Source organism: Manihot esculenta, chromosome 12, assembly GCF_001659605.2.
Source record: "Manihot esculenta cultivar AM560-2 chromosome 12, M.esculenta_v8, whole genome shotgun sequence".
Taxonomy (NCBI): Eukaryota; Viridiplantae; Streptophyta; class Magnoliopsida; order Malpighiales; family Euphorbiaceae; genus Manihot; species Manihot esculenta.
In genome coordinates, this window is record NC_035172.2 from 8,633,947 (window position 1) to 8,706,035 (window position 72,089).

Below are 72,089 nucleotides of genomic sequence, written 5' to 3' on the forward strand. Positions count from 1 at the left end.
AAACAGGCATAAGCATACATTGGGCATAAAACCCACATAAACCCTATCATGCATATCTACCCATACTCAACCATCAAAACCTCTTAAAACTCACTTAAAACTTCATGAAACGTAAAGGAAAGCATAGATCCACACTTACCTCTTGAAGATCGAGGGGTGGTGCGATCCCTAACTCGGAGATATGGAGGATCCAAGCTACAAAGATCTCCAAGCTTCAAAACTCCGATCTAAGCTTTAAAACTCTTCAAAACAACCATAAAACTTATAAAAACTTTGGAAGATGAAGGAAAAGACAAGAAATCAACCAAGGGAGGCATGAACACACCTGAGCTCGAGAATGGGGAGAAAACTCGCCTATTTTCGGGCTGAGGGCCTTTATAGGTGGCCTGGTCAAAGACCTTCGGCAGCCTAACGTGCCCCCTAAACTCATGCATGTTCGGCGGCCGAACTTAAGGTTCGGCGGCCGAACCTTGGCTCATTCAAACAAAGCTTTCGGAGGCCAAAAGCACTCCCGAAACCTTCCATGTTCGGCGGCCGAACTTCACTTTTGGCGGCCGAACCTGGCAAATGCCTCCTTGGTCTTTTCTTTTCAAAACTCAATTCTTTTTCCATTTAAAACCATAAAATCAGTAAAAATATTTTAAAAAACACATTTTACCCCTCTAGAAGCCTCTGACATCTTCAGAATCCCAGATTCTAACGGAGATTCCGCCGGAAGGTAGGGATTCCGATGCCGGAATCTAGCCGGATATTACAATTTTATTATATTATTTTTAAACAAATTACATTTTAAAAATTATTTTTTATTAATTTAATATATTTTCTATAAAATTTTTAATTTACAAAAATAATAACCCTCTACATAAATAGTATAAAATTTAAACTTTTCATAAAATTTAATTTTTTAACTAAATAAATTTAATTCATTGTAAATCAGGCAATAGAAATTCTTGTTATCTTTTTAGTATAGCACTACTGTATAAATAGATTAAGATATCTATAAGACATTGATGGTAAATTAATTTTGATATTTTGACAACTAGATAAAATACAACGAACTTCTAACACTTTTTTGTGTTATAGAATAACGTATATTTATTTTTATAATTTTTTTTTATATTATAAAATATAGAGATAAATATGATATTTTTTTAATAATATGACAGTAATGTGATCGTCTGCTTGATATGGAATATCACTAGTCAATAAAAGGGAATACTGCGATCATAGACGTAATGGAGACCTGCTGATCTGTGCTTGATAACGATAACTCTGTGTCGAAACTTGCCCTTTTAAAGAAAAAGTGAGTCTTCTAGTGAAGACCTGGGTGCTAAAGTGTCAGGATCTTCTATTTTTCGTGCTAGTCCGCATTTCTCATTTGCAAGATACTTGCCACGTAGCTTTGTTCTATAATAACAACGGCTTACTCTGAACAAATATTATGTAACATCAAATATTCAGTAATTTTATCATCAGTATTTCAAATGGACAAATGATTAATAATTTATTTTAGCTACTAATTTTTTAATAATTTGACCAATAAATTTTATCATTTTTTAGTCATATTATTATTTATTTTCTTTTTTTAAACTATAATAATATATAAATTAACTATTATAATCTCATCTTATTTTATTTTATTTTTAAAAAATTTTTCAAAATATTTGTAGGATTTAATAAAGTTTAATATATTTAAAATGGATATAATTAAAAAATTAATAAAAAATTTATATTTTTTAATATGTAAAAAATAAAATAATAAAAATTATGAAACAAATGCAATATAAACTAAAAGGAATAAATTGAAAGGGCCCATTTTTTATTTTGATACTTATAAACACTAAACTTATAAGTTGAACCTTATGTAATATCATTTTAATCAGTAAATAATTTTAATAATAAACATATAAGTTTCTCCTTATTAATTATTTAAAATTTTAAATGGTTTTACATTTTAAATAACTACTTAAAAAGGAGTAATAAGCCACACACTGTCCAATTCACACTTGATTTTAGAGTGGAATTCAGATAAAACATTTTTTTCGAAAGCATTTATTATAATAATAAATTTATTACTTCAAGTCATTGTGTTGGTAATAATATATTAAGACTTCAAAGTTTAACAATCTTATTTTAAAATGTAAAAAAAAACTTCATAAATTAATTGATCTATTATTTAACTTATTCAGCTAATTTGATTTAATGAAAATTTAAAATTAGTTATTTTCAATGGGTAATTATAAGTAATTAGAAATTTAAAAATAAAAATTAATAGAATCGACTTGTTAATATTTTAAAGAAATTATTATTTTATTTCTTTTTATTGAAAATATCCATTTCTTGCGTACAGATGTATTTTTCTATTTTAAGAATGTTTGTTTAAGGAGGAAAAAAAAATGTATCACATGTGATGGCAGCTCACCATCAAATGGGCCCTACGAGCTATCCTCACGTCGCGCGTGGCTCCTGCGTGCTCTAACCATGCTGATTACAGAGCCCAGATTTGAGTGACCATTTTTAATTTGGATAAATGCTTAATTTTAGACTCTATTTATTATAGATTTATAGTTATTTAATTACTCTATTTTTAATTTTTTATTTAAATTAATAAAAAATTTAATTGAAGCATAATTTTTTAAAAAAAGCATGAAATTGGACTTTTAATTCTAAATTTTAAAAATTTTATTTAAAATTTATTATTATAAAATAAAATTAAAATTAAATAATTTAAGAGGATCGGGATGAGATGATATGATCATTCTATAATGAAATATTTTAAATTTGAATATATAACACTTTTAAAATTTGGGAAAAAATGTTTTATCTTTACAATAGATCTGTCGAATGCAAAACTCCTAGTAAGTTAGTAAATAGATGCAGATTTTTAGAATACTTTGCATGGGAGTTGGAGGTTGGGTTAAGCTTGGAGGAGTCTCTAGAGCACTTTGCTTTAACTTTAAAGTCCTAGAGTCAATCCATCTTTGATAATATTACAAAAAGGGAAGAACCGAGTATTAACTAGAATTGATGGAGTGCAAAAAGCTTTAGAGCATAAACAAATTCCTTATCTTCAAGAAATAGATATGTAGTTGAAGAATGAGTATGAACATATGATATGTGAGAGTGAGATTTTGTGGAAGATACTCTTAAGTTGATCAGTGTTCTTATGGAATAAAGAGATGACCATATTCTTTAGGCCCTCTAGAGGTATAAGACAGCGTGATCTCCTACCTCCCTTTGTCTTTAACAAATAACGATTTGCTTTGGATGAAGGCATTGATAGAGCAAATGAGTAATACTTTGAGGGTCTGCTTGCGTTTTGCTATTGCTTTACGTTAGAAGGTTAGTGTGAGTAAGACTCTTATTTTTTTCTCTAAGAATGTTAACAACTAGGAAACTAGGGTTTTAAAAGAATAGACAACCTAGGAATATAGCTGGAAGCACCCCTTATCCATTGGAGGCTCAATGCTAATACCTATACTTATTAAATTCTCGATTGAAGTGCAAGTTTCCGATTACACGGCTCTTATTAATTACCTCCAAGACTCAATATCAAAGGATGAAGCAATGTCCTTTTGTACCTCTATATTAAAGAGGATGGTAGTCAAAATTGAGAAAAATTCTCTCATTTGCTTCGATGGCATTTGTGCTTATAAGCTATTAAACCTCCTTATAGTTTAAAAGTGTAGAATTTAGTGTATTGGGATCTTTCAAGTAATGGGTTGTTTACTATTAAGTTTGCATATGCTGCATTAGCTAATAGCTTGTGGGGTTTGGAAAATAGTGAATGGAAGTTTGCTTGGAGTTGAGCTGGCACTAAGAGTATTTATACCTTTTTCTAATTAGTGTAGTACGAGAAGTTGATAGCAGCGGATGGGTTGCCTCATTAAATGTAAATATCATATCTGTCATTGGTAACGCAGTTTGAATGATATTTAATTATTTTAAATTTTTATAATTAAAATATATAAAATTTAATTTAGAATTAATTATAATAAAATTTAGTTAAAACATTTAAGGAAAAATTTATTAATTATTATAATTTATTTTCATGTTAATTATTCAATTTAATTTTAATTAGAGTATAAGATTAACATTTATAAGATAATTAAATTTTAACAGTTGATGGGCAAATAAGACAACTCTAAAAATTAAAATATTAAATAAAAATTAGGAATTAAAATATATTTATAAAGAAGCAATAAGTCAAGAAACATGACCTAGGAAGCACTTCAACACTTTGACTTGATTTTGATTAATGAAATAATAAACAAAGACATGGTTTTGTGGGCACCAATTTCCAAGAAGTCAAGCTTTTAGGTGGCTGTTAGTGCTCTCAAAATTCTAAAAAAAAATAAAAAAATACAAAGGTAAAACCAGGAAGAGAATGTAGGGATGTTTGATTCTATGAGTCTACATAAATCTACCAATACAAAAGTATGATTAAGAGAGAGAAATGTAAATAATAAGATAGGCTTTAAAAATTTGTAAAAGTAATTATTTTTTTTAGTAGAAATAAGAGTAAAATTAAAAAAAAATAATTAATATTCTTTAATTCTCTCATGGTTACAGATAATTTTGGATAAATTAACTTCTCAATGGTGACAAATAAAAATGGACAAAAGGAGAGAGAATTATTGAAATTAGAGCAATTAAGATAAAAGGCAATTCAGTCAAATTAAATAATGTATTATTATAATTTAGGTAATTTAATTGATTTTTTTAATTACTATACAAAAATTTTAAACAATAAATAAAAATGATGAAAAAAATTATTAAATCAAAATATACATATTTATATAATAATATTAATTAAATGTCATTGATATTGCAGTCGTTTTTAGAGTTATAAGACTTGCAGTCGTCATTGGAGTTATAAAATTTTAAATTTAAATTTCATTTTAGCGTTCATAATAAAAAAAAATAAAAATTTAAATCTTATTATGAAATTCTAATATAATTACTTCTTTTTTCTTTATAGGTCATAGTTTTTTTTTTTATGTGGATATTACAATTTTTATGAGATTAGAATGATTAATTTATGCTATAAATTTCATCTGTAATATTGTTTAAAAAAAGTATTTCCATCATTTCATAATTTTTATATACTTTATTCAAAATTTTTTAAATATTTTTTATTAATTTTATATTTATATCATTTTAAATATATTAAATTTTATTAAATATTAAAAAAATTTTAAAATATTTTTTAAAAAATAAAAAAAATTAAATAAATATATAATATCTAATTTATATATTATTATAAAGTGGAGATGGATGAGTGCCTTGCTATCATGTCCCGTTTACGTGGCTCTCGCCTACAGGAACATATAACTGAGTTTTTACGAGCTAAAGCCCGCTTCTTTCACCTCCTAAATCTCCGTGAGATCTTCTGGAAGCAGCGGGTCAAGCAATTTTGGCTTAAGGAGGGTGATGCTAATACTCGTTTTTTCCACCAGTCTGCCAGTGCTCGAAAAAGGAAAAACACGATTGTCAAACTGCTGAATGATTCAAATGTATGGCGGGACAGGAATTCGGGGTTGGAGGGTGTGATGACTGATTACTTTATGACTCTTTTTACTTCCCACAGTTGTAATTCTGAACATGTTACGCAGTGTGTCCCGACGTTGGTATCACAGGATCATAATGCTTCTCTCTTAGCGCCATACAGTTATGATGAGGTAAGGTATGATGAGGTAAGGTCTGCAGCCTTTTCCATGAAAATTGATAAATCCCCTGGGCTAGATGGTTTCAATCCTGATTTTTTCCAGCAGTATTGGGATATTATAGGAGATGATGTATCTAGTTTTTGCATTGAGTGTCTGCATTCCGGGTCTATTCCTCTGAAGCTGAATGAGACGGCTTTAGTTTTGATTCCAAAGAAGTTTGTGCCTGAGCGAATGAGCGACTTGCGTCCTATAGCCCTCTGCAATGTGGTCTATAAGATCATCACTAAGATGATAGTTAATCGGCTTAAGTCCCTTCTGCCCACCATCATCTCGGAGAGTCAGAGTACTTTTATTGCTGGTCGAAGTATTCAGGATAATATAATCTTAGCTTTTGAGGCCTTGCATGGTTTTAAAGTGCATCAAAGGAAAAAATAGTTTTCTGGGGCCCTCAAAATGGATATCAGCAAGGCCTATGATAGACTTAAGTGGGGTTTCATTCGGGATATGCTTCTTCGGCTGGGTTTTGCGCAACAATGGGTTGCTTTGCTGTTCTCTTGTATCTCCACTGTTCGTTATTGGATCCTGCATGATAGCAAGGAGTTAGGCCCTATTGTTCCTACAAGGGGATTGAGGCAAGGAGACCCCTTATCGCCGTACTTGTTTATTCTTTGTGCTGAGGGGCTTTCCCGTCTCCTGCAAAATTGTATAAGCAGTGGAAGCCTTCATGGGTATAGGGTTTCTCGGGGTGGCCCGCAGATTTCTCATCTTTTTTTCGTAGATGATAGCTTGATCTTCTTCCGAGCAAGTGTTCAGGAGGCTTTGGAACTCAAGCGTATCCTTCGCATGTATGAATATGCATCTGGACAGGTGATAAACCTTCAGAAATCATCTATCTCCTTTAGTAGGTACACTCCTGTGGCTCTTCGGGACTCTGTATGCTCAGTACTTCAGGTTGAGGAGAAACCAGATTTTGGAAATTATTTAGGACTTCCTTCTCATGTTGGGAATAATAAGAGGGAAGTGTTCAGTTTTGTTAAGGATAGATTGTGGAAAAGGCTGAATTCTTGGAAGCATCGGGCACTGTCTCAAGCAGGTAAGGAGGTTCTCTTGAAAACAGTCCTCCAAGCTTTGCCAAACTATGTGATGAGCTTATTTTTACTTCCTCGGACTCTTTGTGATGAACTGCAACGCATGATGACTAGATATTGGTGGAGTAAGGGGGCGGATCAAAATCGGGGTATTCATTGGCTGGGTTGGCACAGAATGGCAAAGCACAAATCTGATGGCGGGCTAGGTTTCAAAATTCTTCATAAGTTTAACTTGGCCATGCTTGGGAAGCAGGGCTGGCACATTATCAACAGGCCTCAGTCTTTAGTGGCTCGTGTCCTTAAGGCCCGCTATTTTTCGACCCAATCTTTCTTTGAAGCTCCTTTGGGAAGTAACCCTAGTTTTTTGTGGCGCAGCATATGGGAAACTCGGGGTCTGATTCGAGCTGGGGCTTACTGGAGGATTGGGAATGGTCAGTCAGTTTTAGTCTGGGGGCAACCCTGGTTGAGGAGAGCTGCCTGAGTCCCTGGTTTCCACAACCCCTCCTTTGAATTGTGCTAGAGTTGTTGTTTCAGATCTCATAATTAACTACAGATGGAACGAGAGTTTAATTGCACAGATGTTCAACGAAAGAGATAGAAGTTGTATTTTGAACATCCCTCTTAGTCTTTCATCGTGTTCTGATACATGGTGCTGGAAATTCGAGTCCAAAGGTCACTATTCGGTTAAGAGTGCATATAGGTTCCTAGTTGATGGCTTTCAACATAGGGAAGGGAGCGAGATATGGAAAAGGTTCTGGAAAGCTAAAGTTCCCCCAAAAGTGCTCAATTTCTGCTGGCGGGCTCTAGTTAATGTTGTCCCTTGCCTCTCGTTACTTCAGTCCAAGAGAGTCCCAGTTGATCCTTCATGCCCGTTGTGTCATGTAGCCCCTGAGAATGTCTTGCATATTTTGATTCAGTGCCCTTTTGCCCGCAGCTGCTGGTTAAGCTCGCCGTTGGGTTGGATTGCGCCTTCTGCATCTTCTTTAAATGAGTGGTTTTCTTTAGCCTTCTCTTCTGCTTCTGTGGAAAATGCCTCCCTTATGCTAATGATCTTATGGGCTTTGTGGCAAAATAGGAACAATGTTGTATGGAAGGGTCAGGGTCAGACTGCGAGTGGTGTGTTCTTCATGGCTCTGAATTTTTTGCAGCAATGGAAAGTAGCCCGGGTCGTGTCCTCAGTAAGCACCATTGTCGACCCGGCTCGCCCGATCTGGTCTCCTCCGCCGTACGGTTGGATCAAGGCGAACATTGACGCCTCTTTAAGCTTGCAACGAGGTTCGGTAGGTTTCGGTTGTGTAATCCGGAAGGATGATGGGAGTTTTGTGGCTGCTAGAGCAGGCTCTTTTTATAGGCAGATGGATGCAAAGTGTGCTGAAGCTATAGCATTCCGGGAAGCATTGAGCTGGATTAAAGAGTGTGGATGTGATTGAGTTCTTTTCGAATTGGATGCTCAGGTACTTGTGATGTCAGTTAATTGTGTTTTGTTAGATGATTTATCGTCTTTTGGCCTTTTGGTTCAAGATTGTAAACTGCTTCTATCTAGTTATGAGAAAGCAAAGTGTGTTTTTGTTCATAGATCTGCGAATGATGTCGCTCATGTTCTAACAACATCGACTCATTCTGAGTCAGGTCAAGGAGTTTGGATTGATATCCCTCCTCCTCATATTGTTTCTTTGTTCTCTTTGAATTAATGAAGTTTTCTTGTTATTTTAAAAAAATAAATAAATAATAATTTTAAAACAAATAAAAAAAGATGGATAAAAATTATAGAATAAAAAGAATAATATTATAATTAAAATGCACCGATTTATCATTTGAAAGTTAAAAAATCATTTTCCATTTAAAATAAATCATTAAAAATTTAATTAAATACTTATATAATTATATATAATTTTCTCAATTTTAAATAGGGAAAATGATAGGAGACATGTACAAAATTGTTGATTATGGAACAAATTGCATATACTAATCATGATCATTTTTGTATATGCAAACTCCTTTTTATTCAGTTATATTATGAAATAAAATAAATAAAAATTATGAAATATAAAATAAAAATTTAAAGTAATGAAACAACGAGATATGTGATTTTTAATATTATGAAATAAATATTTAATTACTAAATTTTATTGCACATTCTGGTGGATGGATCAACATCAAAGAAAAAGGGGAAATGGAAAATTGAATGCATGGTAGGCCCAATGGGCCCAGTTGGTGTCAGGAAAACATCTGTCATGGGGTCTATTGTTGCTATCAATGGCAAGAGAGCAACTGCAAGTTGCCTCTCACTTGTCATCAATTGACCCAAAATCAACACCTTTTTCTGTTTTTTTTTTTCTTTTTTCTTTTTATTATTATTATTATTATTTTTAGGAAAAATTACTTTTTAGTCTCTGAGATTTAACATAATTAACACTTTTGTCCCTCTATTTTAGCGACCCAACACTTAAGTCTCTCACGTTCTTTTCTGTCCAAATTCGTAGTCCTTCTGTCCAAATTCGTAGTCCTTCCGTCCAAAATAGTCGTTTGGGACACGTGAATTGACAAAATTAACCCTCTTCTTCTTTTTTTTCCTACCCTTTCTGCAACTTCTTCTTCTTTTTCTTCTTCTTCTTCCTACTCTTTCTGCAGCTTCTTCTTCTTCTTTCTTCTTCTTCTTACTCTTTCTACAGCTTTTTCTTCTTCTTTTTCTTCTGGAATTTCATATTGAAAGAAGGGTATTTTTGGAAAAAATTATCACATCTCACCTTTAACTCTTTGACTAAACGGTTTAAATGGACGGAAGGACTACGAATTTGGACGGAATAAAAAGTGAGGGACTTAAGTGTTGGGTCGCCAAAATAGAAAGACAGAAGTGTTAATTACGTTAAACTTCAGGGACTAAAAAGTAATTTTCCCTTATTTTTAAAATGGTACTCTTAAAAGAGGGAAGTACTGAAAACTCTGCAAAAAACAAGAGCCTCCATTTAACAGCAAGGGAAAAAAAGAGAAGAAGAATTGTCGTTCTTAGGGATTGGCATTCCACCATAGCCATTGAATGATTAAATTTCAAATTTGTATTATAAAAATGTTTAAATTTTTAATTTAATTTAATAAATAAAATTATCATTATTAGATTAATATTGGTGCATAGATGAATTAATTATTTAGGAGAAGTTGAAATTAATCTCGATTTAATAAATAATTAATTCAATTTACTTTTAAATGAGCTGAATTTAAATTATTAATCACATAACCTAAAAGTAATTTACTCTTATTATTTCAATCCTTAATTTAAAATATAAAATCTCTATTTTGAATAAAATTCTAAATCTGACTAATTTTAACTTAGGAATTTTAAAGTTTAAATTGGAGAATTCTCTATTTTGAATGAATATCTAAATTTAATTAATTATAAATTAAAAATTAATACAATAAAAATTAAATATTTTTAAAGATATATGATTAACTAGATGATAATAATTTTTCATTTTGAATGAATCTAATTAGTTTTAAATTAGAAATTTTAAAGTTTAAATTAAAATTTAAGATAATAAAATTGAAATAGTTTTTAAGATATATGGTTAATTAGATAATAAGAATTAAAGATTTAAATAATAAGAGTTAAGTGATTTTTGGTATGTGATTAATTAAAATTAAAGAATTAGCTATATATTTAATTAAATATTTAAAAAGATAAATAAATAACACGTGAGATTTGTATTAATTTAAATTTTATTAAAATTATTTTAAAAAATTAACTATAATTATAAAAAAATAAAAAATTTAAATATAATATTTAAATACTACAAATGACACTGATAATTTTTTTTACACTTGTATCTAAATTGAGGAACTATGTTCCATCTAAGTGACATGTCTGAGTGGCAAATATATGGCGTACAGTTCTCATAAAACAATAATTAAAAAGTCTATAGTAATAAAAAAATTTAAAACTAACAGCTCTTTTTACGATCTAATTCTAAATTTTTAGTTTTGGCACGACAAGCAGGTGAATCCAAAACTGAAATTGAATTTGGAGGAACTGTTCCATTTCTTACTTGGTATTCTAAGTAGCTATTATTATTATTATTATTATTATTATTATTATTATTATTATTATTATTATTATTATTATTATTATTGAGTTTGTTGAATTAAACTAATACTGAAAAAAATAAAGTAAAATAAATAATAAAGTAAAAAAGATTCAAATATGAGAAAAACTTTAGTCGAAGAATTAGATCCACTTCAAGGGATTGATCATTGACATAAAGATTCCTTTATTTGATTCAATAAATTAATTATAGAGGTAGAAGACGTTTTTCACCATCATATCCCTCCTTAAATATAGATTAACTAAAAAACGTTCTCTAATCAATCACTAATCAACAAGTTGCTAAGAAACATCCTTGGACTTTTGGCATCTAACAACTATCAATTGCATTAAGAAATAGAGAGACATAATTCTAGTTACCCAAACGTATAGTTATATTGCTAGATCATGCAATTTTCTTAATTTTTATACCAAGAGTTACTTATGTTTGAATAATTCAAGCAATTACGGATTTAAAACTATCCAAACTAACAAATTATTACTTTGCAATCAAGAATCAATGGGTTCTATTGATCTAAACAACAATCCAACAATGGAATTAAGTATGAAATTGCATCAATATTGATAAACAAAATATAAACAATATATGTTTAGATTTCCCAATCCATAAACAACTTGAAGTTTCACCTAATTTTCAACTAGAAAAAAAGGTTTCAACCACTCATAGTTGAAACAAAACACACAAAAAATAAAAGAAAGAGAAGGGGAAAGAAGAACCAATTGGTGGCTTTGGAGAGGCGTGCAGCTTGCAATCTGAAGGTGGAGAAGAGTAGCGTGTGGCTTGCTTATGATGCTTTTATAGCGGAAAGTGTTGCCCTAGGTTTTCTTGGGATGGCTTTTAAATTTTGAATTTTGAATTTTAAAGTTTAAATTTTGAATTCTTATAAGGCAAGTATATTTTTTGTGATTTTGTTTCCTAAATAAGCTGAATTGAGTGATGATGTGTCTTCACATTTTTAATAGGGGAAAGATTTCTTGAAGGTTCGAAATTTGAATTTCAAACTATTCTACTGTTTGTATTTTTCTTATTTATCTTTACTTCAGCTGCAACTTAGTTTGGATAAACAATTTGAGCAGACCATACTTGTTCTCTTTTATTCTGTTTTAGGCAGTTTTAAGAGCATTTTCACCAAATTACTTTTTTATACCATTTTTTGCAAAATAAGATCAAAACTAGGCAGAAAATGTATAAATTAATATTAATAACAACATGATAAATGGGTCTAAATTTAGTTTCATCAAATACTCAAATTAAAAATATTTACTATACATTATGGAAGTATCATAATATTTATTAAAAAATAAATTACACGTAAAGAATATAACTTCATTAATAACCAAATTAAAATTTGAAATTGTTTTAATACAAATTGAAATTGAAAAATAATAATAGCGAAATAATTATTTACTTTTGGAGAATTTGGTATACATAAATGCCACTAAAACAAAATATGTGCCACTAAAACAAAACCTATAATGGATTTCTTGAAATTTAAATCTCTTTTAGATCCCTTTATTTTATAAAAAATATTTCTATATTTTATAATATTTACGAGACTTAAAAAATTAATTAATTAAAAATATAAAAACATTTTTTTATAAAAATTAAGTTATTTCTAAGAAAAAAAATTTTAAAAACGTTTTTAAAATACGAAGCCATTTATAATTTTTTGGATTTTAAGAATACCATTTGCACTATTAAATTTCTACGTATAAATTTATTAACATTTTTTTTTATTTTTTTAATATTGTAACTAAACAATAGAAAGTAAAATATTAATAAATTTGTATATAATAAAATTAATTAGATTCTTAAGGTGCAGTATTTAAAAAGGATTATTATTATTAAATAATTTAAAGTATAATAATAAATTAATGATAATAATTTAAAAATCATTATATTTATTTTTACTATTATAATATAAAATAAGATTTTATTTATCTCTTTCTAATAAATAATAATTTGTACTAAAATTATAACAATTTTTAATATAAAATATATTATTATATATAATAAAATTTAAAATTTTTACAATAATTTTAAATGATTGTCAAATTATTACTCAACACAATATTAATATAATAAATTTATATCGTTATCAGGTAAATATTAAAATATAATAGTGTTATTTTCTAAAATTTTTTTAATGCTTTGAGAATTATAGAAATTTTCTATGGCGTTTAATCAAATTTTGAATTTAATTGTGGATTTTCAATTATTATCCGATGTATTAGATTTTTTTTTTTTAAATGGGATTGAGGACTGAAAAAGTAGAATCTGAGATATTTCAAATTTATTCAAATTCACTTACCATTAGATTAAATATGTGAATGCGTATTAAATTAATTTTAACTTCTAACGTATTATAGTTATTGTTATAGATATTTTTTATTAAAAAATTATTAGATTAAGTATTTATATCAACAAATTTTTTCAAAGCAAATCAATTTTTTTTTATAATTATTAGAAAAAATAGATATTTAATCAATGTGATATAAAAATTTATTAATTAATTTCAAGTGAGACTTTTTCATCTAACTATTAATAAATGCTGATCTAATATTTATAAATTAATTAAAAATAATTTTTAATCGAAATAAATTATATTTTAATTCTTAAGATTTTATAAAATATAATTTAGTTCAAATAGTTATAAATTTAGTTATAAATTTTTTTTATAATAAAATAATACTTTAATTATATACATTCTTATATTCTTATAAATTAATTATAAATTAATTAGGGAGTAAATGAACTTAGCCAGAACTGAATTTTAAAAAATTTAAACTTGATTTGTTAAAATTTTGTTGAGTTTGAATCGTATTCGAGTTTTATTCATTTTGAATTCGAGCCGAGTATTAATAAATTCAAATTTGGCTTATTTAATAAACGAGTTTAGACTAGTCGAGTTTTTATCGAATTTAGTCTCGAATAATTCATGAATAGTTCAATTTATCTACATGTATAATGAGTTTTAGTTTAAAACTAATAAGTTTAAAATTAAAATAATTTTAGTTAAATAAATATATTTATAAATTAGCTCGTAAACTTATAAAAATGAGTTTTTAAATCTTAATGATCCAAATATATGCAAGTTTAAGAGTGTACCTAAACTATATAGAGCTGAATTTTAGAAAATTTAGTTTTGGCTCATTGAAGTATATGTAGAGTTTAAATTTATTTATCTTATGATAATAATCTCAGCCTATTTAATGAGACTGTTTACGAGCTTATTTGCGAGCCTGCTCATGAATTCAGAAACGAGTCGAGCTCACGAGTCTTAACGAGCCGAATACTTTAAAGTTCAAACTTGACTCGTTTATCAAACGAGACTAAAAATTAAACTCAAACTTGATTCGTTTAGAAATCGAGTTGAACTCGATCGAGTTTTTATCGAATCGAATTTCGAATAGCTCACGGACGATTTGATTCATTTACACCCCTAAAATTAATCCCTAAATATAATAATTATTTATAAATAAATATTTATAATTTTTTTAAATTAATTTCATATCTTTATTAAATTTAATATATTATATTTAGAAATAGATTAATAAAAAATAAAATTAAATAAAAATTTTTACCACAATGTGTAGGGGTGAGCATTCGATCGGTTTGGTTCAAAATCGAACCGAACTAAATAAATTGAAAATCAAAATTTTAGTGTTTATGAAAATCGAATCGAACTGATTATGGTCAGAAACCGAATCAAACTGAATCGGTCTGATTCGGTTCGATTCGGTTCGATTTGATCGGTTTTAATTTTTAATAATTTTTTTATTTTTTACACTTTATTTTTAGTATTTACAAATTTAATTAAAATATTTTAATCTTAATATGATTTAATTTCTCTATATTATTGAAAAAACATATTATTATCACTAATCGGTTAGATTTTTTCGATTTTTTCTGATCAAAATTGAATCGAACCGAAATAATCAAAATTTCTGAAATTAAAAATCGAACTGAAATATATAAAAAACCGAACTAAAATTTTAAATTAATTCAATTTGATTGATTTTTTCTGTTTGAACCGAATACTAGTGAGCCTAATAATGTGTACATAAATTCAACTGAAAGAATTCTGTCGTTGAAAAAATGTAGAACCCTGTTTAAAAATGCGCTAAACTATACTGTAATTATCCCATATATATTACATTGGAAAAATAAATGAAGTAATTATTTATTGCATTTAATTTCATTACTTTTCATTTATTACTTGTTGCAAAATGCATTTAGTGAATTGAGTTTATCTAAATTAGAGCGAAACAAGCAAACTTCAAATTAACTTAATTGGAAAAACAATTAAGTCTTAATTTTTAATTAGTTGGAATCAATTACTATATAAATTCTAACTTCATAATCAAAGTAAAATAATTTTCTTTGAAAAAAAATCAATTATGAAAGCTAATAGGATTTGGTTAAGTGTTATCATGTGTAATTGTCGTTCATGCTCATAATTGCATTAAATCCATGAGAAAAGAAAAGAAAAAAAAAAGCTCAGTCCAAATTCTTTAATGTTGAAGACGTTCTTAAATGCATATATTTTTTTTATTATTGTAATTAATTGAACATATGGGTTTATTTGGTGGGATGTGAATACAACAACTCTCTACTTGAGATTTAATGAAGTGATGATTTCGTGCATTTGTTTTTTCTCTTTTCTACACATTAAATATCTATAGCTAATTATGAACCCTATTCAATTTATCATTCTAAATACATCAATACAGAAAATGGGCCACCAAGCAATCATCATTACATCTCTGCTTCATGTTAGAATAATTTCAGTTTTTTTGAAGATTTGTAAATTTTTGATTTCGAGTATTAATCAGTCAGAGATGAATGAACAATACTCATGAGATTGAGAGGCTAAAAATCATTAATGTATTCTCGTAAAGGGCCTGATTCTTGTGGCCTTAGAAAAAATTTGAGCAGATAAATAACTAGCTCTAATTTTGAACATTGAAATGCAATAAATTTTTTTTTTTTAATTATTAAAAGGCACTGTAAGTGATAGTATCATTATTTTGGATTTCCAAATATGTTAGAGAAATATAATGATACGGACTAATTTTAATTTTTTACTTTTGGGTGGTGATGCAATAGCTTGGAAATCTTCCAATTCGACTGTTATATCTTGTTCTATCTTTCTAGCTGATATTCTATTCACAAATAAAATTATTTCTACTATTACTATTTGATATTTTAAAATTTAAAAAATAGAGTTTACAATCATCGTATAAGTTTGTTTGGAGAGGAGGATGTATTTCTTCCCCTTTATCTGCTAGTGATGCCTAATGGTCTCTCTGCTACAGTGTCACTTACCTCTGTTATGCAGGTCTATACTTACGGGGCGTCAGACGCCCTCTTTGCTCCAGACGGCCGTTTAATTCTCCTGGCATGCATGCAAACAGGGCTGCGAGTTGACTGGACCTGCTGTCATTTCCCATGTCACGTCACCGAGCTGAGCTTGTGGTTGGTGGACTTGGACTTGTAGTGATCCAGTCCGCTCTGTGGGACTAAGTCAGGACTGAAGATGTTTGAACGGTCTATCAAGGAAGCTTCATAGACTTTGGGCTAGTACTGCCTTCACGGGCTCTGCCTCTTATTGGGACGTGTGAAATTCGGCAGTCATCACTATTCAACGTGATAATCAAACTACTACTAAAGTGAAAAATACTAATATAAATGAAAATAAAAGGTATATCAAAATCAGAGTTAACTCAATTAATCTTTGTTGTCTCAGAAAATAATATCACTTGATTTTTTAAGATTAGAAAAGAACTTGGTAGATCTGTTTCACTAAAGGAAAAGAACTTGATAGATGTGTTTCACTGAAGGATTTGCGTACAAGTAACACGTTGAATCATTGAGGGAAATAGAATTGAAATCCATAAAAAATTAAGTCATCGCAATGGACACCAACCTTTATAATTGACAATATTGTGTCGAGAACTCACTTAGATGAGTGAGATAGTGGAGTCGCTATTATGAAAGATTGATCTAAGCTCAAAGAATTGAGTTTAAGACTTCAGTTTACTCATATTCATTTAGTTGGAGATTTATGTACATTAATTATAGGTCTCAATGAACACTATTAAGTCCATAATATATTGCTAAATGTATCTTTTATAATTTTTCTTTTAAATCATGTGGGAGATTGTTAAGTATTTTTTATTTAAAATAAAAATTAAAATTAAAGAAAAAAATAAAAAAAAATGAACCGACTTTGAAAACTCGATAAATCAAATCGACTTGGATGTCTATAAATAGACATGATGTGTGTACAAGAAAGCACAATTACCATATTCTTCAAATTATTATTGTCTTGTTCAAATTGGTCCTTTAGTCTTTATTTCTTTTTCATCCCTTTTATATTTATCAAATCCATCCATTTTTTTAACTACCTTATTCAAATAAACATTTTCTACTATTTTATTAATTTTTTAAGCAGTACAAAGGGGAGAGTTATTCATGTTTGTACGATCTGTCTCGCTTTACAAAATTAATCTGGAGAATCATTATATCTCTTGAAGTTGTAGCTATAAAGCCTCGTATAAGAGGGATTCTATTTTCTCTAAAGACAACGCCAGAATTTGCATGTCTCAATCGACCTATCACAAATTTTTTAAACTTTCTTTTTCATCTTCAATTAATATTATTTTTATTATATTTAAGTTACCATTGTTATTTAATATATTTAAGATATAGTTCTATCACCATGCACCATAGTTCCGATACTATTTTTAACTATTACAACAGCGGTGATACTAGTATGAGTATTTACAAGAATAATTTTTTAATAGATAAAAATACCTATAAGAGAGAGAATCATTGCACGAGTAGCGGATTGCTCAACCTCTTCAAGTATAATTCTATTAAAAATTAAAGAAGAAACAAAAATTGGCAGCAACCCTTGTGCCTGAATGGTGGTGTAAAATTGAATATTTATAAATTTCTATTCACAGTTAAGAGAAAAACTAAACTTTGGAAATGGACATATATATAAATTTTAGTAACACACACATAACAAAAAAAGAACACGGACAAACCTTCCTTCATCCTCCATATCTTTTTAACAATGCTTGAAACTGCAAGTTTTGCAGCATCTTGCATGGCAAGACCCTTCATTGACAATCCTATATATTGGAAATGGCAAGTGTGCTCTTTATGTATATTCCTCTAATATGCTTTTATGCATATAGAGTTCTGAGACGCCTGAATATAACCATGATATATTTATTAATTAACTTCATATAAAGAGTGATGTCTGTTCCAAGTGAAGTTCATTCCTAGTGCTTTTGCAGGGATGGGGCACCTTGGTAGCCACAAGAAGGGTAGGAGTAAATCCCGTGATCCTAGCCAATTGAGAAGTGAGTTAGGGGACTTAGAGATGAGGCTAACAAAGGTGGAGTTGAAGCTTGTTTACGAGGAGAAGTTTGAGAAATCAGAAGCACACTTGGAGGGACTCAATGAGAGGTTGGAAGAGTTCTTTAGGGAAGCCCAAGGTGTCCTCAATATCGAGATTGACAAGCTTGCTAGTGAAAGAGAAACCGTCCATTATACTCTTTCCGAGGAGATGGCCACCTTAAAGGAGTAGAACTGCACCTTGAGCGAAGAATTGGACGAGTGATTGCGAAGCTAGGGCAAGTGACCAATGAGCTGGTGATGCTTAAAAGGGTTGTCGTGCAAGTATGATTGCTAGCCTTTCCAATTCTATTATTGTTCTTAATAGAATTGAGGTTTCTAAATTCGATCCATTTAAAGATTTCATAGTTAAAAAAAAAAATTGATAATTTTTTTTATGGATTTTGAAGCAATACTTTCAAGCGATAGGTGTTGTGGATGATGTCTATAGAATAGATCATGGTTTTTTTGCATTTGGTGAATGGTAAAATGTGACCATGATGCCTGTGAAGAAGGTGTGTTGACATTGAGAAAGGGACGTTTGTAATTGCCACCTGGGACAACTTGAAGAAAGAGTTGAAAATGCAACTGTATCTCAGCAATGCCGCTCATAAAACAAGATCGAAGCTAAAGAGACTCACTCAAATGAAGAGCATTTGAGACTGTGAATGAGTTCTTCGAAGTTACTGATCTACAAAATTGTCTTGGAAATATATATAATTTGAGTGGTTGCTGATTTTCATGCAATCGAGTGGCGCAAGGATGATTGGAGCCCTTTTAGGTAGTGATAAATTATTTTGGGCTATTGGAGAAGTTTCAAATATTTTAGGGACCAATTGGGATAGTTTCCCATGCTGACTTGTTTGAAGCCCATCAGAATTAATGGGACACTGGCAAATTAATTCTAGGCAATTTTGGTGTTAGCAGAGTGATTTGGTGCTAATTGGGCCGCCCACAAGCGTGTAGGGCAGGCCCCTGGGCGTGATTTTTGTGTAAGCAACTTTGTTAGGCCAATTCTTAGGCTCTGGCAGGCTGTATTGGGTATTGGGCAGGTGTGCACCGAATGGGCCAGGCACTGGGCTGAGCTGGAGAGCTACTGGGCTGGAACTGAGTTGGGCTAGGTACTAAACGGATATGAGGTTCGCGTGGGCTGTAGAAAGCCCAGGCGCGTGCTGCAATAAGCCATGAGGTAGACACATGCATAGGCCAGAATTAGGCCTAGGTGCGCGGAGATCAGGCCGCGAGGAGCAAGAACGTGGGTGGGCCGAAATTAGGCCCAAGCAGGGGAAGCACGCGGTCTGAGGAGGAGCGATGATTGAAATTTGGAAAATTTAACTTATTATAATTATTTGAATGATAAAAAAGGGCATAAAAGAATTAAAAGATGGAGGAGCAGTGAAGGCAACCATCTGTGATTAAGAAGTTTTTCATATATACCATAGGATAAGAGTAACAAGAGTCAATATTTTGGGACCATTAAAATCCAATTCAGCCTTTTCTCATAATGTATGCCATCAATGTAAGAATCTTGGAAAGCCTATTAAATTGGGTTTGTACCCATAAGGAAACTAAAGTTTAAGTGAATTTGGAATTGATCAAATTTCTTTCCACGCATAGCGGGAATAAAATGAGTAGACAAAATGAGTAGAGGCCAATCTCAAAATCATCTTGTAACTTGATTTCACCCGATCCATTTTTTATAAAATGCCAAGCTAAGAATTTGACTTGGCCATAGGGATTGAAAGAATAGCATGAGCTTACCGTCGATCAAGCAAATAGCATACCAATTGATGATTCCAATACACAATATTATATTGTGGTTGATTATATTAACAACCATATTAATTGATTAGTTAAGACAAAGGTCTGGTCAATCTAAATTTATCTACCTATGAAACTTATGGATCATCCCAAATAAAAGTAGTTTGACTATCATCTATATTCAATTGGATCCCCAAGTACATCCTTTCCGACCAACAAACTTTGCCATATCCACTAACTATACCTCTTAGACTTTACATGCCAACAAGAGGATCAAGAAAAGTAAAATCCTTGTATAAGCTTGACCCACAAACAAGACCAATTTAGCTTCCAACACTACTTTGCCAAGCATGTAATATTAAAATTTTCAAAATCCTTAAAGCTTAAACCTTAGGCTAGCATAAAGCCTCTAAAGCCTGTAGTGAACTTATTGTTCCTTACACCCAAAGTTAAGCTCAACAAAAATATTTGAGTCTAATGTCATTCGATATGTATAACTTAATTGATAAAAATATTTGAGATTTAAAAAAAATATTTTGTTGTGATAAATTTTATTACTTTATAGATGATAAGTTGATCATGTTTATAGTCACCTCCATTAATTTTAGATGCTCTGATCACAGTTTTGCAAAGGTAAATTCGAATTCAATTTATATGATTTTGAATTATAATTAATGTGGATAATTTATTAATAAAATATTCTATAATTGTGATAAATAATTAAAATAAATTTTAAATGCTTAAGAACATTGAAAAGAATCTAGAATATATGTATTTTTATAATTTTTAGAGCATTTGGATTATTTTTGGATGATAGTGGAGTTAAGAAAATCAAGGTGCACATGGAGATTTGGACCTAGAATTAAGATGTATAGAAAGGTTAGGTTTTAGACACAGAGGAAACTCTATGAAATTTCAATTAAGATTTTTATTTTTGTTTTTATAGTTTTATTATTCTATTGATAATAAGTATTGAATGGAAATTAGTATGTCTTCATGAGTATGGATGTTAGGCATCTTTTCCCTTTCAGTTGGACCAGTAACAATGGGTTAACAAATTAGTGAGTTAGATCTTGAGTAGTTTTATAATTTTAATATTATTTATATACATTTTACATACTCGTGTATCATGACTCTTATATATATATATTTAATTATATATTATAAATATTTTAAATTATTATATAATTTTTATTATTAATATTTACGAGTGTTTTCTTGGAATAATGATGCATGAATGTATATATAGTATATTGTGAATATGGTTTGAATGGACAAATTGACTTTTATTTTATTTTTAGAGCTCCATTGTGATATTACTAAATGATTGTATTAAATGATTTTAAAAAATAAAAAATTTGATAAGATAAATTTATGTTGATTAATGCAGGGTTAAGCTTGATTCCTCTAGATTATAATATAATCCTAAAGCCACAACTTAGTATTTATATGAAATATTTATATTCATTATCTTGTGATAACTTAATTGATACCATAAAATAAATAAATATTTTAAATTTATTACATTAAATAATAAATTTTGAAATTAGGTTAAAAATTTTAATTTTTTTATAAAATTTTTATTTATGTTAATAATTATTTACGATTAAAATATTAATATTAATGCTATATCAACTGTCACATCAGTAATTTTTTATTTTAATTTTGATTATAGACTAAAATTAACAGTTTTTTGTAACGTATCCCTCATAATCCCCAAGCCACAGTATCAAGTCAGGCTAAAATCCATGGATGTAAGGCGTCTCAAGAAGATGCTTCTAGAGTTGTTGCTGCCGTGGGGTAGTTGGTCAGTGTTCCGAGTTAGTGGTTTCAGCTTCTGGATTGTGTTTCCTTTCTTGAGCTTTCCAGAAATGTGGGTTTTGGGCCTGCTTTGGGATGGGATGCAGTGCTGTGGGCTTCGACTTGGGTTTATCAGTTGTTTTCTTGTATCAAATTGTGTAGTTCAATTTTTTATTCCAATCGATTTAATTCGATTATTAATTTCAAAAAATTTCAATTATTTATTCAATTTAATCAATTAATCAAAATTAATATAAAAATTCGAATCCAAATACTATATATACATTCTTTTAAGGGAAACCCTAGCCTAACACCTCTACCTCAGCCACCCCTTTCCCATTTCATATTGCCGGTTCTCAAAATCTCATCTTCAGTCCCCTCCATCACCATGACTGAAATCTTGTGCCCTCATCATTTTCTCTGCTCTCATCTTCCTCCTCTACTTCTTCTTCTTCTTTTTCATTCTCTCTCTAACTTTCTTCTTTGTGCTTTCAAAAACTATGCAAGATCTTCTTTCCTTCATCTTTTCATGCTCCTGCATTGCATTTTGAATTGAGAGCTCATTGTGTGTCTTCTATTGAACCTTAAAAATGGTATTTTGTATTTTGTTGAGTATGTGTTAGAATAAATTTTCATTTTTGTTAAAATTAATTGATTGTTGCAATTTTGAATCCTTATTAAGAGATTCAAGGTGGATCTGCACAATCTAGAACGAGAAAACTCTTTTTTGACATTGGTTTTGAGTGTGCAAATCGAATTAAATTGATTATTTTAGTTTAATTCTGAATCTTTACATTCAATTTAATTTGATTCTTATTTATATATTTTATCATAAATGTATTGAGTTTACTAATTTTTATAGGATAATTATTAAAAAAAATTTATGTATTTTATAATCCTTTAAATTTTACTTTTAAACTTTCACTAGTTATATTTAATTATTAAAAAACCATTAATCCACTCATAGAAATGTAATTTATCATCACATTATCAAGATATAATAGGAAATAATTGCAAAAAAATATATTTTCATAATTCTTTGTAATTTTACACTATACCTTAAATATAATTAATTTTAATCTTATATATTTAAATTTGAGAGATTTACTATTTAAATTCTAAATATTGTCATTATTAACTAGTCAGTTTATTGGTTTTGAAAAATCTACTAAAAATATAATAAAAAATTAAATTACCTCTTTCTTCTACCTCTTCTTTTTCTTCGGTTCTTCTTCTCTTTTTTTAAGAAAGAGGAGGAGAAGAAGAAGAGACTATTTCGTTGACGGAAAGAAAATATTAAAAAGTTTTAATAGATTTGAGAAAATATAAAAACGTTTTAATAAATTTCTGAAAATACATGAATTGACTTATTAATAATGGTAATACACAGAGACTAAATAAGGTGGTTTATTTGAGGGTAAAATTAGGTTTTAAAAATTCTCTTTTATTCTTCTTCTATTTTTAATGGAAAAGAAAACAGAAGTATTATTTTATTGACGGAAAGAAAAAATAAGAATATTTTAATAGATTTTCAAAAATGTAGGAATTGACTTATTAATAACAGTAATACTAAAAAACTAAATAGTAAATATCCCTTCAAACTTTCACTAATCATATTCAATTGTTAAAAAAACATTAATCCACTATAATGTCATTAATAGAAATGCTACTGTATTCTTTTTGTAATAAGATAATTCAAATGAATTCTTATAAAATTATGCAAGAATTCAATTTCATTATGAAAACTCTTTTAACTTAAAAAGAATTGACTTATTATAAAATTTTTAATACCAAATGGAGGGATGTATTTATGTTATATAAATCCTAATCAACTTCTAAACTAATCCCCAGAATCTCATTCCATAAAATAGCCTTAGATCACTTCTATAACATACTAGTATTGAGAAGTAAAATTAGGATTTATTTTACCAAAGAAAATTATTTAGGGTTGATGGGAGTTGATGCAACATGGTTATCTGGTAAAAAATTTTTATCTTATGTTTATATAAATTTATTTTAATTTTTATATTTTCAAATTTTGATGGCTAAATTTAAATAAGTTTTTCTTTAAAAAAAGTGATGCCACTAAGCTTGCTAAACTAAAATATTTACTATAATTATTGGGTCTAATTTCCTTTAAATTGACTCATTAATTTAAGACATTAATTGTGTTTGGTTGGAAGGAAAGTCCCGACAAAGAAATGGCCACCAACGTTTGTCTGTGTGGCAATATACCTATTTCAACCACAAAGGTCAACCCCACCAGCCCTTCTTCCTGCCCCCTTTATTTTAAAATAATAATAATAATAATAATTTTTTTTTGAAATTAAATAATTATGAAGTTTATTTTTATATAATGTTGATTTTACGTCACAATGTTTTTTTTTCTTCTTTCATTAGTTGCACGTTCTCTCACTACTGCTTCTGGTTTTATGTCCTTGGAGAACCGGTATAAACCGTCGGATCTATTTTGACACCAACGAACCCTCAATTTAATCGGTTTGAATTAAAATTTTCAAATCCAACCGCTTACCTCCAACAAATTAATATTTTTTTTTTCATTTGTTGTTAAAATTTCACGTCTAACAAATTAATATTTATCTTTTATTTGTTATTATAAACTATCAGTTTTAATTATATATTATTTAAAATTTCAAATTATTTTCTGCAAATTTCAAAGGTTAAAATTTAACTAAATTTATTTTAATAATTTATTTATAAAAAATATAAAAATATTATTATTGATTTATAATATTTATTTAATAATACGCCGATATTGAATCTTAAACCTTGTTGATTCAATGAATAGGTCGCGTCTCAAAACTTAGGTGGCAACCGCTAATTTAACTTCCTCAACTCCTCTGGACCCACTTAGAAAACCAAGAATCTTCATTACTTAATCATCATCATCATCAACTCTCTCTTAATCATCATCATCATCTCTCTCTCTGCTATAAATCCCTTCTTCACAAAGGCCTCCAGCTCCTGCCGAAGCATCGGTAACCTGTACCAATATCTTGTCCTCACAGATTTTGATGGATGTTTCAATGAATAAAAATTCATCTATGAATAGAGCAGCAGCGTCTGATCAGGAGAGCAGTGGTTGGACAGCTTATTTTGAAGATTTCTCTACCCATAGAGATCAAGATGATTGTTTCTCTTCTGGTTTTGGTAGCTCTTCAATGGTGTCTGATGCCGCATCTTATCCTGCATGGAAATCGTCAACTCATCATAATTATAACCACTGCTCTTCCATCGGGGACTCGCCAACCCCAATTATCCCTAACAAGTTATCTTTCAAAAAAACAAGAGCCAGAAAATTTTCTCATCATGATGATTCCTTGGAGGACACGGCTAGTTCTCCTGTTAACAGTCCCAAGGTTTGAAAAATTAATGAAACCCATCTGCCCTCTCTTTTGTTCTATCAAGTTCTAAGATTAATGATGATCAACTTTTGTTTTTTCTTCTTTCTTTTATCATCAGGTTAGTGATTTTCTTACCACTGATATGAATCCCAGGAAATCAAATGATCATTTCAATAGTTCCCTGGTAAACTTCTTCTCTTTTGACGATTGTTTTATCCTTTTCATAGCCTGGCTATTAATCTGAAAGAAGTTTGATTAATGGGTTCTTGTGATGATTTTATTCCTTTTTTTTTATTATTTTTCAGAGTAAAGAAGGTGGGTTAGAGCATTATGGGAGAGTAGAGGAGACAGATGATGATGAAAGATGTGAAATGAATAAAGACTGCACAGAATTGAAGAAGAGAGGACTGTGTTTGGTTCCTTTGTCCATGTTGGTGAACTACCTTGGTTAATTAATCTTCTATTAGTTGAGATCTCTCTCTCTCTCTCTCTCTCTCTCTCTCTTTCTCTCTCTTATCCATTGCAGCAGAAGCTTGTTCAGGCTGAAATTGTAAGGGAGAGAATCCTGTTGATATATATGTATGATGTGAAATAGACCAAATCTTCATATCTTCTTCTTTAACCTAAAGCTGGAGCAGATCTTCCATCTGCTTTTTTGTGTATATATTCTCAAAAGAAGAGGAAGAAGACAATGTTTGGCAAATCATGTGAAAATCAGTTTCCATTGCATGGTAACTTCAAACTAAAATAATATATAGCAGAAGAAGGAACGCATTATTAACTCTACAAAGACCAGTTGCTTGAAACTAGCTAAAGTTATGTAATTTTCTTGAGTACTTTTGGAATAAAATCTCTTTTCACAGATTACACTGTACAATTTTTATAATAATAATAATAATAAAAATAATCTATTGGCATTGATTAAATTGCAATATGAGTGGTGAAGGAAATTTAGATCGTTCATCCAAATTTATTTATAAAATTTTAATTCAGTTGAATTTTTTTTTTCTAATGTTGAATTCACTCGTTTACTTATTGGAGATGTTGAAATTAATCCATTTTTAACTTTTTATTCAAAATAGTCTGCAATTTTCAATATAAGTTCAATTTAGTCTAAAACGAAAATTTTTTGAATTAAATTTCTTATTTTTTTATTTACATAAAAAAAAATAAGAAATTCAATTTCTTATTCAATTTATTGATTCGCCAAAAATTAAAGTAAACCTATAAGGTTTTTTTTTTTTTTTTTTTGAGATAAATTTAGCTTAAATTAACAAAATTTTTGGTCTAATTTAGATAGAAAGTTAAAAATAAACTAATTGAATATTTTTAATACAGAGGTTTTTTTTTTTTGAAATGTTTTTAATACAGAGGTTAAATTTGAGAATTAAGCAATTCTTTAAAAATCAATTTTCATATTTGGGAATATAAGAAATCAAAGAATTCGACTCTTTAACTAACAAAATTAAAAAATAATATTATGTCAAAATAGTGTTATTAAGGCTTCATTTATTTATCAAAAATTATGAAAATTCTTTTTAAAAAATATTTTTTTAACAAAATAAAATAAATTTTATTGTTTAATTTTAATTTAAAATAAATTATGTAATTATATATCTATATATATATGAAAGTATTAATTAGATTTCTAAAGTATTTGAAAATCACTTGTTTAGTAAGTCATTTTCTTTAAAATAATTAAAATTTTTTAAATTAATAAAATATTTTTTATTGGTTAGTTTTTTTAAATGCTTTAAATATTAAAAATATAAAAAATATTTTTTATAAAATAAATGGAATGTAGAGTTCTATTTATTTAAAGAAAATAAAAATTATTTTTCGTGAAAAATATTTTCCGTTTTTCATAAAAAATATTTTGTAACAAGATAATTTATTTTTTATTATTTAATTTTAATTTAAAAAATAAAATTTATTAATAAATTTATATATAAATTTTTTAATTAAAATTCTTTCTAAAGTTATTTTCTTTAAAATAACTTATTTTTTTTTTATAAAAAATATTTTTAATTTATTAAATTTTTTAATAGTCAAACATCACAAAATAAGGACTTGACTCTTTGAGCTGCTATTTCTAGTTTTGATATAAGAGCAGAGTAATCAATTCATGCTTTCTAGTCCTTGTAATTTTTTATGATTAATCCATTTCACATGATATAAAAAAATGAATTAATATTCTTTTTTTTAAGAAGAGGAATTACTGTCAATTTATTTCTCTTTCTTTTTTTTTAAATAATTTATTATTGACCAACCTTAATTATAAAAATAAATAAATAAAGCAAAGTATAGATATGAAAGAGAAGATTATGAGAATGAGAAGAGAATCCAAAAGGATGTAATTAGTTGGTTGCACCCTCAAAGTTAGATTGATAGGTTTAAAAATTAATAGATGAGCAAGTTGTTGCAGGCCATTCATTTAACTTATTCAGAAAGTGGTGCAGACAAAAGACCCCTCCATGTGCTTAAGCATTAAAGACACTAACACCACTCTCTCTTCTTAATGGACATTCTCCTTCTTTTAATTCTTTCTCCCCTTTCTTATTTTACATTTCTTAATTTTTATTTCTTTCAAGATATCTTCTTCTCTTCTTTATTTTTATTTTTTTTATTTATTTTATATTTCATGCTTTTTTCTTTTACATTTTTATGTGAGAAACGAATTTAATTCATGTTTAATTTATCACACTTTATTAGAGTTAAACGAGGTAATGAGCTATTCAAAATTCAAACTCAATAAAAATTTGATTACATTTAATTTATTTTTTAAATAAAATTTAATTTTAATTTTAAAAATTATTTAATAAATAAATCAATTTTTAACCCAATTACTATATTAAAATTCGTGAGTTCAGTTTATTTTTAAATTTATGAGTAGGCTAATTTTTTTTATAATACTTTTATTCGGTATCCAATATTAATATAGTTTTATATTTCTTTAAGTCTAAAAAAAATTATAGTTAAAAAAATTATAGCGGCAAAAGCCATTGAGATTATTATTTTATATATTGAAAGAATTTAGATGGAATAATCGAAATAATCGAAAGAAATGAAATCAATTAGTTATTTATTAATACTTCATTTATTGAATAATTAAAATTAAATAAAAATAAGTATAAAATGAGTAGGAGGCGCGTGAATAAACTCATCAACAAGCTCGTTGAATAAGCTTATGAGTAAACTCATTCAGGAGGCGCTTGAATAGGCTCATCAACAAATTCATTGAATAGTTTATGAATAAACTCGTTCAGTAGGCTCGTGAATAGACTTATTTGTTAATATCTAAATAAACTCGTTAGTAGATTTAATAATAGGCTCGTTAAATAGACTTATTAGTTAAATTATTTGTGATTCACCTAAATATTTATATTAATTTTGTGTATTATAAATTTTAATTTTTATTTATTTTAATTATGATTTTTTTAAAGATAATGCTATTTAAAGTTATAATATAATCATTAAAATATAATTATTTATAATTTAAATTTAAATTTAAATTTATAATAAAAATTAAGTTAATACTATGACGATGCAAAGAATAAATTTTTACCACATCAGATAATAAATATGTTCTTAATATAAAATAATAAATACTAGACAGTAAACATTAAGTATCATTGTAAATGCTTTTAATAGAAAATGTTATAAATAATCTCTTAATCACCATATAAGTAATGTTATTTTAAATATTTACTTAATTTTTAATATATATTTATATTAATTTTCACCTTCTCTTATTTTTTTTCTTAAATTTTAAAATATTAAGTAATACTAAATTATGTAACTCTATATATTATTAGTCAACATATTTATTTTCCATTGGTTGAATAACTATAATATTAATTTAGTCAGCATATTTATTTTTCCATTGGTTGAATAACTATAATATTAATTTATATATTTTCTCTATGGTAAAACCATTCTATCGTATAGAATTTTTAAGGAGAAATTATATGATAGAACCATTGTATCATATAGAATTGCCTAAATGGTACCATAAATCAATAAAAACATATTAATTTATTAAATTAAAACAATGTATTTTTATTTTTAAGTGAAATACTGCATTGTGTACGTAGGCGGAAAAGGTTGGTGGTTCTGTTAGAGTTGGTTTTCTTGTTATTTTCATCCTTGAGCTTTTGTAGCTAAGTTTATATAAAGCAAGGCAATCAATGAATTTAACATACTCCTTTCGTCATCAAAACTTTTTTATTCACTCTTTGCACATGGTATTAGAGCAACAGTTAATTTTCAAGATCCTTGATTTTTTTTGAGAGAAGAGGACTCATTTTTTAATATTTATCTAGGCAAAGTCCTTTGAAAAAAACCGCTTAACCAGCTTCTTCTTGACAGAGTCTTGGCTTTCGACGAACATCTCTCCTCCTCATGCCACCGTCTCTTAAAGCTTGACCTCTAATTCAGTAATTCTGAGGGAGGCGGTCCAGTTGTCCTCAATTTGAGACTGTAACTCCTAGACTTGGAGCTGAAGTATAGTCACTTGAACCTCAACACTCTTAGCTCAATTCTTAAAGGCAATTTTGAAAAAATTTGCCTCACCTAGGTTTGCCTGGAGTTTGTCTAATGACTCTAGAGTCTCTTTCATTGTGTCTTTCACTTTGTCAACTCGAGTTTTCAGCTTCGAGCATTCCTCTTCCAAGAGTCTTTTATCCATTTCTTGAGCATCAAACTCTCGCCTTAGGACCTTATTACGCTCTTTGGCCATATAGGTACAGAGGGTACTCTCCAGGCCAGAATGCATAACGTTGTCAAAAAGCTCATCAGTCTCGACCTCGTTTAGGCGATGATGGTCTTTGAGCCTCAGAGCATTCTTGGTTAACAGGATGGCCAGGCTAGGATCTTCAAGGAGAGAGGGCGTTTGGGTTAGCGCCAATGCTAGCCGTTGAATGCTAGGAGGTCACGATGAATCAACCCCTACGTTCGCCGGAATGGGCTCAATAGAAGTGGAGACTGCAGCATAAGGCTCAAAAATTGTGACAGATATAGAGGCACCCATTGCAAAAGACTTAGGTTGCGAGTGAGCCAATTCTTCTATTATAGATTGGGGAGGAGGAGGGGGGGGAGCATGACTACTTGTTCCGCTCGGTGAGCACGCTTGGGAAGGGGACTGGTTACTCTAGTGATAGCTTTGCCTTGTAGGCAGCATACGCCGCTTCAGCAAATTTGCTTCTTGACCTGGCCATATCTGTGTAAATTGAAAAGTAAGGAAGATAGTTTGAAATCTAAAAGAAGGTAGAAAGAAAAATATCCTGATCTCTAGCCAGAGAAGGGCTTTCCCCAAGGCCAAGAAGGTTGGGCCGATGAGGACCCCGAGTTTAGCTCGCCTGGAGATGACTTTGCCAAGACAAAATGCCATCATTCACCGCCTTAGTAATGTCCATTTTTTGAGGGGACCTAGCTATCATCAAGAGAAAGACTAAAGCCTCATCTTCATCCCTCCTCGGTTGGACCCCATCTTTTCTCAACTCCACCCACAGGTTCCAGCTCGTTCGGAGGCATACAAAATTCTTGGATGTCCGATGACGGAGGATAAAAAACTTGTTCTTCCACCGCTTTAATGAAGAAGGTATCCGATCAAATATCATCCGATGTTTCTATCCATTAAAAAACCAGAACTCTTCATTTCTCTAAGTACCCAGCTGGTACAGTTGGGAGAAGAGGGTCACACTCGACTCAATGTTATTATTAGAATAAATAAATTAGAAGGCCACTAGAATTCTCCAACTGTTGGGATGCAGCTGGATCACTGAAAGTTTGTGGAACAGGAGGACCTCAGTGAAAAATGGATCCATGAAAAATCGAAGATCCGCCTTTAGCTGCTCTTCATAAACTATGATAGTATCCTCCGCAGGAATTTGGTCATCTATGCGAACATCCGAGGAGGAGGCAAAGACGCGGAAGGTTTTCGTAGAAATCTGGTACTTGTCATGAAGACAACCTGCATCTTGCTCCATTAGGATGGAATGAATGTTACTGATTAGACTGCCTTCACTTTTATGAGTCTCGCTCAATGGAATAATAGGACTTGGGGCGCGGATGGGGCCGTCGGAAGAGGAGCTCAAAGCGGAACTTTCACCAGGAGTAAAAGAAGAAGATGATGTATTCCTGTTCATCTTAAAAGCAAATGGAAATAAAAATTACTATGAAATCAAGGGAGTATAAACGAGAAAGAAGGAGCGACCAAGTTTTTCAAGAAGCAAATCTTACAGTTGTGAGCAAAGGTGATATTTTGAGAAGAAGAAGCTATTATAAGATAATTTTGATAGCAAGCTTTAAATACAACTCGAGAAATAGGACAAACATCATTAAAGAGTTAGATGGGCGAAACGACGTGAGCAAAAAAAGACCAATATGAAGGGACCACATGTCTTAGATCATGAAAATAACTGTCCTTTTCGAATTTGAAGAATCGAAGATCAGCGGGGCACCTCTGATATTACACGAGAATTATTCAAAGCGAGTTATAAGCTGTCACCATAAAATAGGGCCACGGGGGCTTATGAGTATTACTAACTTGAGCGTCGAAAAAATTCAAATTATTATTTAAAAATAATTTTAAGTATTTTAAATATTTATAATTAAGATATATGAAAATTAATTATTTCTTAGCAATCATCTTTAAGAAAACTAAATATTTGTACATTTTAACGATTTTATTCAAAAAATTTACACAAATTACATCATAATTGAAAAAGTTTATTTTTAATGATATGCTACTACAAATATATTTTTTATTATTAAATACAATACACAGATAAAAGGTAATTAATTTTAAAAAGTAAATATTTATATATTTTAATAATTTTGTCTAAATTTTTTAATTTTATCAACTTAATTCAGAAAATTAAATTCTTCATATAAACGTTATCTAACTTTAAAATCACATTTAGAGGCAATATGGTTTGACTCATCTACCATAACGTGTAGTTTCTGTTTTTTTTTCATTAACTGTGGGACCCATTTGAGAAGTAGGTCGGGAGAAGCTGATAGCCATGAGGATGTGGTTTGACTGAGATGATAACAGGGAAGAGAAAATTTTAATTGATCAAAATAATTTTTAAAATTTTTAAATTGATTAAAATAATTTTAATTTTTTTATTTTATATTATAAAATTTGCCTAGATGTCAAATGGGTCCTACACTTTTCCTAATTGTGATTTTAAATGTAAACAAAATTTATATAAAATTTTTAATTTTAAATTAAATTACTAAAATTAAAATTAAAAACGTTGATATAAAATTAATAAAACACATAAACATTATTTTTTTTAAAAGTCAATTACCTGTTACTTATGTATTATATTTAATTATTAAAAAATGTCATCTATAATACCACATCATCTAAAATATATTTTTCAATTATAATTTCAAATTAAAATAAAATTTTTATTAATATTTTAATTTTAAATTAAATTATCAAAATTAAAATATTTGTATAAAATTATTAAAATACGTAAATATTTTATTATCTAAAGGTATAAGAGGTAAAGTCAGAGCAATTTCTTTGATAAAAATAAAATCAGAGCAATTTAAAATAGTAAATACATATTTATATCTCTTAATCATTTTTTTTGAAAGCATATATCTCTTAATCATTAAACGTTTAAATTTAAACAATTAAACACTTAAATTTACAAAAATACAAATTTATAATTATAAAAACAGTCCACTAATTATACTTAAAATTAGTAATTGTTTTAAATTTTATAAAATGATAAAATTGATATCATATAATTTTGTTAATTTATAAAATTTTAAAGTTAATAAAATTTAGAGTGTAGTCAACTATATATATTATTAATTTTTATTTTTTTATAATAAATTATTAATAATATGATTAATTTATATTTAATTATTATAATTTTTATAAATTTAAATATTTAATAAATTATAAATTTAGTTCAAATATTTAATGGATTAATAGATTAATCACAATTTATATATGGATGTATTTTTATAAAAAAAATAGCAAAACATATAAATTGATAACATATAAAAAAATAAAACCGTAAAATCGTGATACTTGAATATAAAATACGAAAAGATTCAACAAATCGGACTACTCGATTTGACAGGGCTATTCGGTCTGAACCAATCTCTCTCGACACGTTCCCTCTCTCCCTCTTTTTCTTTTTTGGAGACTAATTCCTCAAGAAGTTAAGCATTTGAGCATCCTCAACTCGAGCTTGTTTCTATTCTGTCAACACAAGTGCACAAAATCATGCAGAAGAAATGAACTTTATCATTCATTCTGTTCCACATACTTGGATTAGCATTCACCTCAACATTCAATAAATCCTCCCTTGGGAAATATTTAGTTTTGATGAATCCTAAAATGAAAGAGCCTGATAGAATTCTTTACCCTTACGTGCCAAACATTACTAAATTAAAACAGTGAATGTTTTTAAACCTACATCACTAGTCTCTTTATTAACACATCTTATTCTAAGATATCCAATACATTCTCTTTTTATTCTGACCGGTCGTACTCCAAAACAACAAAAAAACAAAGATGGCTACTAAAAAGAACTTTTAACTAATTTCTACAATATTTATTATTATTATATTTTTCAACAACTGTATGTTAATATAGCAACAAAATTAATATTGTTGTAAATTTTTTTTATTATTATTTCTAATATTTATTGCAGTGAGGATAATATCCAAATACCTGTGATCCTAATTCACATACTCTCCATTGATGGCTTTGGCCAGATCATTGATATATTTACACCCATGGGCAGAACCAGAAGGGCTAGGGACAGCCCCTGCCCCCAAGATTTTTTCAATATTTTTAATTATGTATATTAAAATTTATTTTTTTATTATTTGGTCTTCTAATTTTTATATTGGACTCTTCAAGAATTTATAAAAACTTCTTAAAAGCTAGAATAAATTTTAAATTTTCATTAATTGAACCTCAAACTTTTAATTACTTCCTATAAGTTATTAAATCTAAAATTTGTAAGAGAAATAAAATTACATAAAAAATTAAAAATTAGTAAAATATAAAGTAAACGTATCATACAAAAATAAATAATCTAAGATAATAAACCTAAAATATGTAAGAGAAATAATAAACCTAAAATATGTAAGAGAAATAAAATCACTTTTTTTTTGTAATTATACATATATAAATAAAATAACTTTTTTAATTTAAACAGGAAGAAAATTAATATAAGATTATATTATATGTAGTTATTAAATTAAGTTTCATTTAATTTTGAAAACAAATTATTTAATTTTTATATATATTTTTAATTATTAACATTTTTTAAAATTTTATATTATTATTCATATATTTAAGATTTAGGATAAATTATATTTTAATTCCTGAATTTTAATGTAATTAATGAATCGATTTTTATAATTTTAAAATCGAACACTTAAATTTCAATATAATCATTCCATCCAAATTAGAGATTGTTTTTCCCTCCATAATTTCATTAATGAACAGGTCAAAAGAAAAATAACATTTGAAATTTCTAAAACACGCTCTTGAACACTTAAATCCTTTTCAATATAGATGAGAATTTTATATTGTGTAAATTATATTTTGATTCCTAAGTTTTAGCGTATTGACGAATCAATTCTTGTATTTTAAAAATTAAATTCTTAAATTTTTCTATATTTAATCCGTTTAAAATTACATTATTTTCATCCATTATAAATATTAGTTCAAATCTAGTAAACGGTCAAATTTTTAAAATACTTTTTATAAAAATTTACACGTAGTTTTTGAAAGTTTTGAAATTATAGTATTGAAGTATTTTAATGAATGGAAATTGAAGAATAAAAAGTGTTAAAAATTAGTTAAATGAAATATTATAGACAAAAATTAATGGAGATTTAAGTATTTTTTCAAATAAAAGAAGAATGATCAAAATGTTTAAATTATAATAGATGGTGACAGATTGATCATATAAAAATTTAAGTGTACATTTCTAATCAAAATCAATTCGGTTTGATTTTTATAAATATTAAAATTTTGATTTAGTTCAGTTCGATTTTAAATCCAATCGATCGAATATTCATCTCTATTTTAGTCTACCGATGAAGCTATTAATACTTTTTTATTAAGAAAATTAAATAATTTATCATCATATGTTTTCAATTATAAATGGAATTGAGAGGCGAAAACAAAAGGAAGACTAAGTTGAGGACAAGGATTATTATTAATTTGAGTGTATATGAAATTAAGTTGCTTAGAAACATTGCACAAGGAAGAATCTTAATCTTTGCCGGCCGGCATCTAACAACCTTAGAATAATAATTAAAAATTGTGAACAAAATCTTGTGTATCTTCAAATATACATAAACATTATAATCTATACATATATAATATTCAAGTAAACAACCCCAACATACACTCTACATTCATATATTATTTTTAGGGTAAAGTGTAATTTAGTCCCTCTGGTTTAGTGAAATATAACATTTCGTCCCTCTGTTTTAAAAAACCTTCAATTTAGTCCCTGTGATTTTTAAAAACTATAACATTAGTCCCTCCCGTTAGATTTTCAGTTAAATCACCGTTAATTTTAATTAAAAAGACTAAAATACCCATTCTCTCTCCTTCCTCTTCCTCTTCTTCTTCTTCTTCTTCTCCTTCCCCATCTCCTTCTTCTTCTTTTTCTTCTTCTTCTTCTTCTTCTTCTTCTTCTCTTTTCCGATCTCTCTCCTTCCTCTTCTTCTTCTGCAACCCAGTACTCTACCAAGAATCTATTCAAATAAACAAAGACCAAAAAGATGAAGCAAGAACAGAACCCCGAGGTGAAGATGGTGGAGTGGTTGAAAATCTTTAATCTTTCTTGTTTTTGTTGGTTTCTCTCTTGTTCTTGCTTATTTGCAAAGGAAGCTGTGCTGGGTTGAGTTTTAAGATAAGAATCATTTTAGAGAGAGAGAAAGAGAGGTTTGGGGATTTAAAGCGTTAGATTTGTCACAAAATTCACTTACTAGTAGCTTACCTCCAAGCCTGTTTCAGCTTCAGAACCTGACGAAGCTTCTCTTAATTGCTAACGACATTTTCGGTTCGATTCCTCCTGAGGTGGGAAACTGTGTCTCTCTTATTCGTCTTCGGCTTGTTAATAACAGAATCAGTGGAGAAATTTCAAAAGAAATCGGGCTCCTGAAAAACCTCAGTTTCCTCGACTTGTCTGAAAACCATATTGGTGGAACGCTGCCAGCAGAAATTGGCAATTGCAATGAGCTGCAGATGCTGAACTTAAGCAACAATACCCTTCGAGGCACTCTGCCTAGCTCTTTATCTTCTTTGACAAGGCTTGAGGTATTGGATCTTTCTGTAAATCAATTTGTGGGTGAAATTCCAAGTGGTTTTGGCAAACTTAGTTCACTCAACAGACTCATCCTCAACAAGAACTCTCTGTTTAGAGCAATCCCTTCCTCTCTTGGCCATTGTTTGAGCCTTCAACTTCTTGATCTTAGTAGCAATGCACTATCTGGCATGATCCCAGTGGAACTTTTTGATATTGAAGGTCTTGATATTGCTTTGAATTTGAGTTGTAATGCACTCACTGGGACGATTCCACCCCAGATTTCTGCTCTGAACAAATTATCCATTCTTGATCTCTCACACAATGATTCTTGTTTTATCTACGCTGGCAGGGACAGAGCACTTTGTTTCCTAGAATTTTTGGTCATGAGGCTGGAGGGTATGTAAACCTCTGCCATGAGTATTTCATGTGTCTGATCCGAGCACATGTTCACATTTTTATCTTTTTTTTTCTGGGGGGGGAGGGTTTTAAGGATTGTGGAGAGTGTTGGTGAGGGTGTGACAGAACTCGAACCAGGCGATCACGTCCTGCCTATATTCACAGGCGAATGCAAGGAATGTGCACAGTGCAAATCGAAACAGAGCAATATGTGTGAGCTCCTCAAGGTTAATATAGACAGAGGTGTGATGATTGAAGATGGAAAATCAAGATTTTCGATCGAAAAAGAAGAAGAAGAAGGAGATCGGAAAAGAGAAGAAGAAGAAGAAGAAGAAAGGAGATCGGGAAGGAGAAGAGAAGAAGAAGAAGAGGAAGAGGAAGGAGAGAGGATGGGTATTTTAGTCTTTTTAACTAAAATTAACGGTGATTTAACTGAAAATCTAACGGGAGGGACTAATTGCATAGTTTTTAAAAATTACAGTGACTAAATTAAAGGTTTTTTAAAACAGAGAGACGAAAGGTTACATTTCACTAAACCAGAGGGACTAAATTACACTTTACCCTTATTTTTAAAAAAAAATTATTATATGCACTTAATTTTATGTACATTGATTAATGTGATATTATTAATTAAATTTAAATTTAAATTTAAATATGAACTTAATTAATATATTGTTAATCTGGTGTATACATCTGAACTTGTATAAGGATTTCCAGCGTTCATTCAACCACCATTGAAGCACATGCAAACAAGGGCACGTTCCCACCCTCTCTCAAACTATTAAACTATCATAAAAAAAAAATAAAAAAAAAGAACAGATATTGAAGCCAAAGAGAAAAGTAAGAACCTTTTGAAGAGAGTGGGTCGTTGCCTACCAGAAAAGAATGAGAAGATTCTAAACAGAAAGTTACGTGTTTTCCGGACAATGATTAATCCTCGGGAAGGCAAAGCAACTTCATCAAATTGTGACAATTTTTACTTAAGTTTAATTTATTTAGGGTTCGTTTAATTTGAAAATATTACTTTCTATGCAGTAAATTTTTAAAAAGTAATTTAATTGGATCAGTATAAGTAATCGACTTCCTCTTCTTCTGCATTAAAGAAAAAAGATAAGAAAATATTGACAATCAAACAAACAAAATTTTAATATTTTCTGAAATTTTAAATTTTTTAGTTAAGTTATCCCAATTAAATAAAATCTTATATTATATTTATTATACGATGATTTAATCTAATAAAATATAAATTTCTATTAAAAATTATATCATTAAATTTATGATTTGCAATCTAGTGTGATATTCTCTTTTAATTAGAGTTAAAAATTTATTCTTAATAGGCGGAGATATATGCTATTTCTTAATTAAAGTGGAAGATTTATCTTTAATAAATGAGGAATTATAAAAAAATAGATTTATTATTTACATGAGATTCTTAAATTGAATGAGATTCTAATTAAATTAAGATTGAAATACGTAGAGTATTTGAGTTTTGCTTAATAAATAGTATGCAGTGAGGTTAAACTATAAGTGGTTGAACAGAGTGATTTTTGAAAGAAAAGGGAAAAGCAATTAGTAATCTAATTATTTTTCTTTATTAATGAATTTAATATGGAGTAGGTTTATGCTGAATCACATTAAATTTTACATTTTTTTATTATTTGTTGGTGATTATCACAATAAATTGATATTAGAGTTGAGGTCTATGATATTAAAGATGACGAACATAAAATTTGAGGTGGAGCCGATTGATAAATAAAATAATTTAAGTATGTAGCAAAGTACCGTGATAATATTTTTGTACAATAAGGATTGATTAAAGTTTTGAATGAGAAACAATCAGCGACCATTAATAATGATGATTGGAAGGAATTTCCACAAAGAGTGATGAGTATAATTAGATTGACATTAGCTCTTGATGTGAAGTACAATGTCTTGAAAAAAACTTTGCCAATTTATTAGGGAAGAAGTTAGGAGTTTTTACAGGTCAAAATCACTCATAAATCATAAATAGTTTATACTTGAAGAAGGAATTGTATCAACTCAAAATGGAGGAAGTTATGAATGTTTGAAATTATCTTAATATTTTTAATAAACTAATTACTTAGCTAGCTAGTATAGGAGTGAAGATTGATGATGATGAGAAGATTTTTTTACATTTAATCTCTCTTTTGTAATCCTATAAAAGTTTGATGACAACTCTAATAGTTGGAAGGAGACATTAAAGGTAAAAGTGGTTGTTGCAGTGATTCTAGATGATCAAAAGTTTAAGAAAATAAGTTATTGCAATTAAGGTGGAGCTTTTGTTACTGATAGAAGCAATTCATGTAGAAATAATTTAAGAAATAAATCAAATTCGGGACCATAAATAAAACTTATATATAAAGAATATTTCCATTGTCACGAGCTTTTGTTACTGATAGAAGCAATTCATGTAGAAATAATTTAAGGAATAGATCAAATTCGAGACCATGAATAAATCTTACATATAATGAATATTTCCATTGTCATGAGATGAATCACATTCAGTACACCTGTAAGAAGATTAAAAAAAATCTTGCAGAATTTAAATAATTCAAGAAAAATAGTGAACAAGAAACAATTGTTACAGTTGCAATGGTAGATGATGAATATGACTTAATGAATTTGGATGATGATAAATAAAAAAATAATCTATTACAAGATAAATAGATAATGGATAAATAGTTTGATATAATTAAGTAAAAAAAAAATCAAGTGAAACTAGCTGATGAGAGTAAGATGGAAGCTGAAAATATTGATAAAGTGAAGATCAAATTGTACGATAATTTACTTGATGAAGGCCGTAAAATTTGAGGCAAAGAATCTCAATATATTGGAAAGGAAACATTTTGATGGGAGGATCGTGAGTTGAAGTAAGAGATAAAATCAACAATAAGAGTGCAAGGTGATACCCAAAAAAATTTGACTTTTGCAGAAGTTGTAAAGATTAATTCTATTTGACTTGAAGATGAAGAATTTTAAAGATATGAAGATTGAAGGGTTCAACCTCAAGCACAAAGATTTAAAGGATTTAAACTTAAGCACGAAGATATAAAAGGTTCAAGTTCAAATATGAAGATTTGATGATTGAAGATACTTAAGGTATGCTAAGATTGATGAGTTTTAAATTAAGGTAGAGATTGTTAGATTTGTGATCCATAATCCTAATTGAATACTCTTTCCTAATTAGAGTTGAAGATTTATTCTCATAAGGTGGAGGACTATAAAAGGTAGATCTCTTATTTATAAGTTATTTTTAAATTCGATGAGATTTCTAATTAGATTAAAATTGAAGGATATAGTGTATTTGTATTTTGCCTAATAAGTAATATGTAGTAAGGCCAAAATCGTGAGTGGTTGAGCAATGTGGATGATTTTTTCATAAGAGAGAAAAAATGGTTAGTGATTATAATTAATTTTTTTAGTAGGGGATTTATGGTGGATAAACTCACGCTGAATCACGTTAAATTTTATATTCTTTCATTATTTATAGGTGATTATCACAACATATATTATATTACAATATATTACGACGTATTTAATATCGCATTATTTTATTAGTCTTGGATTTCCATCTTGCAATTGGGTAAACTAATTTGTCATGAAGGTAGGAAGATGTAAATCAAGACTCTTCTCTGTCTAATTTGTTTGTGTTAATAGAAATATGAGAAAATGTTATGTTTTTCTAGTAATTTTTGTCAACGATTTGTGCCTCTTCTTAGCTTAAATTATTAAATCTCATTGTCCCCTTGTTAGAATGAAATGTCTGCATCATGCATCCAATATGCTATGGTAACATAAGCACGCTTTCTTAACTATTTTCTCGTTGGACTGTTTTCGTCGACCTGAATTTGCTTCATGCTTTTCCCCAAAACAGCCAGCTTAGGGAAAAAAGCATCAATAGATCCTCTATTAGTACATTATGGAACCTTAATTTTTTAATAGCAATATTAGCACTACTACTACTTTATTCCTATGTTTCCTTTCTTTTTACTGAAAACATTGCATCTTCTTCTTCTTTCTCATTTTCACTCAAACCTAATACTTCAATATTATCAAAATCAGACATTCTATCTATATTTATAATTGACTTTTGCTCCTTCTTTCTAACTATGAATTGTTGAATTTCAACTCTCATCTCTTTTAAAACTTGGGACAACAAATCACATTCATGTAACCCCAATAAGATGTTGCTTCATCAATTAATATCTCCTTCTATAAGTCTTATGTAATAAATGCATTGAAAATCGTTTGTATTATTTTTCATATATTTGTTTTGCATGTGTCCATATAGAGTCTGTTCTCCCACTGCCCAAAGTAACACTAGAATAACTCGAGAAGAGATGGAAAACATGCTCAATATCATTTGATTGAATAGTTGATCCAGCTCCTTGTTGTTTGAAGAAACCCTCGCGGTGGTGGAGGAACTAGATCGAAAAAATGAGGGATTCTAGTTGTAAAATATCTAATAAACCGTCGCTGGAATTGAGATCTCATTCAAAAAAAAAGATATCAAATATCTGGAGTCCTTTTTTGAAAGGAGAAGATTCTTCTTTTTACCAAACATATGCATATCCAATCACGATCTTATAATAAGAACAAGAGATTTTTCTCGACCAATTCCTTTATTCCCTCATTTTTTGAGAAGCAGAAAGATTTTTTCAAAACTTTTGTGATTTTTTTTACATCCAAAAGGTCTTTTTTTAATCTAATTAAATAAAAAATTTTAAAAATTAAATAATTACAATAATTGCAGAATTTAGTCATCAAAATAAAAAATCTAATAATTTCATAATTGTAGAAATGCAATATTTTAAGTGAACCTAATAATTTCTCACAATTAAAATAGTAATTCAATCATCATAATTAAACTAAGTAACTACACCAAATACAAAATTATTAATAATTAAATAAAATTATGAATATTAAATTAACCATCAAATCTATAACAAATGTAGAAATTTTTTTTTTTTTGAAATAAGGGTTGGGGGACTCGAACCTTAAACCTCTCAGATCTATCAGGATGCACTTTCCACCAGGCTAAACCTCGGAGTGCAACAAATGTAGAAATTTAAAACCAGTAATTAAATAATAAAATCATTAATAATAAATAAATACAATGGCAGAAATTAAAAGAAAAAAGTAAGCAGTAACTTACTTACCTATTGTGTTTTTACTTGAAGTTGAAGGAGAGGGAGAGATTGCTCATTGCTGTTAGGAAAAAAATGATAGTAGTTGACAACAATGTAGAGAGGGAGAGAGGGAGAGAAGAGAAGAGAAGAGAAGAGAAGAGAAGAAAGAGAGGAGAAAAAAAAAATACAGGTTGGTTGTTGTGGTCAATTAAAACGGAGAAGGAGAAGAGAATGAGAGAGGAGAGAGGAGAGGAAAAAAAAAAATTATAGTAAAATACATGCATGCAGCCGACTGAAAAAAAGAAGAGAAAGAGTGGGAGATAAGAGAAGAGAAGTAGAGAGGAGAGAGACATACCTACTGTATTGTTAGAGAAGCTTTAGATTAGGAAAAGAGTGGCGTTGGCTCTTGACTGCTTTTGATAATGTTAAAATAAAAGGTCACTAGGGTTTTATTTTAAAAAATCATTTAAAACTTAGTATTTCTTTTTTTAAAAAATCACCCATTACTTGCAAGGCAGGAGCGTCGCATGAGCTGGGCGAGGCAAGGCAGCATCGCGTCGCCTCACCTTGCTCAATGTCTTCTGGATGTCTTAATTACACTGTATTGAAGCCAAAGCAATTAAAACTCAAAAGGAAGAAATTTTGGCTACAAGCCAAATGTATCAAATCAACATTTGGTTTTTGAGTTAAATCTTTCGCTAATTAATTTTATTTCATATTTTTATACTGATTCATTAGGATTATATTTTTCTTTTAAAAAACGGATTTAGCTTTTGAAGATAATTTTACTAGAACTCAAGTTTTATTTTATATAATAGAATCATGTTTTGTTTTAATAACATCTTTTAAAACATAAGCCCAGAAAAATAAATAAAATCTGAAAAATTTACGGGCCAATTATCAATAAGACATGGGTCAAAATCATTTTACATCGAAATCTTTTCTGTCTTTTACTAAGAAAGTTTCTTATTCAAAATTATTTTAATTTTCTTAAACAAGTTCATGAGAAATCTTTTCAGATTTTAAATGAATAATGTTCTTAAAAATTTTATTTTTTTTTATTTCAATTATAGTATTATACTCAAGTATATCACTCTTTATAGCAATAAATCTGTAAGTAAAACTATATTTAAAATAAATAATAAACATGCAATCAAAGGGTTTTTTTTTTGAAGTCATGCAATCAAAGGGTTTTAAAACTATTTTTTTTTCCTTCGAATCAGGTAATATAATTTTAGTAAGACACTCTTACACTTAAAAATATTTTAATAATTGAATAATCTTTCTATATCTAATATGTGATTTTTTTTTCTATTTTTCTATAAAGTATTTTATTTTATAGATGGTGATGATCTGAGATCCAATAGAATAGGGTTTTTCAAGGGTCTTGTGTTACAGAATAAGGCTTAAACTTTCTGAGGAGGGGACTCCTCTTTTATACATTGTCTTGCTTGTTGGTGACGTGTAAAGGTCTCTCCAGGATTGGGCCACGCGTCTCTGTCATACAGATTCGGGTGTACTAGGGTATCAGCTGCCTGTTACATGCGTAACGGCCTCTGATTCTCTTCATACGTACGTTTGAGCGGATCTGCCAGGCTGTCTGGTGAGTACTGTGCTGGACCCCGGGCTGGGCTGAGAGTTGGGCTGGACGCTGGGCCTGAGAGGGGTCTGCTGGTCAGGGATCAGGCTGGGCTGATTGAGGAAACTTGGTCGAGCCCGGCCCGGAAGCTGGGATGAGCCAGGCTTGTTGGGGGGTATCAAGTACGTGGGCCTCTGTGTCATGGGCCTTAGGCTGGGGTCAAGCCCCTGTTCTGGAGTGGAGAAATCCAGCGGTCATCAATTGCCCCTTCACCTTCTCGGGAGTTATTGCTCCAACTGCCGAGGGGGTGAATATCAAGAACCATCATGGCCGCGCCTGTTCGTGTCCAGGTGTCTTTATAATACTCTTTCATTGTTTTATCTTTGCGCAGTTTCTGAATCCTATCTGCTCTTTCCTCTTTCGGGCTTTTCTTTATTCTCCGCGTTCTCGGTTATTTTTGCTTTCCTGTCCTTGTTATCTGGACATGTCTTTTCTTTCCTTTCTCATGAATATCTTTGAAGGATTCTGACAGCATTAATTGAGAATTCGGCTCTACCTTGTCCTGCAAAACATAAACTTTTGGATATATATGTTAACCTCACCTCTTTACCATTCCCAGGCACTTTGTTGGAACAGAGAGATTTTCTTGTTTTATCTGTGAAGGATCCATTTGGTGCCTTCTTCAAGCGGGCGAAGGCGAGCTTGATATTACGTTGCCGTGTTGCTCCAGGAATTTGTTTTAATCTTACTTTTACCATTTCGACGGAAAATTGTGCTGACTTATCTCTGTCTTGGGACTCTTTCGTAGTACCTGAGATGAAGATGAGTCAATTCAGAATTTCAGAGGAGTGGATGTTACCTCTAAGGAGTTTGAATGTCGCTTTGGGGATCCGTCTGGTAGGGCGGTTGATGGGTGGGACCATTCAGCAAGCTGCTAAAACTGATTTACCCAGGTCGTCTGGCCGGCCTCCTCCTCTGCTTGTTGTCCGGGCTCTAGAGAAGTTCTGGACTGTTGAGGGGTTCGATCGTACTTTGCCTTTTTCCACAGAGAAACAGGGAATTTCCTCGATGCCCCTGTTGTCCTCTTTTGATATAAACGGGAGTGGCGCCGGCGCTCAGCTTGCTGTTCTTTTTGGTGTGAAGTACCAGTATTATTATTCCCTTTGGTGTGAAGTACCAGTATTACGTGAGACTGGGATCTGCTGCACTCAGTCAGGTCTCCAGCAATTTCTTCGAATGTGTACTTCGCGATCTCGTCGGGGCCATAGCCTCGAAGACTTATGTTCTTCATGTGTGATGCACGGCCGGCATACCATATCTGAGCTAGTTCGAATGTATCGTGCATCACACTTGGATAACCGGACGTTCGCCCAGGGGAACAGTGAGAAATGCTTATGGGAATCAACTTGTTCAGTTCCCCTGTAATAGCGAGACAGATCTTGGCCTTTTACGAAAAACTCTCATTCCGAGCTACAAGAAGTCCTCCGAGCTGAAGACTAGAATAGTAGGGTAGGTAATAATCGTAGATGAGGAAGTATCTGGATATGTAAATTCTTTAAGAATAATCTTTCGTCCCGTAGTGTAGGCCTTTGTAACGTGCTGTAATGTGCTTTTCTTTTAATGAAGTTCTCGTTTTCGTTCATACTTGAGTTGTTCTTTCTCTACCATGGATGGAGTACTGAAACTGCTTTTCTTCGTAGCTTTAACTGAAATTTGTTTTTTCCGAGCTGAACTAACTGTACTCGTGAACTGGACTTCGGACCCATTTAGCCAACTGGGCTTTCGTATTTCCAAACTGGGTTGTCTGACCGATCTATGAGCTCGGTCTCTACTTAGATGAATTGAGCTTTGAGTCTCCTTCATCCGGGCTCTCAGGTGCGTTGTCCGAGCTAGACTAGCCGACCTGAGAGCTTTGTCTTTCGCTTAATGAAATGAGCTCTGGGTTAGCTGGCCGGGCTTTCGGGTCGTGTTGTCCGAGCTGGACTATTCCGACCTATGAGCTCGGCTTCTGATAAGTCGACCTCTAAGCTCTCAGCTCAGTATAGATCCGAGGTACCCTTGTTTTAACAAGTCAAATCTTATATATTCTATGTGATGAGTAGGTCTAACCTTTATCATGCTTTCATCTGCTTGCATCTTTGAGTTTTTCTTTCCATTTCCTTGATACTTGCCATGGGTGTGGTGAAGTGATGAATCTTGTGGGTTACGTTGTCTTGGCTGGAGATCAGGTCTGAACAAGTTGGGCTTGCCTGGGCCTTTAAGTGATGGGCTATCATTGTGGACCTGACCCTTGATAGATGTAAACAAGCCCGGCGATCATCCTTTTGCCCCTTTACCTTCTCTCCGGTTAGTACTTAACCGTTGAGAGGGTAAACTTCGAGAGCAATTAATGATCGCGCCGCTCCAAGACAAAACTGTTCAGATCAACGTTCCGTCTCATCATTGCCTTTCATTTCGAATTCCTTCTGTCTTTCGAAGAAATTAGCTCTCTTCTGCTCTCTGGCTTCCTGCGACTCCTTTTGCGTTTTTCACCTTATTGTGTTCTCAGGTACGCCCCCTTGTTCTTCAATGGCAAGTTCAAAGCTTCCTGATGTTGTTAACCTTGAGTCACGTATTACGTCTTCCAATATAACTGATCACATCTCCCGGAGGCTTCTAGATACTCCGTTGTATTTTATTTGAGCACCTCGTCCAAATGAGAGGATAGTTCTTCCCTACCCTCCCCCTCCTGGTTTAGTGGATCCCCAAGGGGTTCGTAGCATAGTGTTTTTCCTGAAGCAGAGAGAATTTGGTCTACCGCTTCCTTTTACCCCTTTCTTTGTTGAGGTGTTTGAATACTTTGGGGTAACTCCTCAAATGTTATCCCCGAATTCCATTTTGTTCATGTCCTGTTTCGAGTCTATCTGTCTGGGTTGGGGTTTCGCCCCTACGGCCTGTCTGTTTGGCACTTTTTTCCGCCTGGTTAGGGCGAAGCAAAACTTCTATTACTTTTCCCCCCGTAATGGGCTGTCTCTTCTTACGGGCTACAAGGATTCTATAAAGGGATGGGTAGAGAATTTCCTTGTGGCTGAGTTGAAATTAGGGTCCTGCCGATCATGGGATGTGGACCTAAGGTGGGGGGAGATCTTTCCGGGTTGCAACGATCTGCCCGAATTGAGTCTCATTGAGCAGGTCGGGCTGTTTCGACTGACTTCCGTTGAGAGGAAGTATGATGTCGAGAAGTGTATGTTTGCGTCCAACCTTGGGGATATCCGGGACACGGGTATAGTGCTTTGTCCGGCTATTCTGTTTCTTCTTTGCTCATGATATCAGGAAGTATGCTGATTCTTTATAACCTCTTGTTTCTTGCAGCTTCTGAGGTTAGGATGGAGGGCATCAAATTCCCCAAGAATTTTGACCTGTCTCGGGAGAACATGCATGCCATTTTTGACGCCTTTGGGGATGGGCGTTCTGTAACTGAGATTGCTGCAGAGCTGGCTCAGGCCGCTTCCTCCAAGAAGATCAGCCGACCTCCCGTCAAAGCCTCTTCTCGAACTTCTAAGCCGAGCTCTCGCAGCACCAAATCAGCTCGGTCCTCTAGCCATGGTGGGTCGAGCTCGACCTCGACGCCTGCTGAAGGGTTTAAATCCGTTCCAGCCTCCTTAGAGGTCGTGAGGGAAGCTTCCCTAGCTGTTGTGGAGCAGACTCCAGCTACTGAACAAGTGGGGCAGGGTGCCGTTCATTCTGCTGAGGAGGTGTTAGGGGGGGAATTTAAGTCCCCTGTTGAAGATAAGGAGATTTCTAGGACAGGGATGGAGATCGTCGTCCTGGAGGATCAAAGCCCAGAGGTTTCCGGTGAAGGTGCCCCTGCCCCTGTGAGGACTGAGCCTGAGGGATCTGAGGGTGTCCCCTCGAAGACTTGGGGCAAGCGTCCAACCCCTTCTGGAACGCCTGTCCCATCTCCTGCTCGGAAAAAATCCCGGACTGCTGTGGGTCCTTCCCCACCTCTTCCTCCCATTGGGAAAGGGAAGGGTGTGTCTACTGTTCCTTCGTCGTCCCCTATTGACAACATTCTGGACCTGTCAAGCATTTCCTTGGAGTCTCCGGCTTCCGCTGTTGCCGCACTTCTCCGGGAACGGATGTTCGGCGGGATAATAGAGGCTTCGGATCCTCGTCTTCTGGCCCTGACTGGTCACTTGGCCAGTTCTACCAAGGAGCAGGTATCCTTCCAATCTCGCTCTCGTGAGGAGCTCGGATCCACGATTGGAGAAATGCTGCTGATGGTAAGTTATTTTTTCACCTTTCTTTGAGTTTGCTAAAATTGCTTTTCTTGACAATTGTTCTTCCGTACTAGGTGTTAGGCCTGGTTATGGAGGTGGATGCCCGTGATCTCTCTCTCCGGGAGTCCATGGACCGCCGGATCGAGGAAGCGCGTCGTGATGAGAACCTGACTGCCACCAGCGACGCGAGGGGCCACCTGGCAGCCACCCGGGAGCAGATCCAGTCTCTCCGAGTGGAGTTGCATTCTGCCCTGGAGGCCTCTAAAAGAGCTGAGGACAAAGCAGTTGAGGCGGCAGAGCATAGCAAATCCTTGGAGTCAGAGCTATCTCGTACTCGCAGAGTTCTCCAGGAGTCTGATGAGAGGGCAGCTGAAGTGGAAACTCGTTGTGTAGAGGTTGTAAAACAGCTGTCCTCTATGACGACGGCCCTTCAGGAGAGGGATGAGGCTGTAAGCCAAAGGGCTGAGGTCCAGCGCCAACATGAGGCCTTAAAGGCTGATTTTGAGGGGCTTCAAGCTCATCTGAGTGGGGTGAAGGCTCAGAAGGAAAGTGCCCTAGCCCGGGTGGAGGTCCTTGAGCAGGAATTGGGCAAAAGTTCTGATCGTATCAAAGATCTGGCTTCATCGGCTGAAGAGTTCAACCTTCGCCAACAACAGCTGAAGAATGAAGTCGGGGCTTTGGAACGTAAATGTTTAGCCCTGCTTGAGGTGGTAAAGTATGCGGAAGGGAAGGCTCAGCTGAATCGTGAACAGTATATAGCGGAGTATCAGGAGTCTGATGAGCTGAAGGTTAAAATTGATCAGGCCTGTGAAGCTCATCTTCAGGACTACAAAGACTCTTCTGAGTTTAAGGAATTTGTGGCTGAGGCTTGTGAAGAACACCTTGATGAGTATAAAGCTTCTGGTGAGATGAAAAAGGCTATCCTTGATAAGGCCTACCGTATGTATGTAACTGGCTACAATCGCGGTTTAAGAGAAGCTAGGCAGGCTCCTGATATTCCTTTGGCCGAGCTTCGTAGGCGCGAAGTGGACTCAGATGGCGAGTCAGTGCTATACGGGGAAGATGATTTCCCTTTGCCCCGAGGAGATTCTCGGAGGAACATAGACCGGCCAGCTGAGTCTTCGTCAGAGGAGTCTGAGGTAGGGTCGGAGGAAGATGATCTTGATTCTGAGAAGGACGGCCTCCATCTTAGGTCAGAAGTTGCCCCTACTATTAATGTTGAGAGCTCTGGCCCCAGGGACACCGAGCTTCCTTCGGGGGTGGCTGTAAATAGAGATAATGCGGGCGAGGGCGTTCTTGCTGATGTAAGTCCTTTAAGGACTATCTATCCTTTTTCTTCGCCGGAGAAATAAATTGTAATAGTTATTAATGAAATATTATTTTCCTTCTTGTTTTTCATATTTCTTGACATTTATCTCTACTCTTCATACTTGTGATGTAAACTACATCTTTTCATTCAGAAGCTCTGAATTAAGCTTAAGTTGCGAGCTCAGCGCTTAGCTGATAATCTGAGAGATCAAGTCTCGTACCTTTTTAATGACAACTATCATGTCAGTTTTTGGCTTTTAGTCCTGCTTTCTTTGTTGTAATTTCGCATATTTGTTTCAGATAAACTGATTTAGGCTGTAATATGGGCTTTGATTATAGCCTTTTTATCCTCCTAAGGATGTCGTCATTTATGAGTCCTGCTATGGAGGGAGCTCGGCCTTTGTTTTTGGCTTTCGTATCTTGATCTTTTGAAGAAATGAATCTATCCGAGCTAGGAGCTCGGTCTTGGGCTTATCGGTCCGAGCTGGGAGCTCGACCCCCCTTTTTTTTTTTTTTTTTTTTTTTTTGGTTGGGGGGCCCTGAAGTCCTTTACCAACTATTCTTACCTGCCGGAGGTCTTACGAGATCCTGGCTGTGCCGGGGTGACCTTGGGGCCTCACCGGATATCCTTTATTTTGTTTTTCCGGGAGTTCTACGGGATCCCGGTCTTCTACCTCCAGGAGGTCTCTATGTCTCAAGGAGGTTTTCTTTTGCCAGGAGATCTTGGGGATCCTGGTCTTGTAATTCCGGGATGACCTTGCGGATCCCGGTCTTCTACCTCCAGGAGGTCTCTGTGTCTCAAGGAGGTCTTCTTAGTGCCAGGAGATCTTGGGGATCCTGGTCTTGCATCCGGGAGATCTTGGGGATCCCGGTCTTCTACCTCCAGGAGGTCTCTATGTCTCAAGGAGGTCTTCTTAGTGCCAGGAGATCTTGGGAATCCTGGTCTTGCATCCGGGAGATCTTGGGGATCCCAGTCTTCTACCTCCAGGAGGTCTCTATGTCTCAAGGAGGTCTTCTTAGTGCCAGGAGATCTTGGGGATCCTGGTCTTGCATCCGGGAGATCTTGGGGATCCCGGTCTTCTACCTCCAGGAGGTCTCTATGTCTCAAGGAGGTCTTCTTAATGCCAGGAGATCTTGGGGATCCTGGTCTTGCATCCGGGAGATCTTGGGGATCCCGGTCTTCTACCTCCAGGAGGTCTCTATGTCTCAAGGAGGTCTTCTTGTTTTGTTCTTTCTTTTTCAAAGAGAAGTAACATTCTTAATGGAGATAACATCATTGCGTAAAGAATGGCGTTATTTTATTTATTTGTGCCTTTCAGAGTACAATATTTTTCTTTACATATATTTCAAGGGAAGTACCTTTTTAAGTGCTGGATGTTCCAGGCGTGAGGCTCGGGGTTTCCTTGCATATCTTCAATTCGGTATACCCCGGGCTTAACCACTTTTGTCACCTTGAATGGACCTTCCCAGGTCGGAGCTAGCTTGCCTGCGGCTGCTCTTTTTCCTGTGGCTTCCAAGTTTCTTAAAGTCAGGTCTCCCACCTTTAAGCTTCTTTCTCTGACCTTTTGATTATAATATCTTGCCGCTCGTTGTTGATAAGCAGCAGTTCGGACTTGTGCTTCTTCCCTAACTTCTTCAAGAGCATCCAGGTTGCTTCTTAATTTGTCCCCATTAGTGTCTTCGCTGAGAAATTGAACTCGATGAGTGGGGATCTGTAATTCAACTGGAACTACGGCCTCTGTACCGTAAGCGAGTGCGAACGGTGTTTCCTTAGTGGGTGCTCTGGGAGTAGTTCGGAGTGCCCATAGGATACTATTGAGTTCTTCTGCCCAATTTTCCTTTGCACCATCCAGCCGCTTTTTTAATCCTTGGAGGATTGCTCTGTTAGTGACTTCCGTTTGACCATTGGTCTGAGGATGGGCCACGGAGGAGAACTTATGCCATATACCCACGTTCGTCGTGAAGGTTTTGAAAGTGTTGCAGTCAAATTGTCTGCCGTTGTCTGAGATAAGTACTCTGGGTATGCCAAATCTGCAGATGATATGCCCCCATACGAAATCTATCATCTTTCTGGCTGTGATTGTTGCTATTGCTTCTGCCTCTGGCCATTTCGAGAAGTATTCCACAGCTACCACTACAAATTTTCTTTGCCCCGTAGTCTTGGGGAAAGGGCCCAGGATGTCAATTCCCCATTGCGAGAAAGGCCATGGACTGGATATGCTTGCCTGAGGAGTGGCAGGGGTCCTGATGGCATTAGCAAATCTCTGACATTCGTCGCACCTTCGGACAAACTCTTCTGCTTCTTTCTTAGCAGTGGGCCAGTAGTATCCTTGCCTGAATATTTTGTTAGCTAATGTCTCGGCTCCCTCGTGGGCCCCACATAGGCCTCTATGTATTTCCTCCATTACCCTTGCAGCTTCTTCCGGGCTTACACACCGGAGCCATGGGCTGGACTTCCCCTTTCTGTATAAAGTTCCCCTTATTACTTGGTAATTGGCAGCTCGAGCTGCTATCTTTCTGGCTTCGTCTTTATCTTCAGGGAGTTCGCCCTTCTCCAAATATTTCAGATAGGGGCTCATCCAAGTTGGGCTCTGGTCCACCTGTAGTACCGTGTTTGTCTTCTTGAAAGCAGGTGTGCGGATATGCTGTATGTATACTTCGTCAGGGAGCTGCTCTAATTCTTCTTTGGTCAATCGACTAAGCAGATCTGCCTCCTCATTTTCATCCCGAGGTATTCTTTGAAATCTGACAATAACTCCCCGTTCTGCGAGCTCGGCTTCTATGGCTTTTACTTTATCAAGATAGTTCTGCATGATGGGGTCTCTGGCTTGATATACCCCCGTTACCTGGTTGATCACCAGTTGAGAGTCACTATTTACTTCGAGGTCGGTTACCCCTACTTCCGAGGCTACCAGCATCCCATTCACCAAGGCCTCGTACTCGGCCATATTGTTAGAAGCCTTGAATTCTAACCGTAAAGCATAACATACTTTGAAGCCCTCCGGCCCCTTAAGCATTATCCCTGCGCCGCTGCCCTCAGATCCTGATGCTCCGTCTACATATAGCTTCCAACTAAATTCTTGGGAGAGCTCTCGCTCTCCTTCCTTTCTGGGCATCTCCGAGGATGATTCTTCCTTCTCCTCGTTGAATGAGCATTCTGCTATGAAGTCAGCCAGCGCTTGAGATTTTATTGCTGTTCGAGGTCGGTATTCCAGACAGTAGGGGCTGATTTCCACGGACCATGCTAACATCCGTCCTGAAGTTTCCGGCCTACGTAGGACCTTCTTTAAGGGTTGGTTCGTCATCACAACTCCTTGGTGGCCTTCCAGATAAACTTTGAATTTCCTGACTGCTAACAACAAGGCATAGGCCAATTTTTCAATGTTCGAGTACCTGACCTCAGTGTCTCTAAGTACCTTGCTGATGTAGAAAACAGGTTTCTGCTCCCCTTCTTCCACTCTTACTAGTACTGCGCTGACTGCTTGCTCTGAGGCTGCCAAATATATCAAGAGTTCTTCCCCTTTTACGGGGCTGCTGAGCACGTGAGGCGAGCTGAGGTATTCCTTAAGCTCTGCGAAGGCTTTTTGGCAGTCTTCTGTCCATTCAAAATTCGGGACCTTCCTCAATTTTTTGAAGAATGGCAAACACTTTTCTGCCGACCTTGACATAAATCGGTTAAGCGCCACCACTCTCCCGGTTAATCTTTGGACGTCCCTTACGCAGGTCGGCTCTGACATATTCAATATGGCTTCTACTTTCTCCAGATTAGGCTCAATGCCTCTTCCACTCACCATGTATCCCAAGAACTTTCCTCCCCTGATAAAAAAGGCACATTTTGCTGGATTTAACTTCATTCTGTATTGATCTAATACCCCAAATATCTCCCTTAGATCTGCTATGTGTTGTTGAAAAGTTGAACTTTTAACCACCATGTCATCCACATACACTTCTACATTCCTGCCAATTTGGTTCTTAAAGATTTTGTTCATTAATCGTTGGTAAGTTGCCCCGGCGTTTCTTAATCCGAAAGGCATAGCTTTGTAGCAGTAAGTCCCGTCTTCAGTTATAAATGAAGTTTTCTCCTCATCCGACTTCTCCATTGGGATTTGGTGATAACCAGACATAGCATCCAAAGAAGACATATAATCAAAGCCGGCCGTTGAATCGACCATTTTATTAATATCGGGGAGGGGGTAACAATCTTTGGGGCAGGCTTTATTTAGGTCGGTGAAATCTATACACATCCTGTATTTGCCATTGGCTTTTTTGACTAACACAGGATTTGCCAACCATTGTGGGTACATCACTTCCCTAATAAAGCCTGCTTCTTCTAACTTCTGCACTTCCTCCCGGGTGGCCTGCTGTTTTTCTCTTCCTACTACTCTCTTCTTTTGCTTCACTGGTCTGGCCTCGGGGAGGACATTCAATCGGTGTGTCATCACTTTGGGGTCAATTCCTGGCATGTCTGAGGGCTTCCATGCGAAGGTCGATGCGTGACCTCGGATCAGAGTCATGACTTCACCTTTTTGTTCTTTGGTGAGGTTGGCATTAAGACTGAAAATCTTGCTTGCATCTGCTTCTGATAAGGGGAAGGTCTCCAATTCTCCAACTGGCTCTGTCCGGGCTTCTTTTGTTTCATCTCTGACCTCCAGAACTTCCGAGTCGAGTGCTTCTCCAGTTGAGCTCGGTTCTGTTACTGTGGCCAAGTATACCGCCCTTGCTTCTTCCTGGCTGCCCCGAACCATTCCCACTCCTTCTTCCGTTGGAAACTTAAGTGCCAAATACCTGATGCTGGTGACAGCTTCAAAGCTAAACAACGCCGGCCTCCCTAAAATCGCATTGTAACTCAGTGGGAGTTTAACCACCAAAAACACCTCATGATGGGTGCGAGCTCTGGGTGCTTCTCCCAAGGTAAGGGCCAGCTTCACCTTCCCTTCTACAAATACCGGTGCTCCTCCGATCCCTTTGATGGGTGACTGGTCCCGAACCAGCTGTTCCTCCGGGATTCCCATCTGCTGGAAAACCCGATATGGCAATAGATTGACCTTACTCCCATCATCCACCAGAACCTTCTTCACCCGAAAATTATGAATGACTGCTTCAATAACAAGCGCGTCATCATGGGGCATCTGAATGCCCTGTGCATCTTCTGAAGAGAAAACGATGGCCATGGGTGAGTGTTCAACGATCTGCATGACCTCGCCATTGCTGATCTCTCCTTCCCGGTTTCTCTTCTTTCCTCGACGACTCATCCGTCCTCCAGTTCCTCCGACAATCATATTAATAGTCCCACTAGACCCATCATTCACTGGTCCAGCTCCGGTTCTCCTGGGCATCTGGGCTGTCGGACTGGGCGGAGGCCTCTGCCCCTCCGGTTTCTTCACAAAATTTTTGAGATGCCCCCTTTTTATCAATCTTTCAATCTCCGTGATTAACTGAAAACAGTTATTTGTATCGTGGCCATGTGTCCGGTGGTACTGACAATACTTGTCAGGATTCCTCTGATTTGCTTCCGACCTCATGGGTTTAGGCCACTGGAGGAACTCCTTATCCTGGACTGCCATGAGCACTTCGGCTCTGGAAGCGTTGAGGGGAGTAGGCTTCTCAGGAACCCAAGGGGGGAGCACTCGTGGTTCATGAGCCCTGGGAGGAGGGGGGGGCCTTTGATCCCTTCTTTCCCAGGCCTGCTTATATGGCTCAGGCCTCTTTCCACGCTTCTTCTCGTGTTTCTCCAGCCTTCCTTCCTCCGGGGCTTTCTCTTTTCCTGCCACCCCTTTGGCAAATCTACTCGTTACTAAGGCGTCATCCTGCCTTATGTACTTTTCCGCCCTCTTCATCAACTCGGCCAGTGAGGTCGGAGGTTTCCTGCTCAAAGAACCAAAGAACTCGGCAGAGGTTGTTCCCTTTTGCATGGCCTCTACCGCCCTTCCTTCGTCGAGCTCGGGAATCTGCAGGGCCTCCGTATTGAAACGGGCGACATACTCTCTGAGAGATTCACCAGCTTTTTGCCTAACTGTTTCCAGATAGCTTGTCTTCCTATCTGCTGGCACCCCGGCTACGAACCGGCTAATGAAGCGGAGGGCAAGGTCTCCAAAACTTTTAATGCTTCCGGCCTCCAGGCTGTTGAACCATGCCCTCGCTGGTCCCGAGAGCGTTGTTGGGAACACCTTGCACATCAGAGCATCTGACAGAGTTTGCAACTCCATGAAGGTCTTATAGTTCATGACATGTTCTCTCGGGTTTCCAGCCCCATTATAGGCCGCCATGGGCGGCATCATAAACTTTTTGGGAACGGTCTCCTGCTGCATTACCTTTGAGAAGGGAGAAGAAGTAGGCAAGGAGGTTTGACTCTGATCTTTCTTACCTAGCTCGGCTAGGAGCTGCTCCTTCAACCTTTTCAGTTTTTGGTTCATTTTCTCGTCTTCTGGGTTGGATCTTTTGCCCAAACTACATTCTTCCTCCTCTGTTTCAGTTCCCGTTTCCCTGGTTGTTTCAGCAGAATAGTCGTCCACCTCTTCATTTTCTATCATCTCTCTTGCCCTTCTCCCATGGATTCGGGCCTCCGGTTCTTCCTCTTCTCCGGCATCGTGGTTGTTAGTTTGGAGGCGGATAGAGGTGGGTCGGGGTTCATCGGTTCTGGGTTCCTCCACTACTGGGAGTGCGTTTATTGGGGTACTAAGTCCCCTTTGTTGCATTATCTGCCCCAACCAGTGAGCAGTGGTTTGTAGCTGGAGAGCCATGGTTTGAATGTCTTGGTTAGACAGGGTCATGGTGGGAGTATTCCCTGCCAAGCCTGGCGAGGGATTAAGAGAGATGGGTGTTTGGTTATTTAACGTCGTAGGGCTAGAAAAAGAGAACTGCTGCCCCTCTTGGGCGGAGCTTAAGTCATTTGGAATATTAAGGTTACTCTCTTGGTGGTTTGCCATTGTGGATCTCAGTGGGTTTTGAAAGTGAAAACTCCGGTGATGAAAAGATCTCCTTCGTTTCCCACAGATGGCGCCAATTGATGATCTGAGATCCAATAGAATAGGGTTTTTCAAGGGTCTTGTGTTACAGAATAAGGCTTAAACTTTCTGAGGAGGGGACTCCTCTTTTATACATTGTCTTGCTTGTTGGTGACGTGTAAAGGTCTCTCCAGGATTGGGCCACGCGTCTCTGTCATACAGATTCGGGTGTACTAGGGTATCAGCTGCCTGTTACATGCGTAACGGCCTCTGATTCTCTTCATACGTACGTTTGAGCGGATCTGCCAGGCTGTCTGGTGAGTACTGTGCTGGACCCCGGGCTGGGCTGAGAGTTGGGCTGGACGCTGGGCCTGAGAGGGGTCTGCTGGTCAGGGATCAGGCTGGGCTGATTGAGGAAACTTGGTCGAGCCCGGCCCGGAAGCTGGGATGAGCCAGGCTTGTTGGGGGGTATCAAGTACGTGGGCCTCTGTGTCATGGGCCTTAGGCTGGGGTCAAGCCCCTGTTCTGGAGTGGAGAAATCCAGCGGTCATCAGATGGCATGCATATAATATAGTTTTAGTCCAAAGATTATTGGATGCACTTGAACTAATAATTAAGTATACAATTCATCATTTCTTTTATTGTCATATTTTTTTCTTTCAATTACATCATTTGATTCTGGTAAATAAAGAGAAATTATTTTATCAATTATTCATTCTTCTTCACAAAAGTAATTAAGCAATATATATACACCCTTTTATCTGATATAACCCTTTTAATTTTTTTTATTAAATAGATTTTCTACTTTAAATTTATATAAAAGAATTATATTAAAAATTTTATCTTTGTTTATAAATAAGTAGATTTTAGTATATTTAGAAAAATCATCTATAAAAGTCACATAATATTTTTTATTATTTCTAGTTAAAGTTTGTTTTAGGTCTCTAAATCATCAATATGAATTAAAATTAATAACTCTGATTATTTAACAATTGATATATAAGTTTTTTTTTTAGTTTGCTCAAATTCATAACATACTTTACACTTTCTGTATACTTGTGTACTTATTATTAAAAATAAGACTAATAAATTATATTTTCTTAATATAAATAATATTAACATGTCCTAGTCTATCATATCGTAATTTAAAAGAATTAATCAAATAAACAATAGAATTAACATTCTCATTCATAATGTCAGAAGCGTTAAAGTATAAATAAACCATTATTATAATAGCCTTTTCCTACAAACACATTGTGTTTGGTCAATACAACTATGTCAGATTTAAATGACACTTTAACTCCAATATTTCTCAAAAAACCTATAGAAACCATATTGGTTCGAATATTAGGAATATACAACACCTCATTTAAAGTCAGAGTCTTGCCAGATATGAGATTGAAAGGAACTTCTTTTCCAAGAACTTGAGTTGTTCTTGAATCAACAAGATAGACCATTTCTTTTCTTTCCTCTAATGAAGTGTAGGACACAAAAGCACTTTTGTTTTGCATAAATGTGCCTAGTATTATTGTCATTTCTTCCCATTCTCTTCTTGTATTGAGGTGCATTATGGTTTGATTTTCCACAAACATAACAATTGCCCAATTAAAGGATGTAGCAATAGCAAAATATAATTTGACTGTAACCAGTTTAGCTACTAGGGAAAAATTTTCATGAAAGTGTAGGCCAAGTAGTTGACTAAAACTCTTAGCCACTAATCTGGCTTTATATCCGTCAACACTTCCATCAGGCTTGTACTTTATTCTAAATACCCATTTTGAGGCTATAGGATTTTTTTCTTTTGATAATTGTGTCAAGTACCATGTATGATTATTTTTCAATGCATCCAACTCTTCCTTCATTGCTCTACACCAATCACTGTCTTCCTTAGCCTGCAGGTAAGATTTAGGTTTTTTAGACATAGAAACATTAGCCACAAAATCAGTATATGTAGTGCTATAAATGGGTGGAGAGGTTGTTACTGTCTGTGAAAGAGAATTTGTGAGTTGACCACAGTTTAGATACTAGATGTAGATGAAACAAAATCTGCCAGCCATTTTGGCTTGGAAGTGACTCTGTTGCTTCCTCAGTGGTATTGTAACAGGTGACTGAATTGGTAACTGTGCTAGAGATAATTGGAAAGTAGTTTCAGGAAGATTTGTTTTTTGAGATAGGTATAGGTATTTGATTTTGGTCATCAATAGGAATAGGAAAAGGTACCTCAGTATCTTTTGTAGGGGCAGCCTTATATGGAAACGAATCCTCATGAAATATCACATCTTTAGAGATAAAAATTCTCCTATGAATAGGATCAAATACTTTGTATACTTTAGAATTAGGGACATAGCTAATGAAAATGCACTTGGTAGCTCTAGGTGCAAACTTGTCCTTATATGGTTTATTAAAACATATGCACACGAAAACCTTGAGATGGCCATAAGTTGGTTTTTTTTAAAGAGGACTTCATAAGAGGTTTTTCAGATTAATATACTTATTGGAATGAGGTTTATGAGATGGGTGGCAGTTAATATTGACTCTCCCCAAAATTATCTTGGCAATTGTGATTGAAACACAATGGCTCTTGCGACCTGAAGTAAATGTTGTATTTTCTTTCCACTACTTCATTTTGTTATAGAGTGTACGGACAAGTTTTTTGATATAGGATTCCTCTGGATTTTAAAAACTGGGTGCACTACTCATTTACAAATTCCAATCCATTATCGGTCCCTCTTTTTTATGGACTTTTTTGGAACTGAGCTCATAGTAATAAACTCTTGTAAAGCATTTGCTACTCTAGTTTTATCATGAAGTAGAAAAGTCCAAGTGGCTCTTACGAAGTCATCAACAATGATGAGAATATACTTAGCACCAAAAATAGATTTTATAGAATAAGGGCTCCATATATCTACATGTAATAACTCAAGCATACCATTTGTAGGGATTTTGCTCTTAGGAAACATTGATCTTTGTTGCTTAGCTAAAGGACAAACTTCACAAATGTTTTGAATGCTTCCCTTTACATCTATTTCTAGGATATATAAGATTTTAGTCTGAGAAGGATGGTCCAATCTAGCATACCAAATGGTAAAAGATAGGTTTCTACTACTAATAAAATACTGCAAGCTTTATTTAAGGATAATATATTAGGTAGAGGATAGAATTTGTTGATTTCTGCATCCAACTTGTAAAGTCTTCCTTGTAGGCTTCCAGTAGCCAAAACCATACTGGTTTGATGGTCCTGAAAGAAACAATGGGAGTTAAAAAAATGTACTGATATGTGGGAATCTTAGGCTAATTTGCTTACTAAGAGCAAATTAAATTTAAAACTTAGGGTAAAAAGAACATGTAAAGTATGGGGTTTGATTTTAAGTACATTGTACAAACATGAGTTACTATTTTGACATTCCCATTTGGAAATTTTATCAAAGAATTTTTCGTTTAGTTTTGTAAGATTAATAAGCAGAGAGAAATCATAACACATATGTGTTGTGGCTCCTGTGTCAATGACCCAAGTACCTTTGTTAAAACCTTTAGAACTAAAAGAATAGTGGTTTTATATAGAACCTACATATTCATTGAAGGAAGTGCATCCTGCATCATTTACTTTAGGAGACTGCTGCTGGGATTTCATGTAGCTTAGGATCTCTTGTTGTAACTGCAACATATTGAATAGCCCTTCATTCCAATCACTTTCCTTTGCTTTTGTTGGTTCTAAAGTAGTGTCATGAGTGTAATACCCGGCTAGACTCCGGTATCGGAATCCCTACCGTCCGGTGGGACCTCGGATGTCGGAAACCTCTAGAAGGGTAAAAACTATAATTTTATGAAATGATTTCATGTATTTCATGGTTTTAAGTATGATTTTAAATGAGTTTTTACATGAATGTAGCTTGAAGGAAAACCCAGGTTCGGCCGCCGAACTTGACATTCGGCCGCCGAACATGCATGTGATTAGGAGGCACGTTAGGCCCCCGAAAGCATGAGTGAGGGAAGTGCAGGTTCGGCCGCCGAACCTTATGTTCGGCCGCCGAACATTGCATGGATACGGAGGCACATTCGGCCCCCGAACGTGGCCTGGCCAGCCACATATAAAAGGGTCCCTTTGGTCCGCACGGGTGAGCTTTTTCTCTCCCATTGTCGGCCAAGGTGAGTCTCCGCCGCTCCTCCCTCAATCTTGAATGTTTTCCCTAGATCTTTCATGGTTTTCACGAGTTTTAACTTCTGTTTTGAAGATTTGTGAGCTAAGAGCAAGTTTTGGGTGCTTGGAGGTTCAAAGAGCTCCATCTCTCCATCTCCAAGCTAGGGTCGTTCTTCCTCTCGATCTTCAAGAGGTAAGTTTCGATCTATGCTTCTTTTATGTTTTATGAAAGTTTTATGCAAGTTGATGGGGTAGAATGCATGTTTAGGCTTGTTGTTAGGTTTATGGGTTTATGTTGTGATTTGAACAATGTATGTTGGAAATGTGTTGTTTGAAGTGTTGTAGTTGGGGTATAGTATAGTTTGAGACCCCTAGGTGTGATTTATGATGTGTATGCATGTGTAGAAACTAGTTTATGCATGTTTTGAGGCGTTTTGGAGGCTGTGGACACAAGGGAACCAAGTTTCTGCCCTTCGGCAGAAACTCAGGTTCGGCCGCCGAAGTGACTTTCGGCCGCCGAACCCCCTTGTGGAGGCAGTTTCGGCTGCCGAAGCCTGCCCCCGAAACTCAAGTTTCGTCTCTGTCTGGGAGGTTCGGCCGCCGAAGGTGCCGCCGAACCTGCATGACCTTCGGCTGCAGAGGGACTTTCGGCCGCCGAACCTGCCGCCGAAAGTGCCCTGTTCAGCCATTTCTTGCATGTTTTCATGTGATGTTTTCAGGATGTTTTAGGGGGTTTTTGGGGAGTATTATAGAGTCATGTTCGTGTATGTTTGGTCCCTCATTTGAGTCCACCTGTGTAGGTTCGGACCTGAGGAACCGAGACCCCCAGCAGTGAGCCAGCTGCTTCAGAGTCTCTTCAGAGCTAGCCAGAGGTGAGTGGAATAAACTTTAAGTTTTAAAGCAAATTAATGAAATGTTTTAGCATGATTCACGCATCATGAATGCCATGAGATATATTAGGTTGATTGCATTAGAATTCACGAATATGTTGCATTGCATACCTTGTTGTTGATGTGGATGAATGTTGAATGATCCATTAGCCCTTTTATGTTATGATAGCCTATGTGAGTCCAGGTGTGCCTGCTACGGCTCTACGCCCCTGGCACTATGATTGATTATGGTAGTCCGGGTGTGCCTGCTACGGCTCTACGCCCCCGGCATGTATAAGTAAGAAAGATAGGGGCTAAATGGTGACAAGTTCATCCTTGTTGTGAAATGTTTGTGTTATGGCGCATACATGAAAGCATGATTTAAATTGATGTTTTATGATTCTGCTCACTGGGCTCTAGTAGCTCACCCCACTCCCTTTATCCCCAGAGTTGCAGGTACAGGATAGATCGGGAAGTCGGCTAGAGTGAAGTTAAGTCATGTATGTTGTAATAGATAGTAGTGGACATGAATATGATGTAATGAGTATTTATGACTATGTTAATGTAATGAAAGAGTAATGTATAGTTATGTAATGATGATGATGATTGAGGATTAGCATGTGCTTGACCCTATGTTCATGGTTATCCCCTTGACACATGATCTATAGAAATGTTTTTATGATGTATTTGATAGTCCAAGCTTATCGAATGATGAAATACCCCATTGGAGCATTTGATGAGGACTCCAGTGGTGGTTATGTTATTAGATGTGCACATGTTCAGGTTAAGCTTGGAAAAAGAAAGAAAAAGTTTACAGTTTTATGTATGTTGTTGATCATGTATGGGATATTACAGGTTACAGGAGGTATGTTTGGCTTGCTACGGGTCCCGGCGGCCTTAAGCCGATCTGGATCCTAGCGCCGGTAACGGGTCGGATTTCCGGGTCGTTACAATGAGTTTGGGAGACAGTAGCTGCTATGGCTTTGCCCTTGTTTCTATTCTTGAGTTCCATAAACCATTCAGGATATCTATGCACTCTAAAGCATGTATCCTTAGTATGACCAGTTGATTTGCAATGAATGCAAATCCTATCATCTTTCTTCCCAGATACTCCCTTCTTGAAGGCAATCTTGTTATAACCTATGTTACTCTTAGCAGCAAAAATATTGTTAATATCATCACCAGGAAGATTATGCACTTCTCTTTGTTTCTTAATCCTTAAAATCATTGAATATGCTTTGTTAACACTGGGCAAGGGATCTAGCAGCAAGATTTGATTCTTTGCATTATCTTAGCTATCATTTAAATCCATTATAAATTGTATGAGCCTATCATCATTCTCCATTTCACACAAATCCTTTGCAGCACCACACTCACACATAGGCAGAGGCCCCAAGCATGGAAGTTCATCCCATAATTTTTCGTTTTAGTGAAATATAGCATAATAGACATATTGGATTGAGAAAAAACACTTATCTCCCTTTTACGTAGATAAAGCAATGACCCATTACTTTCATCAAACCTTTCTTTAATTTCTTCCCATAGTTTCTTAGCAGATTTAGTATAGAGGAAGGTTTTAGCTAGGTCTTTTGACAAGGAGTTAAGTATCCAGGAGGTATCCATGCTGTCCACTTTGTGACTTTTATCCATTAAAATTGAATCATACTTGGGAACTTCACATCTGCCATTGATGAAGCTTAATTTGTCTTTTGCTTTTAGGGCTATAATCATGGACCTGCTCACGGTGACAAGAGCCATCCTAGGGTTATCCGAGATCTGGAGATTATACACATCAACTCCAAGTTTTCTAGTAGGGGTTTTGGGTGTTGTAACTTTAGAGTGTGAGCTGGATTCAGCCATGGGTTAGTGTGTGGGTAGAGAAGGTAATCAATAATGAGGGATCAAGGTTCAGCAGCATAGGAAATACTCCGATACCATGCTAAAATTATGTAAAAGAGTGTGATGACTGCTGGATTTCTTCACCCCGGCCTAAAGGCCAGGCCCATGAAAACAGCCCATGATTCGAAGGCTTCAATATTCCCCTCGAGAGCCAGGTCCAGCCCGCTCAGTCACAGGGCCGGACTCCGCCTAGACTCCTCAATCAAACCGGCCCAAACCTCTCGGCCCAGTAATCAGGCCCTCACCAGGCTCAACTTCAGCCCTACCATTCAACCCAGCCCGGAAAGGGGAAAATGACCAAGATGCCCCGCTGGTAGGTCCTTCCGCATGCGTATCAGAGGAGAATCATACATATCAGAGGAGAATTAATGGCCGTTACGCATGGAGCAGGCGCCTGACACATCCGTACATACGGAGCTAAGCGACAGAAGACAGCTAGCATTGTGGCAGAGAGACAGATATATATATATCACAGTAGAGGCCACGCAGGGGGAGGCTCTTCTTCTTCATTCTCCTTCCTGGACACCATTTTTATTCTTTCTGTAACCCTTGCTTAAATATACTACTCTGAGCCATAAAATCTGACTTGGGCGTCGGAGGGCCTCTGCCGGGGCACACCCGGTAGGCCCCTGACCATTCTTTCTTATTTTACAGGTCCTTTCACCAGGAAGAACATGGAGAGACCCATCAGGGAGCCCAACTAGAAAGGACCCAGAAGAAAACCAGATCTACCATGGACCAGGAAGAGGAAAATATTTATCAAATGGCGCCGTCTGTGGGAAACGAAAGAGATTTTACTATCTCTGAAGTTTCTAGATCCACCCATTGAGATCCACATGAGGTATGAAAGTTTAAGCGAATAACCCAGCTGAAAAGAGAGATTCAGCTGGTTTAAGAATATCTTGACAGTCTCTTAATCTTCATTTTCCTACCCTTGTTGTTTATTTTAACATTTATTGAATTTTATTACTACTAACTTTTTCTTTGAGATATGACGAGGTGAAACTTCAGATCGAAATGCTTATCTCTGAGTGTAGATTTTAATCTTTCTTTTTAAAAATAAAAATAAAAAAAAGAATGAGAAGTATATATATATATATTTGTTGAAGTTGTGAGGTCGGCGTTTTCTTCCCAGGTTAGCAAGTTAAGGAGAAGATTAATAAATGAAAAATAGACAAGGTCGGACTAACATTTCAGGTCGGATAGGACATAAGGTCGGAGGATACACGATTCATAGCCATCCAACTCTGTTGCAGAGCAACGCCCCTCAAGTATCAGAGCAACCCGGAGATAATAGGAAATAATCAAATATCCAGGCAAGGTGGATAAGCTCCGACGCGGTATGCCGTCCAGCTCAAAGACAAGGTGACGATCCAATGTCGCGTCCAGCCATGGGTGTCACCGGCGAAGCCCGAAGCCGTGCGTTGCAACAACAGAGAAAGCTCGGTCACCTCGAGGACGGGGAAGACAACCCAGCTGAAAAGAAAGACCCAGTTGGTTCAAGAATATTTTGATAATTTTTTAGATAATTTATTTTAATATTTATTAAATTTTATTATTACTGATTTTTTCTTTGAGATTTAACGAAGTGAAACCTCATATGATGAATATATTTGTTGAAAACTGTGAGATCAACCGTACACAAATTGTAGAGATTGGATGGGCAGATCTGATGTGAAGTCCCAGGTAACAAGCTAGAAAGGAGGAGCCCGCCAAAAAAAAAAAAAAAAAAAAAAAAAAAAAAAAAAAGTGGAGGTCGGATGTTTGGAACAGTAAGAGTGGAAGGAGCTCAAAAGACGTGCCGTGGTCGGGTCGAGCTCCAACCAGTGAGGTCGGCGCGACGCAGGAATAGATCAGATAGATAGACCTGATGATGCCAAAAGACACATTGACTTGAAGAGTAAGTCGCTGGTCTGGTCGAGCTCCAACGAGGGAGGTCGACGCGACACGACAGGCAGACATGATGGTGCCGAAGACGCGCCAACCTGAGGAAGAAGTTGCTGCTTTGGTCGAGCTCCAACAAGTGAGGTCGGCGAGACTTTACAACAATCCGACCATGTAGGTCGGCACGGAAACGAACGAGGTCGGTGCTGCCTATTTAGTCGCCATCGATCCTGGGGTGACCGGCATCAATAGCGCTCCATGGCGCGGGTCCTTCGAATTCGATGTCTGGAGCATTACTCCCTCATCACCACCCATCTCCTCTCTGAGCAGTCACCCATCTCCTCTCTGGTTGGTCGGAATAGCAAGACAGAAAGGAACTCGGCAAATCCGCCGACCACAACGTCAAATTACTCGCCGAGGTCGGATCCGTGCTCGAGCTTAGATCTGTGATCAAGGTCGGAGCCGTGTTTGAGGTCGGGTTCATATCTCCGGTCGGACAAAATGATGTCGCCGAGCAGCTGGGGCGTGACTCATAACTATCCGACCTGGTTGGACAACAGTACCCCTCAAGTATTGGTGCAACAGGGAGAAGACAGGAGATGATCAGAAACCCAAGCCGAGGGAGAAGACGAGATGATTAGAGACCCAAGCCGATCGAGGAGAGATTCGATTTGTACATACTAGCCAATTTGAAGACGAGTGAAATCGGGTGCGGCTGCCATCTGGGCTCATTGGAATCGAGCGAGTTGTGCGGCACGATAACCAACTTGGAAACTGTAGATCCCAACCGACAAATAGACGAGCTGGTTACGGCTGAGAGGGCTAACCTCCGTAGAAGAAGACCAAGCAAATCTGCATTTGCTCAGTCAGAAGGAAAGAGGTCCTTTGGGCCGGGTTTGACAAGTTAGAGGATGAGGGTGATGTGATTCGGCGAGTTCTTCTCCTGGGTTGTGTTTAATGAGGTTGGGATGTGGACAAATGACGGAATAGAGGAGGTTCGAATAGTTCGCATGGCTGGTTCTTTTAGAGCTGAAGCTAGAAGAGACGGGAAGAAAATGAAGCGAGAAAGAAGGGACTTGTTACTGAAGTGGCCACTCACTGAACTAGAGGCTTTAAATTGTTCAACGCAAGAGACAGTAGGATAGCTGAGACAGTGACAGAGAAAACGATAAAACTTTTTGTTTTCTTTTTCCTCTTTTTTACTCTTTATATGCTATTTGATTGGGGAAATGGGGGACAGAGGAAAAAGGAAAACTAATTTTATCTTGTTGGAACTGGAATTAGAGGGGAGAATATACGCAAGATAGTGATCGGCTGAGAGCCTCAAAGGCGTTGTTTGCCCTACCATTTGTTGAAGATTCAAGAAATGAGCTAAGTTCCTTGCGAATCACAGATGAACTACCAGTCCAGAGATCAGATTTTAGAACCTTTTTTCCTGTGCTGCAAAGCATTAAAAAGTTCTGATGAAGGATGGTGCTTACAGGATTATACATTATAGTAGCAGGACTGCAGGAGTGATTTCATGCAGATACTTGTGCATACACAGATGATTGCTAAGCCCCAACCAAGCATGTCCCAAACAAATGTTTTGATTTCGAGGAACCAGATTACTTGATCAAAAGGTTTGAATTTTGGGACATGCTTGATGGTTCTGGTTTTGCATTCAGAACATTTGTTCTTTCGTTGGAAAACAACCATCTCAATGCCTCAAGTTCATCTGAAGTTTTCTGGAGCTTGACAAATCTACACAAATCTTAAAGAACTCCTCTCCCGGATTCTGCCCTTAAGAATTTTCAGCATAATTTGCCATGTTCTTTGGTAGTTTTGTTTGTTGATTAACCAGAGTTGTATCTAGCAGCTTGTACAGCAGAGAGGTGCTTAGCATGGACTCTTGAAGGTCAGAAATCAACATCCATATTAAGTCAGCTTCCCGACGGCTGGGTCCACGTCAGCGTTGTCCGACAAGATACGTCAGCTCCTGCGCCAGTGTTGAATTTTGACGGTGGTAGCGGTAAATTTTCGCGTTACATGCGATGAGTGGAGGTACTATCTCTCCTATAGCTGCTCTCATATTCATCGGGAAAAGCTTTTGAGCCATAGAAATTGAGTAAAGTTACTTCATGGATGACTGACACGTAGAAATTGATTGTAGTTATATTTATTTTTGTTAAATAAATTAATTAATACTACCAATAATTTTGTATTTTCCTTTGCTCGGATTATTGAGTTATGTTTGTTTGCTTTCACGTGAGAGCAAAAAACAGAGGTTTGGATGGTTTGCAGCACAGATTGGCGGAAGAAAAATCTAATTAATACCTTTGGAGGGTCAGTGAACTTTCAAACTTCAGATGCTAGCCATGCCAGTAAAAATAGTGGATTAGGTGTAATGATGAAATCACCTGTTTTGCTGGCCACCTAACTTGGGTGTACAAATGCACGAACAATAGAACACTTACGTACCTGGTCCCCCTGTTACTCTCTCTGTTATCAGCAGAATAAGGAATGGATCTAATTGCTGGAGGGATACAGTAACTGGTGCTGCAGTGGCTGCAGCAGGAAGGTCAGCTCCCCGTTCAGGTGCTATTGCTTCCGCTTTTCATAACTTCTGAGATAACAATGATTTATAGGCGAATCGTGCCACTCTCAAATATCTTGATAATTGCTTATTACCATGAAATTTTGTTATTAATGCTAACGCAGACATTTCTGAAGAAAAGATCACGCATTTTATAAATTGAAAAATCCTGAGAAATTTACACATGCAAAAATATTGTTCATTGCATCTCTAAAATTGCACGAGTTAAATACTTGCATGCATATGAAATATGAAATTGAGTGACACATGCGACATATTATTGGTGAATATTATTGAATTAACAACAAGCATTCTCGTTATATACGCTTTGTGCAAACTCTTATTTTGCAGAAAAATTCAAAAAAAAAAAAAATTCAAAAAAAAAAAAAAAAAAATGAACAAGACCTCAGTTAGGCACAAAACCAGCTGAGATGACGAAGCGACAGTAAGGCCAATGAGCCTGAACCTTGCGCAAGACCTCCTAAGGGAGCAAAGAAAGCCGGCGGGGCCCCGAGGTCACCCCGGAACAAAAATAACTAGGATCCCGTAAGATCTCCTAGAGCACAAACAGCCGACGGGGCCCCGAAACTTAAAAGGTCAGAGAAAGAAGCTTAAAAGTGGGAGATCTGACTTTAAGAAACCTGGAAGCTACAGGAAAAAGAGCAGTCGCAGGTAAGCTAGCACCAACCTGAGAAGGTCCATTCAAGGTGACAAAAGTGGTTAAGTCCGGGGTATACCGAATTGAAGATATGCAAGGAAACCCCGAGCCCCACGCTTGGAACATCCAGCACTTAAAAAGGTACTTCCCTTGAAATATTTGAAAAGAAAAATATTATACTCTGAAAAGCACAAATAAACGCCATTCTTTACACAATGATGTTATTTCCATTATGGATGTTACTTCTCTTTGAAAAAGAAAGAACAGAATTAGAAGACCTCCTTGAGACATAGAGACCTCCTGGAGGTAGAAGACCGGGATCCCCAAGATCTCCCGGATGCAAGACCAGGATCCCCAAGATCTCCTGGCACTAGAAGACCTCCTTGAGACATAGAGACCTCCTGGAGGTAGAAGACCGGGATCCCCAAGATCTCCCGGATGCAAAACCAGGATCTCCAAGATCTCCTGGCACTAGAAGACCTCCTTGAGACATAGAGACCTCCTGGAGGTAGAAAACCGGGATCCCCAAGATCTCCCGAATGCAAGACCAGGATCCCCAAGATCTCCTGGCACTAAGAAGACCTCCTTGAGACATAGAGACCTCCTGGAGGTAGAAGACCGGGATCCCCAAGGTCGTCCCGGAATTACAAGACCAGGATCCCCAAGATCTCCTGGCACTAGAAGACCTCCTTGAGACATAGAGACCTCCTGGAGGTAGAAGACCGGGATCCCCAAGATCTCCCGGATGCAAGACCAGGATCCCCAAGATCTCCTGGCACTAGAAGACCTCCATGAGACATAGAGACCTCCTGGGGGTAGAAGACCGGGATCCCCAAGATCTCCCGGATGCAAGACCAGGATCCCCAAGATCTCCTGGCACTAGAAGACCTCCTTGAGACATAGAGACCTCCTGGAGGTAGAAAACCGGGATCCCCAAGATCTCCCGAATGCAAGACCAGGATCCCCAAGATCTCCTGGCACTAAGAAGACCTCCTTGAGACATAGAGACCTCCTGGAGGTAGAAGACCGGGATCCCCAAGGTCGTCCCGGAATTACAAAACCAGGATTCCCAAAGATCTCGTGACAAAAGAAGACCTCACTGAGGTCCTAGCAAAGGAAGACCTCAATAAGGTCTTGACAAGAGAAGACCTCAATGAGGTCTTGACAAGGAAGACCTCAATAAGGTCTTGACAAGGAAGACCTCAATAAGGTCTTGCCAAAAGAAGACCTCACTGAGGTCCTAGCAAAAGAAGACCTCAATAAGGTCTTGACAAAAGAAGACCTCACTGAGGTCCTAACAAAGGAAGACCTCAATGAGGTCTTGACAAAAGAAGACCTCACTGAGGTCCTAGCAAAAGAAGACCTCAATAAGGTCTTGACAAAAGAAGACCTCACTGAGGTCCTAGCAAAAGAAGACCTCAATAAGGTCTTGACAAAAGAAGACCTCACTGAGGTCCTAACAAAGGAAGACCTCAATGAGGTCTTGACAAAAGAAGACCTCACTAAGGTCCTAGCAAAGGAAGACCTCAATAAGGTCTTGACAAAAGAAGACCTCACTGAGGTCCTAGCAAAGGAAGACCTCAATAAGGTCTTGACAAGGAAGACCTCAATAAGGTCTTGACAAGGAAGACCTCAATAAGGTCTTGACAAAAGAAGACCTCACTGAGGCCCTAGCAAAAGAAGACCTCACTGAGGTAGAAGACCTCAGAAGACCTCACTGAGGCAGAAAACCTCACTGAGGCAGAAGACCTCACTGAGGTAGAAGGCCGGCGAAGATCTCAAAGATCTCCCGAAGCAAAAATGGTTGGAATCCCCAAGATCGTCCGGTACCACAAGCAAAAACAACTCATAAGAACATAGTTCCGATCTCACCTAAAAGATTGGGGCACGGGACCATAAATGAAAAGATAAACTCCGACCTCCCAAAGGACCTCGAGTCATCAGGTAGAGAGACTTTGATCTCACACAACAGCCAAAAATACCAAAGCATCATGACGATCTCCAGAAAACGAACGCGGTACTGGTAAACCCAATAGGCAGACCGAATTAAGGCAAGGCGATTCCTAAGCAAACTGCATACCAAAATACAAAGCCAAACAGAGAATCAGGGGCAATCATAAGAGGCACCGAACTCGGGAATTGACCGCTCACACTAAACCAACTCAGCTGACCTAGAGAGAGGTCCAGGCAACAAAGAGCCCGCAAAAGGCTCGAAAGCAGACAGCCCATAAATACTCGGGGGCAAAAAACATACACGAGAGTCCAACGCTCAAATAAAGAATCAAGAAGGCAAGACGGTCAAATCCAAAAACAGATAGTCCGACCCCTGCAATCCAAGGTCGACCTTCCCGGAAGCCTGGAGGGGCCTCACATTTGGACCGGCAAGGCTATAAGCCTATAAAAGAAAAGTTAAAACCAAACAAATGAACAGTCAGACTGAAACACAGCCCGAATAATGGTCGACAAGAAAGCAAGAAATCAAGTCCGACTTCACAAAAGAGCTCGGGGCATCAAAGTGAAGAAAGTGAAATTCCGAACTTCGGAGCTCGCGATATAGACATCGTCACAGGCTATAGGCACAAAAGCCTAAGCGAAAAGCAAAGAACCGAGCTCCCAGCTCGGATGAACTCGTAACAGGAAAACAACAAAAGAACGAGTACTCTATCCCAGTGGAGCTTACAGCTCAAACCACACCGATTACCGGAAGGATATCTCAAGAGGAACAAGGTATTATATTCCTGAGCTCGCGACAATGACGAGATCGCGAGCCAAAAACAAGAATGCCCTCATGAGAATAAGAAAAATTCGCAAGTTAGAAGCTTAACCAGACTCCGAGCTCTTAGCCCGGATCGGTTCAACCAGCAAAGACCCAGTAGAGCCGGCTTGATCCAACAAATAAGTAAAGTTGACAAAACCAGAAGATAGTGTGAGTAGAAAATAATGATGAGGTACATGCCGAGGTGAAATATCATTTGTCATCGAACACACATTTCCATAACGCCATACATTCAAACATCAAAGTAAAGAGACAAAAAAATAAAAAGGGAAAGAAATGGAACTTTCAACAAGAGCAGTTCTCAGACCACACATGAATAGAAATTAAAGATTTATCCCCTCACCAGTCATGGAATAACTGCTGCGGAGATAAAGGGGCAATTGATGACTGCTGGATTTCTTCACCCCGGCCTAAAGGCCAGGCCCATGAAAACAGCCCATGATTCGAAGGCTTCAATATTCCCCTCGAGAGCCAGGTCCAGCCCGCTCAGTCACAGGGCCGGACTCCGCCTAGACTCCTCAATCAAACCGGCCCAAACCTCTCGGCCCAGTAATCAGGCCCTCACCAGGCTCAACTTCAGCCCTACCATTCAACCCAGCCCGGAAAGGGGAAAATGACCAAGATGCCCCGCTGGTAGGTCCTTCCGCATGCGTATCAGAGGAGAATCATACATATCAGAGGAGAATTAATGGCCGTTACGCATGGAGCAGGCGCCTGACACATCCGTACATACGGAGCTAAGCGACAGAAGACAGCTAGCATTGTGGCAGAGAGACAGATATATATATATCACAGTAGAGGCCACGCAGGGGGAGGCTCTTCTTCTTCATTCTCCTTCCTGGACACCATTTTTATTCTTTCTGTAACTCTTGCTTAAATATACTACTCTGAGCCATAAAATCTGACTTGGGCGTCGGAGGGCCTCTGCCGGGGCACACCCGGTAGGCCCCTGACCATTCTTTCTTATTTTACAGGTCCTTTCACCAGGAAGAACATGGAGAGACCCATCAGGGAGCCCAACTAGAAAGGACCCAGAAGAAAACCAGATCTACCATGGACCAGGAAGAGGAAAATATTTATCAGAGTGTAAAAAGAGAAAATTCTAAATTTTATTGATCGTGTACCGAATGGTCTATATACAACTAAAAGAATGAT

General features: G+C 35.2%; 3 protein-coding genes across 3 annotated transcripts; all 3 read left to right on the plus strand.

The window, feature by feature from the left end:
• The first annotated feature begins 7,335 nt into the window (after positions 1-7,335).
• Positions 7,336-8,187, plus strand: LOC110627527. Its single transcript, XM_021773878.2, has one exon. It carries the CDS (start codon positions 7,336-7,338, stop codon positions 8,185-8,187), a length of 852 nt encoding a protein of 283 aa, XP_021629570.2.
• Positions 8,188-24,745: 16,558 nt separating this feature from the next.
• Positions 24,746-26,052, plus strand: LOC110628809 (vascular-related unknown protein 1). The gene is made up of 3 exons (XM_021775618.2): positions 24,746-25,205; positions 25,309-25,374; positions 25,496-26,052. Exons 1-3 carry the CDS (start codon positions 24,861-24,863, stop codon positions 25,640-25,642), a joined length of 558 nt encoding a protein of 185 aa, XP_021631310.1. The 5' UTR covers positions 24,746-24,860; the 3' UTR covers positions 25,643-26,052.
• Positions 26,053-35,972: 9,920 nt separating this feature from the next.
• On the plus strand, positions 35,973-37,202 carry LOC110627528 (LRR receptor-like serine/threonine-protein kinase RGI2). The gene is made up of 3 exons (XM_021773879.2): positions 35,973-36,013; positions 36,186-36,895; positions 36,990-37,202. Exons 1-3 carry the CDS (start codon positions 35,973-35,975, stop codon positions 37,016-37,018), a joined length of 780 nt encoding a protein of 259 aa, XP_021629571.1. The 3' UTR covers positions 37,019-37,202.
• The last annotated feature ends 34,887 nt before the right edge of the window (positions 37,203-72,089 follow it).

Coding starts and splice junctions, on each gene's coding strand:
- LOC110627527 (XM_021773878.2), top strand. CDS start 7,336: ATGTTCAACGAAAGAGATAGAAGTTGTATTTTGAACATCCCTCTTAGT.
- LOC110627528 (XM_021773879.2), top strand. CDS start 35,973: ATGAAGCAAGAACAGAACCCCGAGGTGAAGATGGTGGAGTG. Junction 36,014..36,185: donor GAGGTGAAGATGGTGGAGTG/GTTGAAAATCTT, acceptor ACTTACTAGTAG/CTTACCTCCAAGCCTGTTTC. Junction 36,896..36,989: donor TTTGGTCATGAGGCTGGAGG/GTATGTAAACCT, acceptor GAGGGTTTTAAG/GATTGTGGAGAGTGTTGGTG.
- LOC110628809 (XM_021775618.2), top strand. CDS start 24,861: ATGGATGTTTCAATGAATAAAAATTCATCTATGAATAGAGCAGCAGCG. Junction 25,206..25,308: donor CTCCTGTTAACAGTCCCAAG/GTTTGAAAAATT, acceptor TTTTATCATCAG/GTTAGTGATTTTCTTACCAC. Junction 25,375..25,495: donor ATCATTTCAATAGTTCCCTG/GTAAACTTCTTC, acceptor ATTATTTTTCAG/AGTAAAGAAGGTGGGTTAGA.